Raw genomic sequence first — 71,315 nt, 5'->3', positions numbered from 1 at the left:
CTGTATTGTAATCTTCACCCAGAAAATCCAACTTCTACAATATAACACAGCATAATCCTAGACACGTCTCCTCAGAAGTAAGTTCCATTACAGACAATGACACTAACTCCCAGGTAAGTGTGGAAAGGGTTGCAGTTCCAGTTGCTCAAATCAAGTCATTTTAAATATGCTTGGTGGGTGTATTGTTTATTCTGCTATTGCAAGGAGCTATAAACTGAGCTACGTTGAAGCCTGGAGTGTGGGGACAAGTAGACTTGGCTTCATAGCAGGAAAACATTTAACTGCTCCTGGAAAGAGAAATACCTGTCTCAGACATAAGTACTGTCCTTTATTACATCCTGCTAATGTGGTGTGACTTTTATTTATGCTGGAAAGAATGGTTCAATTACCTTCAAAATCCAGCCAAAGCTTCTATTTTTCAAGGGTAAACTTGATAAAATTTACCCTTTGTCCAGGGTAAACTTAGCTCAAAAGGGCATAGAACCAACTATCATCACAGCTGCAGGAGAAAATAGTTTAATGTAGATGTTTCCTTATCACTGGAAAAAAAGAGGCTTTCTCAGATGTATGAAAAACGTGTTCCTTATAATTCTATATTTGCAGTAGTTCCAGTCCAACACCAATAGCACCATTTTCCATACTGACTTAAGACTTACTCTCACAATTGTCCACAGGGCACAAGGCGACTGGAGTGGGTCGAAGATCACTGAATGGAGACTTGGATGATGTGGTGTCATCCCCTTCTGGGGGTGTCACCCAGTGCGGTCTATACCAGCTGCACCTTTATTGTGATGCCACTGTCTTACCTCCCCCAGTACCTTCTTCATTTTATACATTTGTTTCTATACATTTGGTAGTATTGTCATATTTCAGTTCCCATTTTGATTGCATTCCTGGAAGACAGGTGTTGCAGAGCTGGTGAGGAGGTATGCCCAGACTTTGGAAAGCAGACGCAAAGCCAGTAGGGAGGTAGCCTCTGCTGCTAACAAATATGAATGCTTCCAGGTTTCACAGAACTCTTCATCAGTTAGCTATGCTTCCTGCTTTATAGGAAAGTGAATCCAAAAGAGTCAGATTCATTTCAGTGTCTAGTTTGTTTCCATCACCTGGCCTGATGGTTTTGAATAGATGAAAGATGGTATCCTTCTGGGCCGATTGGCCGAGTTGGGAGTTGGAGGCACTGTTTTGCAGTGGTTCCACTCCTACCTGGAGGGTCAGTCCCAGATGGTGGTGCTGGGGGATGCCTGTTCGACACCCTGGCCCTTGAGATGTGGGGTGCCGCAGGGTTCAATTCTGTCCCCCATGCTATTTAATATCTACATGAAACCGCTGGGAGAGGTCATCCGGGGGTTTGGAGTGAGGTGTCATCAATATGCTGATGACACCCAGCTCTATCTCTCCTTTCCTCCAGACTCCAGGGTGGCGGTTGAGGGCCTGGAGCGCTGTCTGGAAGCAGTGAGGATCTGGATGGGGGCTAACGAGCTGAAATTAAATCTGGATAAGACAGAGGCTCTCCTGGTTCGGAAATCCTCGATGCAGGTGCTGGATTATCGGCTTGCTCTGAATGGGGTTGCACTCCCTCTGAAGGAGCAGGTTCGCAGCTTGGGGGTCCTCCTGGACTCGCAGCTGCTCCTGGATTCCCAGGTGGCGGCTGTGGCTAGGGGGGCCTTTGCTCAGCTTCGGCTGGTGCGCCAGCTGCGACCGTACTTGGATCATGCAGACCTGGCCACGGTGATCCATGCCACGGTGACATCAAGGTTAGATTACTGTAACGCGCTCTATGTGGGGCTGCCCCTGAAGACGGTTCGGAAACTACAATTAGTACAGAATGCGGCGGCCCGTGTGGTCACCGGAGCCAGGCGGTTTGACTCTGTCAGTCTGCTTCTCCGGGGGCTACATTGGCTGCCCATTCGTTTCCGGGCCCAATTCAAGGTGCTGGTTTTGACCTTTAAAGCCCTATACTGCTCTGGGCCAGGATATCTTAGAGATCGCCTACTCCCGTACAATCCGGCTCGCCATCTCAGGTCATCAGAGAAAGCCTTTTTGCAAGTGCTGCCACCCACGGAGGTCCGGGGGGCGGCTGCAAGAAATAGGGCCTTCTCGGTAGTGGCACCAACATTATGGAACTCCCTTCCCCTTGATTTGAGAATGGCTCCCTCTTGAGAGTTTTCGGCGAGGCCTGAAAACACTGTTGTTTAAACAAGCCTTCTGATTTCTGGCCTTCTTAACATTTTTATACATCTTTTAGTTTTTTACAGGCTTGATTCCTCGGTGACTTGCTCTTTTATTCTGTCTTTTAATCTGACTACTGTTTTTATGGCCTCTGTAATGTGTTTTTAAATGTTTTTATCTGCTATGTATTAATGTTTTTAAAATCTGTTTTTTTTTAATATGTTGTTAGCCGCCCTGGGTCCCATTAGGGAGAAGGGCGGGATAAAAATAAAGTTTTATTATTATTATTATTATTATTATTATTATTATTATTATTATTATTATTATTATTTTGTTTAAAATACGCAGTTGTTCTATGAGGTCACAGGAGAGAGTGCATCATTTTGCTGGCATCATGAACCATGATGAAGAGTCTTTCCTCATGAAGAGCAGCAAGTCAGTGGTGATAGTCCAAGCTGGCATTTTACCCAGATCACTGGGGGAAAGGTGAAGGGATCATGGGAAAACTCGGCCTCCGACTGGCTGCTGTCAGAGTGGCAGCACTTTCCAACATTGCAATGAAATAACAACAGCCCGGCCAACTGTATCCTGCCTTGTCTTTGAGATTGCTGTGGTAACAGTCAGCCCTGAAGGGCATTGGAATGATAGATGAGCCAACCACCTCCTGCTTGCCTGCTGGACGTGGGGACTGATTACAAAATGCATGATTAGAATTGCAGCGGAGCAAGCCTGAACTCCACGGGAGATGGGCAGAGAGCATTCCTGGCAGAAAGATGGGGGAAAAAACCCAACACAGCCACTAGGGCACTGTCCCCTGCTCAGGCCTGACACAGCTTTCTGTTCTACACAGGTCATCTCATTTAAATAAGAATCTCATTTAAAAACACAACAGCTTCAAGCTGGTTACTTGCAGCTTTCAAAACAGGGCACCCCTGATGCAGGCCATGATACAGCTCTGTGGATTAGGATTCCTGCTGTTTTCTTTTTTCTGGCAGACCTAATGTACCTTTAACAGGAGTGTGACAGGCAGAAATTCAACAGACAAAGCATTGTACTGAAATAATTGGAGAGCATAAATAGGCTTGAAGTTGCAGTGGGCTTTGAGGCAGAACCAGCCCATCTGTGAGGCTGACTGAAGTAGATAGGCAGGGGGGCACTCACCTCTGCCTACTCCTCTCCCTCCAACTCTTCCGACTCCCACATGGAGAGGAAGAAAGGAACAAGGCAAAGGAGGAAGTGTGGAGAAGAGTGTGATGATCACTTGCCTGCCCTCCACACCTGCTCTACCGCTCCATTCCTCTTCCTTTTTAAATCTAAAATGCAGAAAGAGAAGGAGTAGCAGCCAGAGCTCCACCAGGTAAGGGGAGGGGAGCATTTTGCACAACTTTTCAGGTACTGCAAAGTTTTGGACCAACCCTGGGAATAGGAACCCCAGATCTTAACATTGCACCAGGATAAATGAACATTTGAGTGTTTGTGAGATACAGAGAAGGTTCAGAGATCTAGAGAGCGGCTGTGAGCAGGTCTGAAGGAAACTGCATTAGTAGGGGGTGAAAGAATAGAGGGCTGTACCTAATCACAACATACCAGCTCTTAAGGGCACAGCAAGAGATGTCACTGTGCCTGAAATTATAAAAAATCTTTCAACCCAACCACTTACACCATGTCTTCAGTCTTGGTGCAATATTGCCATCAGTCTTTCAGGGGTAGCAATGTAGTATGCCCCCTTGTAAATCATGACGTGCATGTGGGTGGGTGTGCAGGCATAATTTTCTTGCTGTGGAAGGATTGTTGCACAGGTGTTCAGCTGTCATCTTTTTGAAAGTAGGCTGGCTGTGTACTTGTGTACGACAAGACATCCGAGGACTATAGAACTTGCAAATAATGTTTAAGAAAACAAGAACTTAAAAGCCTTTCTTTTGGTGGAAGGCTATCCTGGTGCTTTTCAGCACTTTACAAACTATGTCTGAATATGTGTTTTTGTGTCAGATGAAGGCATTTATAACTTTTAAACAATTTAGAAAAAGTGAAACAAAGCACATCAAACCTCAGAGGAACAAATGTATAAGATATAGAAGGTATTGGAAGGGGGGGGGTAAGACAGTGGCATCATGACACCACACCATCCACGCCTCCATTTGGTGATCTTCGGCCTACTTCAGTCACCTAGTGCCCTGTGGACAATCATGTGAGCAAGAACAAGAAGCAACTGCGCCAGGAGCAAACCAAAGATAGCCAAACAGAGGCAATCCAGAGGTAGCTTTTTGCATTTCAAGCAATGTGATAGCCCAGAAGATATGGGAAGATGGGATTATGTCACTGAACTTCTTAAACACTGAGCTGCTGAGTGTCACACACCATGAAATCCACCCTTGGGATGCTTCTGGAGGAAGGCAGAGACAATGGCGCTGCTAGACACTTATTATATTTCAGGAAATACATGCTTTGTGCCCCACTGCCCATGACGCTTTCACAACCCTATTTCATATAGTCATTGCCATCTTGGTTTGAGGGTTCTCAATTTCTCAATCTTGAAAACTTATCTGTTTTCCTCTACACAATGAGGGCAGTTTTGAGTACTCAGAAGCAGCAATAACTATGCAACCAAAGATTCTTTTAGGTTTTAAACTAGTATTTCAGTGGTGAGTGGGCCGCTTGTTAAACTTTGAAGGCTGTGCATTGCCCAAGTCCACCACTGCAGGGAGCGGTTGTTTCCTTTATGATGTAATTTTCTTTGTACTTTGCATTTTTCAAAAACGATCTGATTGAGTAATATTGTAAATCACCTTGTGTAGAATTGTGTCAAAGACTCTTCGTGGGTCAGGTTTCATCCAGGCAGTTCAGATTTATGCTCAGGTTTATCTCTCCTACTCCAGGAGGACTTGAACCAGTGACATTTATAAATTAGTGATTTTTGAACATCTTTTCTCTTTTCATTTCAGAGAAAGACTTCAGGTCCTGGCGCAATGTCGTTTTGGAGATTTCCTCTTTAGACAGGACAATCTCATTTTTCAAAAAATGAGAACATGGTCATCAATTCAAAGTTTCAAATGACCTGGCAAATGTCTCTGATGTTTTTATTTAGTTGGACACCATTTATATGCTAGGTAGGGACTAGAGGAGCATTGCACAACTCTGTTGATATAGATCAAGATTGATTGATTACATTGTTTTCTCCTGTTATCCTTTCAATAAATATGCATTTATGAATTTGAGGAAATGGATATTCTGCAAGGAGGAATAACTGTGGGAAAGGGTAAGGTGAATAGTGGGGATTGGAGATTTGCTTGTGATTAATGTTATGTTCCTATCATAATTCTTTATTTAATAATACCAAATGGTTACATCATATTTTATTGGGTTTCATACTGTGAATGAAAATGGTGTACTATATTGATTGGAACTGACTGTTAGAAAGTTTCACTTGTGCAGCTATTTGTACCAATGTGCGTGGAAGTCGAAAACGCAGCATTTTAAACGAGAAAAAATCTCACTTCTTTTCAATAGTCCCATATGGATTCATAGCTCTAAGAAAATGGAAGCCCTTTGTGATTGCATGTGCAGGAGCTGGCAATCAAGTGCCATCCCCCGGGGTACGTATTCAAAAGAAAGAGTTGTGAGGGACAAGGAAAGTTGTTAGTTGATTTCCCCATTTGAATGAGAAAGGCTCTCTCCTAACCACAACCAAAGATAGAGCAGAGAACATTTGGCAGGCAGACCGAGACACTAAGTGTACTTGTTGGAAATGTTTAGCCTTTTGTTCCTGAAAAACCTCTGAATGTAATTTGTGAGAATGTAGCCCACTGCTATTCTGTGGCCTTTTCTGAAAATAATGGCAAACATGAAGCTCTTCTTTGTGGACGGGGCAAAGAAACATTTCTGGGGAACATTGTGGAAAAACATCAGAGGGAAAGCTGGGCAAAGTGAAATGCCACAATAAATCCATGGACACCTTTTATTTATTTCTGTATATTATTCTTTATTTCAAAGCTGGTGGGTTGCATAGCAGCAGCAACAGCGGAGGAGCAGGATATGAATCTGCCAAAAGGGCCTGAAATAACTTCAGTCTTTCCCCTGATTTTCAGACAGAAGTTGAAGAGCCCTCAGACTCTGGCCTGTCACAGACCCAGAGACATTTGGTCTGGAAGTTCCAGTGACAGAAATGGTGCAAGGGGACATCAAGTTATTGGAAAATGTGTCTTCCTTCAGTTTAACAGGGAATATAGGTCTTGGGGTGGTGACAGCAACTATCGTTCTAGTTCAACCTCAGTTCAACGAATGTGAGATTAGGGTTGTGGTGTAGGGCCAGTAGCTAACAACTGATTCCTTCACTCCATCTTTTTTTTATTAGAGAATGTTTCACATTTACAAACAAAGAAGAACAATCGAGTAGAAAATATGAGATCCGGAAACAGGGTTACATACATTGGAAAAATGTTGGTAATCGTAAGCACATTGGGGCAAAAAATCAAAACTTTAGATATAGGCTGATGGGTTCTGAGCTGTCTGTGACAGATCAGGAGAGAGATCTTGGGGGGGGGGGTGGACAGGTCGATGAAAGTGTCGACCCAATGTGCGGCGGCAGTGAAGAAGGCCAATTCTATGCTTGGGATCATTAGGAAGGGTATTGAGAACAAAACGGCTAGTATTATAATGCCGTTGTACAAATCTATGGTAAGGCCACACCTGGAGTATTGTGTCCAGTTCTGGTCGCCGCATCTCAAAAAAGACATAGTGGAAATGGAAAAGGTGCAAAAGAGAGCGACTAAGATGATTACGGGGCTGGGGCACCTTCCTTATGAGGAAAGGCTGCAGCGTTTGGGCCTCTTCAGCCTAGAAAAGAGACGCCTGAGGGGGGACATGATTGAGACATACAAAATTATGCAGGGAATGGACAGAGTGGATAGGGAGATGCTTTTTACACTCTCACATAATACCAGAACCAGGGGACATCCACTAAAATTGAGTGTTGGGTGGGTTAGGACATACAAAAGAAAATATTTCTTTACTCAGCGTGTGGTCGGTCTGTGGAACTCCTTGCCGCAGGATGTGGTGCTGGCATCTAGCCTAGACGCCTTTAAAAGGGGATTGGACAAGTTTCTGGAGGAAAAATCCATTACGGGGTACAAGCCATGATGTGTATGCGCAACCTCCTGATTTTAGCAATGGGTTATGTCAGAATGCCAGATGCAAGGGAGGGCACCAAGATGAGGTCTCTTGTTATCTGGTGTGCTCCCTGGGGCATTTGGTGGGCCGCTGTGAGATACAGGAAGCTGGACTAGATGGGCCTCTGGCCTGATCCAGTGGGGCTGTTCTTATGTTCTTATGTTCACAGAGCATTCAGGCATAGAATGCAAGTCAGTTTCAGAGGGTTACAAGTGGTGGGTTTAGAGTCCATAAGTCACTAAGTCCAAAGCTGGAGAGCAAGACATGCCCAGTCTTGCCTTGCATGTGGCCAGCTGTGCCAGACCAGGCTTCTTCCATTGATGGCAGTCTCCGGTTGTGGATCCTGGATCCAGAGGGTCCTCCGTGGGTGGTCTCCACGGTAGTCGCTGGCCTGTCTGGCTTCTGAATGGGTTTGTCCTAGGCATGCATTACAGCAATGGGGCACAAATCAGAGCACAATGTGACATACAAGGCAATAAGTCATGTTAGAGGTGAAGGCAAAGAGAATAAAGCACAAACATGGCATATGCCAGTCCTTCTCCGACAGCATGTGCAGGGTAGGACCCCTTCTGGGTCAGGAGGACAGTGTTGCTCAGGTGGTATATAGTTCGATGTTGGAGGTGGGCAAGGCCCACCTCCTCGTTGCATGGGGCAGGTGGTGTGAACCCCCTGGGCGCCCCCAAACTCAACAGCCTCTTGGCTGGCTTGGGGCTTTTGGGGTTTTCCACCTGCAATGCAGGTTGCCTCCAGCACTCCTAAAGTTGGTGGGAGTCTGGCAGGCTGTTGCTCATCTCTCATGGGAGAGAACAGCTTGTGGCTCACCCCTTGCATGGAGTGGGGCAAGCCGTGGGTGGCTCCCCTCCACTCGGTCAAGAGAGTGAGCCATGATGGCCTCCCTCCACTGGGTCAGGAAGGCAGTCCGGCAGTCCAAGTGCCCGGTGGCCTCTCCCCTCTGGGATTAGGGGAGCAGGCCAGTTGTGCTCCCCCCATCCTTGAGTTTGGGGGGCGAATTGGTTCCTCGTACTGGCAGTGTCCTGAGATATGTTCAATGTAAATGTCTCAGGACCACCGGATGGTGTCAGATACCATTGGTTTGCACATGAGCTTTGCATAGTGTTTGCCCACATCTTTTACTATATAAGTCAAGCGCACATGTTCAACTATGAGGGGGGAACCTATCCATGAGCTCACTAAGACCTTCTGGAGCAGCAGATTGGTGGTGGGGGAACACCACCTAAGTTCACTCTCCTTTACTTATCTCCACCACTCTTCCTCCTTAGATATGAAAAGAAGACTACAGGGAGGAAGCATGGTGAAGAGTGTGGTGGGTTAGAGGTGCTACATGAAGGGGGAAAGCACCTTTTTGTTTTGTTTCCTGCCTCAGGGGCTTGGAGTCTTCGGTTTAGGGTCCGCCCTGCTGGCTGTTGAAATTTTGCTAGGGTGGATGTACAAAATGGCTGATGCCACATTTTCACCATGTGTGAATAGCCAGATACAGTTCTGTCACAAATTGCGGAATTGTTTCAGGAGGTTCATTTTGACCTGATGAAAATATGTCTTTGGCCATTCCCTTCAACATATCCTGCTTTGAGTCAAAGAGGGGGAAGTTCCAAGGCCCTGTCTGAAAGGGGCAAGGTGGTGTCTGTTTGAATTCTTGTTCTACTGTAATCCATTAGACAGCATGAGAGAGTATGTTGCAAATGTACATTTCCCTCTTCAGTAAGGTGGTTCAGAATGCAAGCTATTTACAACTAAATCTGTTGCTTCAGGGAAAGGAGGCTAAAACACCTTCACCTCACAAACCCTTTCCCCTCACCCCATCTATAAACTTCCTTCCTACTTCAAAACAGCCTTTGCTTATTAAACTGCAGGGCAGCCGGCTTTTGAGTCCATTTCCATACTTCTCCTTTGACTTTCAGCCCTTGTGATTTTTATCCGTGACTTGTTCTCATCAAAGAATTCACTTGACTGCCCTGCAACCCACAGCACCATCAGCTGACAAAGCCGTGGTGAAAAACACAGTCCTCTGAGTTCAGAGCCCTGGAGGGCAGCCATGTTGAAACAATCATAGTTTCGGCCCATGTCTTTCATGAAGGGCTGCCAGATAAATATTTACAGCTGGTCATGGGAGGAGGCAGGCAGGAGGAACCTCTCCACATTCCTTTTCATTTCAGTGCTCCTCTCTTTTTTTTAACGTTCATTTTCTGTCATCCTTATGCAATCAAGCAAAGATCTTCCGACGAGGGGCTAAGACCAGGTTCATACTGTAGTCAAAAGGTTGTAAATCTCCTAAAAGGACTTCATTGTCAAGGGTAATACTTATACCTGAGTAAAAGAGTCAAGTATCTAGCCCTTATTATTGAATGCATTTAGAACAGTGTTTCTCAAACTGGGTAGGGACCCACTAGGTGGGTCGTGAACCAATTTCAGGTGGGTCCCCATTCATTTCAATATTTTATTTTTAATATATTATACTTGATGCTATCATGGTATGTGACTGCATTTGGTCACATACCTCCGCTGTGGGCAGTGGAGCTGCCAGCTTCAGGATTGGGCTGCCCGTGAACAGACTCCACCAAATATACAAATCAAATGTGCGCAGTCTGTATACATGTGATCTGGGGATCTAACCTATTCTAGATTAGATTAGCTATCTTTCTGATAGCATAGATAAGCCTATAGGATTAAAGTTTGCATGTCTTGCAGGTCAAGGGTGAGACCATGGGCACAATCTCAATCTCTTCTTCTGTGTGTTTGCTGAACATGCCGCATCACATGAACAAAGCCGTTCACTAATAATGCACAACTTATAATGATAACTGTGGGAACGGGAATATTCTTTTTACCAAACTAAATTCTCATCAAAGTCTGAGAAGCTAAACTTTGGACTAGTTATGCAATGCAAAATTCAGCTGTTCCTTTGGTCTTCCTGCCTCATTGTCTTCCAGCAAGCAAAATGTCTCTACCTAGTTGCATCACATCAGGCTTATGCACACAACTCTTCCTCTCTCCTATTGGCCCCTAAATCTCTATGCCGGTTTCCCCCAGCCTTTGGACTTTGGTCTTTTTCAGCGATAGGCCTCTGTGTTCCTTGCTGGCATGCAGACAGTTTTTCCTTTTTAAATGTTTATATTTTTGGCAATTTCAGGTTGTATGTTCAAGTCCACCTGATTTATACCCTCATATAATTTGTGATATGGTAGGGAATAATTTCCTTTTAGGGTTCTGAAAGGGATGGAATTACATGACTGGATTCTGATTGTATTACATGGACCTCTGTGTGGCTCCCAATGGAAATCACTCCTTAGATATCTGACACTAATTTTTGAGGCTTTGTTTAGTGTCCATATGGCGGCTTCTTGATGATCCATATGTGACCAGAGGAAAAAAGTTTCCTTTGAAAAGTTATCCTTCTGTGCTATCTGTGTTGCACTGAAGATGAGACGAAAACAAATTACTTGATCTTAATTGGTTGCAACTTTTATCTTTCTTCAGAGTTCTCCAACTGAGGATTCAAGGTATTTTGTTATCATTAACAAGGAAAGGCTAAAATGCTTGCCTTTTAGCTAATCAGGTGTCCAGCAGAGAGTGGAAAGAGGTGAGTGTGCACTAACCACTAGGTCAGTGGTTTTCAACCTTTTTCATCTCATGGCACACTGATAAGGTGCTAAAATTGTCAAGGCACGCCATCAGTTTTTTGATTACTGACAAGGCACACCACACTGCCAGTGGGGGACTCACAACCCCAATGGCCCTACTAATAAATTACCCTCCCCCATCTCCCACAGCCCACCTGTGACCTATTCACAACACACCAATGTGCCCTGGCACACTGGTTGAAAATCACTGCTCTAGGTGCTAGTCACCTCGGTCAGCCTGCCTTCTCCTGTGTCCTTTTCCCTCAAGAACAGGCAGCTTGGCAGGATATGTGATATAATTAGTAACTGAGTATATTTTGCTTCCATCATAAAATAAAGAGATTGGTGCAGTAGTGTGTTCCTGAGGGAGAATTAGACACATGGCACAAAATCCTCAGGGCCCTCAGAAAACTGACAGGTTCAAGGATTTTTTGAGGGAATCCATGACAATTAAAATGGCCTGGAATGGTTTTGGTTTGTAGTAGTATGTGCCCTCCTAAGGGATACCAGTGCTAGTTTGTGTGTTCAGAGTGGCAAGAATACTATCTGTCGTCGTCCTCTCTCAGGTACAGAGCTGTGCTTAGGCCACACCTTAAGAGGTAGTAAGGAAAACAGGAAATGACATCCATGGTGCTTGTAGCACAATATATGCAGGTCTCTGTGCCTTGGGATGGCTTTCTCTCTAGTCCAGCCATTTTCAACCACTGTGCCGAGGCACTTTGGTGTGCCTCTAGTCGTTCACAGGTGTGCCACAGGAATTTGGGTGAAGGTCATTTGTTAGGAGTACCAATGTGGGATGTGAGCCCCCCACTGGCAGCATGGTCTGCCTTGTCAGTTGTCAAAAAAACTTATGGTGTGCCTCGACAATTTTAGTGCCTTGTCAGTGGGCCATGAGATGAAAAAGGTTGAAAATTGCTGTTCTAGTCTCCCGAGCCAGAAAGCTGGCAGAATTGCCACATTGGAGGCACAGCTAGAAGATTATTTTGTGCCATTATGGTTTGCAGGCCTTCCTCTTTCTGTCTCTTACCACTAGGTTAGAGCAAACCATACAGGCATAACCTTGTATTTCATACCCAACTCAGTTCCAATCAATGTCACAACTTTAATACCTGCTAAAAGAACACATCATGCCAACATTTGCTGTTTAAACACTAGCATCTAATCTACAGGACCCCTCCAGGTGCTATCCTGAGAGACATATCTTTGAACTGTAATGCCTACTGTAAAGTGAAAGAGCCTTAGAATACCATGCAGCCATTTTGGCTGACCCGGCATTGGCATATCTGCAAGCTTCAATCAATGCAGCTTTCAGGTGGACTGAGCATTCAGCTGAGCAGCAACTGGAATGAAAGCCCTTTTGAGGCAGTTACAAGGAGCTTGAAAAGCAGTCATGGGGAAGGGGGGGAGGAGAAAGAATCTCTAATAGACAGCTGGGGTCTCAGCACACTAGTTAGTTCTTCTGCCTGTGATATACAACCTACATCTGTCCAAACATGAACTCCCTTTGCTTTGCTTGCCTGTGATGAATCAACAGCAGCCCAGCAGTGATAGTTTCCAGCTCACACCAAGACCCACAGATTCCCCTGGATCCCACTTGTCAAACTGTCTCCCTGGGACTTGGCCTTTGCTAAATTTTTTGCTGTGTGTCTAAACTCCCTCAGTGATATTTACGTGAAATAAATTGGTGTTTGGATTTTGGAGTGAGAGAAGCAAAGGGGGAAAACCTAGGTGGAGGAAATTGCTTTGGCATATCCGTCTCACAGGCTTGAAGTGAGTTAATAAGGATTCTTCCTCCTGAGCAAATCCCAGGAACTCTGAAGGAGAACAGAGATATTTATGAATTCTGAGCACCCTCACTACACTATAATTCCCACAATTCTTTGGGAGCCATGAAAGATAAAAATGGGGTAAATAGAGCCACTGAATTAACAGCCTATTGGTATTTGTAACTTATCTTCTTCCCAATACATGGCAATGTTTCTTAAATGTGTCATTTCCTGCTAAAAACCAGAAGACACTCAAGGGCATTCAGTTTTTGTACCTCAGGAAAATACAGTTTTTCCCAGGTCAGGGCTGTCCATCCATGAGGCCAACTGAAGCAGTTGCCTCAGGCAGCAGACTAGCAAGGAGCACCCATCTCAGTCCACCCAATCATCCCCACTGCTTTACTTATATATATACATCATACAGGTCACCCAACAAATCAGTAACCAACAAAAGACCAGTGGTCAACTTGATGGCATTCACACAACTAGAACACATAAGTTCTAGTATTAGCTCTCTGAGATATGAAAAGGAGAGTTGACTTATACTAACACTTTATTGTTGGTTTCTTGCTGTGTCATAACATCTCATGCACTCTCAGAACAATCAGGGCCCAATCCTAAACAGTGCAGGCTGACTTACCGCTGGCACACACTGTTGCAAACGTGCCGTAAAGCAACTTTGTGAGCCCTTAGTGCCAGTGGAACTCTGGCGCTCCTCTGTTCTGTGGTCACCCGAAACCGCTGGGTGGCAGAGAGGTAGGTAGCAGCATGGGGGGAGGTGGAGAGGAGGCAGTCTGGGGCAGGGGTTTGGCAGGGAGAGAGCAGGGAAGGCCCTGTTGTGTACAGGATGCCGCAGCAGCTGTTTCAGCACTGCAGTGGTCCCAGAGGAATGGGCTGTCAGTTTCATCAGTCAATTTTGAGTTAAGGAAATCCACTTTTTATTACGTAAGGCAGCTGTGAGTTTTTTCTGGTTATTTGGCTATAACCTTTGATAGAATACAGATTTTTCAGTGTGGTTTGTTTTGTTGCATTCTGCAGTAAATTTACACACCGAATGAAACATAACATGAAAGTATTATTTGAAAATACTAAGATTTCCACAATTTTGGACAGTAATGGTATCAACTCCCCAGGTGCATCATCCGGTGTGGTCTGCATCCCCCTAGTGACAACAATGGGTCTATCACAGGTTGCTTGTCATGATGATTCTGTGGAACCTCCATGTTCAGAGGCAGGATATCTCTGATTACCAGTAACAGGGAAACAACAGGAAGGGAGAGCTTTCATGCTTTACTTCTAACCTACGCACCCATCCACCCATCCCATCCCGTCTCATCCCTACATTAGAGGCTGAAATTGGGATGACACACACTGAAGGCTACATTTTTTGTTGAACACTAGCCACAGAAGAACCACAAAATTTGCCTGCCTTTAAAAAAATGTAAAATATTTGTATCCTAAATAAACAAAATATAAGGCAAAAATGCAAGTGATTCTAGTAAATAGAGACAGCTGAAGCATAAGCAGCCTTCTGGAACATAGTTCTGTAGTTGCAAAAGAGCAGAATGTCAGTGGACGGAACTAGAAACAAATGTTGAAAGTTGTGAAAGATGTAAGGCTCTTCCTTTACCTAATATATCAGGAAATTAATTCCTCCCCACCCTGAATTTATGTTCCTGCTTCCCCTCCTAGGTCACTGGCAGAGCATGTATCTGTGTATCACCTTACAGCTCCAACAGCAGCCTTGGAGCCTATTGCCTCCCTGACAGTTCACAAAACTTAAGCAAGGCCACTTCAGGCCAACATGCGGATGTGAAACCTTGGAGGAAAACTTCAACTATTGCACAAAAGCATGAGGAGATCAGCAGGAAGCCAAGCAACAGGAATTGCCTGCCCCAGCAGGTAGACTTGGGCAGTTGCCTACAGCAGGAGTTCAGGATGAGAAACAAAACTGTCCTTTCATTGACCAAAGGGCGGAGACCTGATTTCAGAGCCAAAGACAGTGCACAGTGGGTATGAGTGGGAGGAATGAAAATGAGATTGGTTGGTCTAGCATTGATGGGCTGTGGCCAGGAGCTAACCTCCATTCCTGTGCATGAGTCTTTTGAATCTCATCCTTCTTATGTCCTGTGGGGCACATGGATGCACTTAAGAAGGGCTTCTCAACTTTTTTAGGGGGAAGGGGGCAAGCGCTTCATCTGTGAGTGCCGTCAGAGATGGCAGCTGTGCTTAGGAGTGAGCAGCTTCTCCCCACTTCTCCTGCCTCTTTTTCACTTGTGCCTGCCTCCGCAGGTTCTGGTCTCTTCCTGAAACTATCCTAACCATGTCTACTCAGAAGTAAGTCTTATTTTGTTTAATGGGGCTTACTCTCAGGAACGTGTGGTTAGGATTGAAGCCTATGTCACTTTTGAAAGACCAGCCATAATTGTCCACTGCACTGCCACCCTGGCTGTCTCCACTTCTGGCGGGTTCAGGCTAGGTGTGGCAGTGCTGTGTGTGGTGACCATGGCAGTGGGGCCATCATGGGAAATACAATTAATGCTACTAATACCACAGGTTGCACTACCAAGCAGTGCTCCTGAGTTCTGGTGCTGTGTCCCACAGTGCACAGACTACTCAGGCTCTCCAACTTTTCATCCAGCCCCTATTGAGCATAAGTGCCCATCTTCCATTTCTGAGTGGGAATCTGCCTACCTATTTTAAGTCTGACTGAGCTTTCCTGATTCTATGCAAGCAAAGAGATGCTAATGTAAATAGTCTGATTCATTCTGGCTGACTAAGGGCCTAATCCTGCAGTTTTCAAACTCTCTGGGAGTTTGAAAGCCTCAGTAAGTGCTTGCAGGGGAGGGGAGGGAGGCAGCAGGGGCGGGGAAGGCAGCTCACTTTCACTTTCTGCATGCTGGGGAGCTCTGCAGATGCTTGTGCAGGGCTCCCCGCACCCCAGGAAGGCTGCTGCAGGGACTGGTGAGTACGTTCCAGTCTCTGCAGTCCCGTTAGTGACGCGATCCTGTGGATTGTGCCTCTGCCTTCCCCTCTGCCCCCGCCCCTTAAGGGGGCAGAGGCCAGGGCCCTCAGGCTGGGGCGTCATGATGCCCCAGTCTGAATACCACTGGCCTAATCCTATCCATCTTCCCAGCATTGATGCAGCCATGCCAGTGAGGAAGTGTGCTGCATGCTGTGGTGGTGGGGGACAGTCATGGAGGCCTCCTCAGGGTAAGGGAATGTTTGTTTTCTTACCTCAGGGCTGCATCGGTGTTGGAAAGTTGGATAGGATTGACCTTTAGGTTAGGTTGACACAGACGTTTGTGTGTATGCATGGATGCATGAACTGGAATACATTATGACCTTTGCATGGAATCAAACCATTGCTTGGAAACAACCTAAGGTTCTCTCATTTTCCAAGATATTCAGCCCATGTTTTCTATTTAATTTAATTATCTGGAAAGTGACATCATCACAATAGGGGTTTTGTGTATCCTTCTGTGCATTCCCCATGCTTTAAGTCACCATTATGAGATTTCTTAAAGGAAACTAACAGTTCATTCTAGGCTTGTCATGCCTGCACACAATCCAGCAAAGTAGAGATTGAAGGTGGGTCCGACTCCACCGTAGAATCTCTGTGGGTTAAATTACCAGGCTTGTGCAGCGATGTAATACTGGGGGCGTGCTATCGTCCTCCAGACCAGAAATCGGATGGGGACCTTGAAATGAGGAAACAGATCAGGGAGGTGACAAGGAGGGACAGGGTTGTAATCATGGGGGACTTCAATTATCCTCATATTGACTGGGTCAATTTGTGTTCTGGTCATGATAAGGAAACCGGATTTCTTGACGTGCTAAATGACTGTGGCTTAGATCAACTAGTCACGGAGCCCACCAGAGGACAGGTGACTCTGGATTTAATATTGTGCGGTACGCAGGACCTGGTTAGAGATGTAAACGTTACTGAGCCATTGGGGAACAGTGATCATGCTGCGATCCGTTTTGATGTGCACGTTGGGGGAAGAATACCAGGCAAATCTCTAACAAAAACCCTTGACTTCCGACAGGCGGACTTCCCTCAAATGAGGAGGCTGGTTAGAAGGAGGTTGAAAGGGAGGGTAAAAAGAGTCCAATCTCTCCAGAGTGCATGGAGGCTGCTTAAAACAACAGTAATAGAGGCCCAGCAGAGGTGTATACCGCAAAGAAAGAAGGGTTCCACTAAATCCAGGAGGGTGCCCGCATGGCTAACCAGCCAAGTTAGAGAGGCTGTGAAGGGCAAGGAAGCTTCCTTCCGTAAATGGAAGTCTTGCCCTAATGAGGAGAATAAAAAGGAACATAAACTGTGGCAAAAGAAATGTAAGAAGGTGATACGGGAGGCCAAGCGAGACTATGAGGAACGCATGGCCAGCAACATTAAGGGGAATAATAAAAGCTTCTTCAAATATGTTAGAAGCAGGAAACCCGCCAGAGAAGCGGTTGGCCCTCTGGATGGTGAGGGAGGGAAAGGGGAGATAAAAGGAGACTTAGAGATGGCAGAGAAATTAGATGAGTTCTTTGCATCTGTCTTCACAGCAGAAGACCTCGGGCAGATACCGCTGCCCGAACGGCCCCTCCTGACTGAGGAGTTAAGTCAGATAGAGGTTAAAAGAGAAGATGTTTCAGACCTCATTGATAAATTAAAGATCAATAAGTCACTGGGCCCTGATGGCATCCACCCAAGAGTTATTAAGGAATTGAAGAATGAAGTTGCAGACCTCTTGACTAAGGTATGCAACTTGTCCCTCAAAACGGCCACGGTGCCAGAAGATTGGAGGATAGCAAATGTCACGCCTATTTTTAAAAAGGGAAAGAGGGGGGACCCGGGAAACTATAGGCCGGTCAGCCTAACATCCATACCGGGTAAGATGGTGGAATGCCTCATCAAAGATAGGATCTCAAAACACGTAGACGAACAAGCCTTGCTGAGGGAGAGTCAGCATGGCTTCTGTAAGGGTAAGTCTTGCCTCACGAACCTTATAGAATTCTTTGAAAAGGTCAACAGGCATGTGGATGTGGGAGAACCCGTGGACATTATATATCTGGACTTTCAGAAGGTGTTTGACACGGTCCCTCACCAAAGGCTACTGAAAAAACTCCACATTCAGGGAATTAGAGGACAGGTCCTCTCGTGGATTGAGAACTGGTTGGAGGCCAGGAAGCAGAGAGTGGGTGTCAATGGGCAATTTTCACAATGGAGAGAGGTGAAAAGCGGTGTGCCCCAAGGATCTGTCCTGGGACTGGTGCTTTTCAACCTCTTCATAAATGACCTGGAGACAGGGTTGAGCAGTGAAGTGGCTAAGTTTGCAGACGACACCAAACTTTTCCGAGTGGTGAAGACCAGAAGTGATTGTGAGGAGCTCCAGAAGGATCTCTCCAGACTGGCAGAATGGGCAGCAAAATGGCAGATGCGCTTCAATGTCAGTAAGTGTAAAGTCATGCACATTGGGGCAAAAAATCAAAACTTCACATATAGGCTGATGGGTTCTGAGCTGTCTGTGACAGATCAGGAGAGAGATCTTGGGGTGGTGGTGGACAGGTCGATGAAAGTGTCGACCCAATGTGCGGCAGCAGTGAAGAAGGCCAATTCTATGCTTGGGATCATTAGGAAGGGTATTGAGAACAAAACGGCTAGTATTATAATGCCGTTGTACAAATCTATGGTAAGGCCACACCTGGAGTATTGTGTCCAGTTCTGGTCGCCGCATCTCAAAAAAGACATAATGGAAAAGGTGCAAAAGAGAGCGACTAAGTTGATTACGGGGCAGGGGCACCTTCCTTATGAGGAAAGGCTACGGTGTTTGGGCCTCTTCAGCCTAGAAAAGAGACGCCTGAGGGGGGACATGATTGAGACATACAAAATTATGCAGGGGATGGACAGAGTGGATAGGGAGATGCTCTTTACACTCTCACATAATACCAGAACCAGGGGACATCCACTAAAATTGAGTGTTGGGCGGGTTAGGACAGACAAAAGAAAATATTTCTTTCCTCAGCGTGTGGTCGGTCTGTGGAACTCCTTGCCACAGGATGTGGTGATGGCGTCTAGCCTAGACGCCTTTAAAAGGGGATTGGACAAGTTTCTGGAGGAAAAATCCATTATGGGGTACAAGCCATGATGTGTATGCGCAACCTCCTGATTTTAGAAATGGGTTATGTCAGAATGCCAGATGCAAGGGAGGACACCAGGATGAGGTCTCTGGTGTGCTCCCTGGGGCATTTGGTGGGCCGCTGTGAGATACAGGAAGCTGGACTAGATGGGCCTATGGCCTGATCCAGTGGGGCTGTTCTTATGTTCTTATGCTATAGCACTAACTCATGCATTAGAACATCATAAACCAAATTCCCTTCCCTTTGACTTAAGAACTGCTCCCTCTCTTGTAACTTTCTGGCGAGGCCTGAAGACCCTTCTGTTCAGACAAGCCTTCTGAGTTCCTGGACTTTTTAACATCTTTTTACATCTCTTAACATTTTTTAACATCTGTTCACAGGCCTGATCCTTTCTAATTTGCTGTGCTATGCTCTTACCTGACTAGTTTTTATCTGACTACTGTTTTTATGATATGTTATGTTTTTTATCTGCTTTTAAATTATGTTTTTAACTTGTTTTAACCTTGTTTTGTAAGCCGCCTTGAGTCCCTTTGGGGAGAAAAGCGGGGGGGTAGTAGTAGTAGTAGTAGTAGTAGTAGTAGTAGTAATAATAATAATAATAATAATAATAATAATAATAATAATAATAATAATAATAATAATAATAATAATAATAAACCGGAGAGCCAGTGCTGTCACAGAATTACGCAGGAATAGCAGACAGGGAGGCAAGTGCAAATGTTTAAGACTGGTGTGTAACATTTTCACTGTTTAGATCCAGCTTTCTGTTTTAACTGGCATTATTTAGACTGGTTGCTCTCTAACAGTGGACAGACAAACCAGTACACAGTATATGAGCTTTCGCAGGCAAATTACAAGGTGAGAAAGATTAATTGCTGTTATGCAAACACACACACACGTTCTCTCTCTCTCTCACACTTGTATAGTTGCAGTGTAAATATGAATTTAGTACACAAACACACACATTTCCTGGCAAACATGAATATTGCTGAACTATTGCCTACTACACACTAAACATGAATACTGTAATAATCATGGAACAGTCTTTTTTGTGAATGTCGGAGTCTCTGACAATGATTATTCAACTCTTCATGTATTATTTTTTTCATTTGCTTTTCTCAGTGTTCATTGCATTATCCTCCAGTGCGCCTCAGTCTAAATTGATAAGGGGAAAGTATTTTATATATGTGCTGAAGCACTTTCATGGATAAACATGTGTTGATGGGCCAATCCCTGGCACGGAGAAGCAGGAATCCCTGGCAGGATTAAATTTTCAGCTTAAGCCTGGCCTTTCCTTTAATCACTGCTGCACGTTACAAACTCTGGGATCTGAAAGTCTACCTCTGAACTTACAGTGTGGAGGGGGAGAGGGGAAGGTGGATCTCTGTAGGATCTTCAAGATGTGACCCGAAACTTCTGTGATTAGAATTTTCCACAGTTTTTCCAATCCAAGGCAGCATATATGGGAACATCTGACTGGAACTGCCATGCTGGAAGCGTGTCTTTTAACTTGTTCCCTAGTGCTGTCTTTTGATTAAAATCTCCCCCCCCCCACTTGCTGCTATTTTCCCTGCAGAAGGAAATTTACAATAGCCATATGTCACTTCTACGCCTCCAATAAAAGTTGAATCTTAGGTGGAGAGAGTAATTTTAACTAAAAAAAAAAAAGCACAAAGGGGGAAAGGGTCACCCTCCCTGCCTCACTCCTGCCATCCCTCTCTCCACAGCTGTTATTTTTATTATTTTTCAGATGCAAGAGATCCTAATCATGGATTTCCCATGTCACCTTTAGTTTGGCCTTAGTGCCACAAGCTGTTGAATCCTTTGAGGGGCCTGTGCACTCTCTGTGTAATGCATCTGCCTACCACACAGCAAGATGTGTGTGCAAAGAAAGAGGGGTGTCTCCTTTTCATACCACTGTGTATGGTCAGGGACAGATCCGTGACAGTGAAATGCAGCCCTGCTAAGAGTCCTGCTTCTGGAATATAATTCCAAAATCATTTTATTTGCCCAGGAGTAAAGTTGTAAAATCTGAGTATTTCCCAATTCCTAAGTTCTTGGCTCTCCAAGAGTAGTATTGTTTACAGGTCCACTTGAGGCCCCAATTCTATCCTTTTCCTCCCCTGCCAATGCCAGTTTCTTCAAAAGACCTCAGATTCATTGTCTCAGCAGAAATTTGGAGCTGTTCGTAGTAGATTAACAATGGGTTCAGAACCCTACAATTAAAATGGCAGGTTCCACATCCATGGTTATGGAGTCAGTTCACCAAGAGGGCACCGATCTACCCCTGGTTACTCTACCCCTGCTAATTGGGTAAGAGGCACTTTTTCAAGTGGGTGCTCCTTTTTTTAGCAGGGGGAGAGTAACTGGCCCACCTCACCCCAGCACTGTCTGTTCTAGTGGCTGTCTGCTGGTATTCATTTGCATTTTTTTAGATTGTGAGCCCTTGGGACAGGGAGCCATTTAGTTATTTGATTTTTCTCTGTAAACCGCTTTGTGAACTTTTAGTTGAAAAGCGGTATAGAAATACTGTTAATAATAATAATAATAATAACTTCTGGTGGTAACCCTATCAGGTAAGCATAAATGTTTATCGGGATAGCAGTGCATGTGTTCTGGAATAAAGGCAAACTTCCTGTCTGGTCAAAGATATGAGAGATGGAAAAGATAAACTTAGGCATCCCAGTGAAGACATATTTCTTCAGCCAACTCCCATGTGAACTATTTCATCAGTGTTGCACTCGCATTCTTTCTTGGGACTCAGGGTGATTGGGGAGGGAGAGCCCTCCCTCTTCTTCCTGATCAGCCTCTCTGCCATGGCCAACATTATTGGACTCTGCTGCCATAATGAGGGGGGGGGGGAGTGAGAGAGAGAGATCATGCTCTGAATTTTCCCTCCCAGTTCCATAGAGAATTAGACTGTAGCTGTTAGCTGATGGTCCAGGAGGACTGGGACAACACTCTGGCAGAGTTCAGTCAACAGCAGGCAAGTGAAGAATAAAAAGAGTTTAAGAAAGTGGGAGTGGATGGGGACAAGCAGACTTGGAAAATGGCTTGGATGTGGGAAGTGCCTAGGTACAGTTCTTAGCACAAAGACAAGCAGGCAATTACAGGCAAATGACTCATAAAAGTAAAATATTTCCCTAAACACGTGTGATAGCTCACTGGTCCCTATCTGTACTTACTCAAGGTCTTAACTTTCTAGATGCCATTATGCACCTCTGATCCCCAGTGAAATGGGTGGATCTATGATTACTGGGCTGGCGCACCTTCCTTATGAGGAAAGGCTACTGCGTTTGGGCCTCTTCAGCCTAGAAAAGAGACGCCTGAGGGGGGACATGATTGAGACATACAAAATTATGCAGGGGATGGACAGAGTGGATAGAGAGATGCTCTTTACACTCTCACATAACACCAGAACCAGGGGACATCCACTAAAATTGAGTGTTGGGAGGGTTAGGACAGACAAAAGAAAATATTTCTTTACTCAGCGTGTGGTTGGTCTGTGGAACTCCTTGCCACAGGATGTGGTGACGGTGTCTGGCCTGGACGCCTTTAAAAGGGGATTGGACAAGTTTCTGGAGGAAAAATCCATTATGGGTTACAAGCCATGATGTGTATGTGCAACCTCCTGATTTTAGAAATGGGCTATGTCAGAATGCCAGATGCAAGCGAGGGCACCAGAATGAGGTCTCTGGTGTGCTCCCTGGGGCATTTGGTGGGGCCGCTGTGAGATACAGGAAGCTGGACTAGATGGGCCTATGGCCTGATCCAGTGGGGCTGTTCTTATGTTCTTATCTAGCCATGCACAGATTCTTTGGGAGAGAGCCAGTTTAGAATTCCTGCAACAAGGCCTTCCCCAGGATTGGAGGGGTCCAATGCAGAACACTCACGAAGCGGAGTGGTAGCACAAGCAGGAAAAGGAAAAGAAGGGGGTGTGCGTATATGTATGTACCCAACAGTGGAGGAGTAGGGCTGTGATGGCAACTTACCACTTCAGGCGTGGACTAGCAGTGTAAGGTGCTCCCAGATGGCATACAGGGGGTTATGCCATTTTGCGCTCACAGGTCATAATGATGAGGATGCCATGTCAAAGATCACGCTCATGTCAAGCTAATGTTTTGCAAATAAAAACAGGGGCATGTGTGTAACATGCTGATTCACTCCCTAACAAATCTGTCTGCTGCATCATGAATTCATCTGCTCTGCAATTGTCTGTGATCCACCAGTTTAAAAGCTGGGAGGGTTTTAGTTCCCTTAGTTATGCTAGGAAAAAAATACTAATTAAGTGGCAGTAGTTTTTCCAACAGTTGAAAATATGATTCAGGATATTTTTCTTTTGGTGTAGAGGACCATCCAGTCATGTGAGCCTGAAGTGACACAACCCAGGATTCACATTCATGTGAGAATGCACCATCTGATGCGCCTACTGGAAAAGAAACGCTTGCTCCTAGAGGGTCAGCCTGTGCTGTCTGATGGGGCCAGCCGTTGTTCCATGGAATGTAGTTCACTCAGGCCAGATGTTAAAATAATCCTCCTCGCCTGTACCCCCCTTCCCAGTTTTTAATTGATCTCACCATTTGTCTGAGCTCCCCATGAAAGGAATGGAGGCCTTTCCCCATATTAATGAATCCCAGAGCAGTCCTTTCATTCCTACAGCTGGAGATTGTTACAAACTGTTATGGTTTCTTAATCAGCAAAACTCCCTTGTCCCATCTCTTCCACATTTAAGGGGGGATTCAGTGTTGCTGCTTTGCCTTTATCTATTTTCCTTTTTATGTCATTCCCCCCATACCCTTAACTAGTTTCTTCAACTGGGGCTGTCACTCTTGAATAACGCTAACTTTCCCCTTCTCTGTTCACCAGATGATACACCTTGTGCCACTTTTGTTTTCAGGGAAGAAAACAAGCCACTAAATCAAATTCTTGGAGCCATGGATTGATAAGGTGAGCTTGAGAGCCTCTGCTTTTGCTTCTCGGTGGTTCCTTGGTTTGTAACAACCTGACCTCACTCCAATCTCTTTGTTTACATACTCCAGGAACAGTTAGATGTTTAAAAATGTTGAGCATCTAGATCATCTGACTTTTTAAGAATTTTGGCAAGGAGTTGAGACATAAAAAATATGAAAGAGGTAAGAAAGAACACAAGTCTTCCAAAATACAATGGTGGTGCCAAAGTGATGAACCGGTGTCCTGATTGGGGTCTATCTGGCCCAAATCTGCCTCTTAGTGGATGATTAAAATTGTTTTATTTCAATTGGCTTTTTTTTTGTCTTTTAATGGAACATTTTAAGTGATTGCCTCTCCACTGAGGTTTGTTTTTTTTAAAGACTTTTTGTTATTTTAACCCATTTTTGCCTGGCCTACAGGTATACATATTTGGTCCCCATTGCATATATGCAAGATTGGGCAAGAATGGCTTAAACAGCTTTATTATAGGAAATGTATGTGAATAATAAGCATCTCTTTGTACAACTCTCAGGGACAATAACAAATGAAATCAGGTAGAAGGGGGGTAGCAGAGTTTTGATTCTCTTGACTGAAGGCCATCGGCATGCCTCATACTAAAGGAGAACTATAACTTAAAAGTCAGTAAATAGCCCTTGCAGAGAACCTAAAATTGGTCTTTGGTATTTCCAGTCTGCCAAGACCATTTTTGTTAGGAACAGGTAATATTTATTCAAGGAGATTGCCTCTGTATTTATTTCTTCTAAAACACTATTACCCCCACCTCTCCACTTTTTTTAAGGGAGCTCAAGGCAGTTTACAATAGATAAGTAAAATAATACCAAAAAGAACAATGTTGTAAATCAAAACATAAAGAAAAATTATGCAGCAAATAAGAAAATAAACAGGAAAAGAGCCAGAAAAGCATTAATCCAAAGCAAGATGAAAGAAACAAGTCCTAAGACCAAACACACATATTACTGGTGATGTATTGTCTGGTCTGATGCACCCTCACTTTTATTTAAAAATCTCTATCCCATGCTTTCTCCTCTAAATGGGGTTAGCATCAAAATTTAAGACTACAAAGCACAAAAAAATTATATACAGCAAGTTAGAGTTTGATCGGTTCTTGTATAATGAAACCAATTTGACTATAGGCTACTTGTTATATTTACAAATTCCTCTTTTGCCAGAGGCTGTGGGACATTGTGAGGTATTGTTATCACTAAAACTCTTTTTGCAAGTTGAGTGTCATTGAGGATGCCACCCCCCTATTCTGTTCAAGCCAATGACTATAGAATATATGATTATAAAGCCCACACTGAACACACAGTTGAAATCCATGGCACTTAGATCAAGAAAATGTGAAGGATGGTATAAACATGTATCATTGGCTCTAAAATTCAGATCTTTTTTTAAACCTTGGGAAAAGTCCTTGCCATGTTACTTTGACATAGCTACCTATTTATAGCAGCATCCAAACTCACAGCAGATGATCTGAAAGTAGCGGAAGCTCATTCTTCTAACACATACAAGTACTCCAGCTGTCTATCGGTTTTCTGCCCAGACTTGGCTGCTCCTAGAGGTTTGGCCACCAAACTGCTCAATCTGCACTTGGGCAGCTTTATTCCATTGTTTGGTTTAGCTACTGTGGGTGCAAATAGTTTAATCTATGTTCTAACAACAAAAGCAGACTATTCTGTTTACAGAGAGAAAGCCAACACAATTTAATACTTAGGTTCAGACTCCATAACCATGGATGTGGAACCTGCCATTTTAATTGTGGGGTTCTGAACCCATGGTGGAAGCTGGACCTGAGCTCCCAGATGCCATGCTCTCTGGTGGCGTCTAGAAGACTTTCCAAGGCCTAGAGAGGCCACACATGGTCTCTATGGGCTCCAGAAACCCCCTGGAGCAGTTTAAAGCTTTCTTCTGTTTTTTGCCAAGAACTGGAAGTACCCTTTAAACTGCCATACATGGCCTCTTCAGGCCTCAGAAAGACTCCAAACATGCCCAGAACAAGGTTTTGAGTCCCCATGGGTTGCAACCCATGGATTTCATTATTTGCAGGTTTTGATATTCACAGGGGGTTTGGTGGGTCTGGAAATAGATCACCAAGACTCCACCTGTATTCCCATGTCTACAGGGGAAAAGTAGTACACATTTGCATATGTACTCCTGGTAGTATGCTGAGAGTAGCTCTTTCCTGCAGACTGTGCAGGTCAGTAGAACTACACAGGAGTTGTAAAGCTGGTAGCATCAATGACTGCTTTGGACAGGGCCCAGGGTCCAGAACCCACTCAAAAAAGCAAGTGAGGGTCTCACATCTGATTCTATAAGCTGCTACTTCAAGGACAGAAGCTTTTATAGTCAGGCTTTATAATCTTACTTTTGTAGAACTTTTGTAGCCATTTAGTTATTTGATTTTTCTCTGTAAACCGCTTTGTGAACTTTTAGTTGAAAAGCGGTATATAAATACTGTTAATAATAAATACTGTTAATAATAGAACTCCACTGTTATCTTCCTTCAATTTATGGGAAAGCGATTACCAGTAATTGTGATTATCAGAAGAAAATCCCTGCAATAGTGTAGGAAATTGTTCAACTGGTCTCCATTACCATGAGCTGGAGCAATTCATAGATATGAGCATAACCATTCTATAGAGCAGGTAGGCCCCTATGTTGTCCTTCACAGTCCTATTCAAACATGCACAAAAACATAGGCTTGATCTGCAAGAACCTCATGCTTCCACTAGCAATTGCTCACACTGTGACAGAGAATCTGTTTCATACTGGAAGAATCAGCTAAGATTTAATAGGAAGGGCAGAATTACACTCAACTGTATAAAAAGCAAATGACACTAAGCATGAAGATTAAATTCCAGTTGTTAACACGCAATTGTTCAGAATACAATGAAATTCCACCTCTTCCAGCATTAATTACACACACATTGCTCTCTGGCTGTTGAACTGCTTTCTATGATTCATGCTGTTTGGTTGCCCACTTGACATTTCCAAACCCAGCCTTACAAAAACAGCATTTTAGAAATTAGCTTCCTTCTGGGCTGGGGAGATGCATTTGGAGTCAACGATAAATCTTTCATGGTTTGTGGAAAGGTCAATGTAGTAAAGCCAAATTGTTTTTAAGAAAAATATATGCTTATTTTATTAACAGAGGGAGATGAAAATTTATGAGGGTGAAATTCACACCAGTTATTTAAAGGATTCTGAAACAACAGCTTCCCACCCACTCACATGGGAGAAAAAGAAAACAAGAGCCATGAAGAAAAAGACACACTTTCAGGCTTCAGAGGCTTTCAAAACTTTGTGAGCAAAAGGACAAACAAGGAGCATGTGATCAGCGTTCAGTGGATAATGGTTCAAGAATCAGACTAGCATTTACAGCATGGCACCACCAGGTCAAAAAGGCAGCTAGATTGTGATTACTACTAACCCATTAGATAATTACACATTACAGACTTGAAGTAGCTCCTCCTCAAAAGAAAAACAGTTTAAAAACTATGTTTACTCATCTGTTCCTGCCCCTCAAGGTATTTGTCCACTGCTTTTTTGTCTGGTTTTAATGTTTCTAAGCTTCTAGTTTTTTTATGCAAGTAACCTCTTTCCTGCAAATGTCTTCCGATTCATTTAAACAAGATCACTTCCTCAAAGTGCACTCCAGGCTACCATCTTTCTCACTACAGTATAGAATAGTTTATAAACATTTGGCTGAAGAATGCTAGAGTAGATGTTTGGGGGTATGCTCTAGTCTTGTGATTTCCATGATTTTGTGGGCTAACTTGTAGGTCTGGCCTCAGTACCAATGATGTTAAATCATTGTGTTCAACTACTTTCTTTTACTTAGTTCTTTAGCACAGGGCTGCAGCTGGCTTCTATTTCCTGTCCAATGAGTATATGAGACTGCTGAATAATGTTATTCAAAGCTGAGAACTGGGTGAGTAGGAGACCCTTTCTGTTTTATTTAACTGCAGTCTCTTCTTTTATAGGAAGCCCTCACTTAGTGTCATTGATAGGTTCTTGGAAACTGCAACTTTAAGCAAAATGACAATGAAACCATTTTTACCATAGGCTAATTGATATACAGTACCTGTTTGTATTCAACTTCATCACAAAACCATAATTTATGCAGCTAAAGAGTTAAAATGGATCGCCATCCAGAGGAATCATGGGGGTTATTGGTTTGTAGGGCTCATGGGCATTAAAGGCTCTTACATTTGAGACACTGTAGTTTCTTTTTATGATGGGGTACTTATGGTTTTAGTGCTGTTTTCCTTGCTTTTATGTCAAAACAGGTTCTGGCAACCCTAGCAAAACCAGTGACTTGTCAGGAAAGTGGCTACTGAAGGCAGCTCAATAGGCTGTGCTGTGGTGTGATACCTTTGAGGGGAATAAAAGCTTAGAACTTGCTGCTGCTGCCACCAGCAAAACAGCCTTGACAGAGTCTGACATAATAGGTTACAATGTCCTATTATAAGAGGGAAGTTAAAGTGACAAAATAATATGGCCTGGGTTTGATGAGCTCCATCTGCAGGTTATTATCTGCAATCGTGTTGAAGAAATTTGGAAGTGGGGTAGTGGTATGTGTGATTGAATAACAGAGTGAAACCCATCTGTAATCAGCTGGTGGACATGTCCCACAAATACAACTAAGGTTGTCATACAATACAAGTATCCAATGATTTCCTACATAGAAGTGCCTTTTACATAGGAAATCACAAATGGGTGAAGTTTGAATCTAGGTCTTTTCAATGTATTTATTTTTCCCAAAATAATATTTATGAGAATGAAAGCTCTAGGTTTCTTAGTTTTTATTACATAAAAGCCAACCTTGCTGTACATCTGTTTGGTTGTGAACACATAACTTCATTACTATATACAAAAGACAGACATCTCTTACATCCCAATGCACAATATAAACAAATCTACACCTACTGGGAAAACAGGTGTTTCAAAACAGTTAAAATAGTAGCAAGAGCTTCTGTTGCTTGTCATATCAGTCTTCTATCCTGGAATGATTCCTGTGCTGCACATCTTTAGTTCCCAAAGCCTTCACCTGAAGTTTAATAGCCATATTTGGCATTCAGATGAGTTCTGCCATCACCACTTTGGCCTGCACAACAAAGGGAGAAAGTTATGTTTGTAGTTCTTCGGCAAGGAGTTGGAGGCATTGCTTTTTTAACTGCATTCCATTCATCTCAGTCAGGTACCACCAAAAGATGGTATTTGGATGGGTAGGTGAGAGAGTGGTAATTTATCTCATAGAACATCACCTATTGAATATTGCAAGGATCAATCTCACATCTCATCCTTTTTGACATTCAAAGGGAAAAGTAAATAAAACCATGCTTATTCCACTCTATAGATGGCAGTCTGTTCCATATGTGAGCCCTGAAGGGTGCCTCTGCCACTGCTGCTGTCTTTTGCCTGTGGTCATTTTGCAGCAGGCCAGAGATAAAGTGCGCTCTGAGCAACTTGGTAATATGGGGGCAAGAAAAAGAATTTGAATGAGTTGGTCATAGTAAGGGACAAAGCCAGACTTCAATCAGCCAGAGAAAGCTTATATCCCACCTTTGTTAAAAGCATTTTTACCCTTTATAAGCACAGGTGAAGTTCAAGGATATTGGTGAAATTTAGTAGTAACATACTACAGATCAACTTTGTGTTTACTTGCTTTGATAAATCAGTTTTGTTGAGAATTGGCTGCCAGTATTAGCAGTATTGTACAAGCACACATGCCCCATTATGAAGAGTTGCTGGGAATCATCATAATACAGGACCAGACCTGACAAATCTTGCTTGTTCTATACCAGGGAGGCCAGGTAGGTGGAGATTTTATGGTGTACCAGCAAGTCGGCCATCATTAATAGGAAGCATTCCTTCTTTTAGCAAACCAGGCCCACTGATTCCATGGTCTGAAAATAGATCAGGCCAGTTTTAATGCTGCAGCCTAAAAAACCCTTATCCATTACCTTCAGGTGGCATCCACACACAATAGTCTGGGTCATCTTCTGGATATTTTGAGGACAGAGTCTGTTGGATCTGCAATGTAAATTGTTTAAACAGCGACTATGAGATACCTGAATATGCATAGAGTTGTAGAAAAAGGTGTCTTTGTAATTGAAGAGTACAGAGAGCAAGCCCAAGACAGAAGCAGTGTTTGAAAAAAATCTAAAATTGTTCATCAAATCCACACAGTTCGTAGAAATGACAATGGGTCAGATAACCAACAACTGTATCACACCACAATTTGGAGTTACACAAGTTAGCTTTTGTGCGTATTCCTTTCTTTCTTTAGTGGAACCACAGATTTCTGACAAACCAGAACTGGAAGCCATAGTTTATTCATGGATTTCAATTATTTGCTTCAGCATGGGAAAGGCAAGATATAAATTACTTAAAAAAATAATCATTTGCAAGCAAACAATTGCTTCAGCAAACCAATTCAGAGATCCATTTGCTCTGAACCAGGAAGAGAGTAGGAAATCGAGAAAGAAGAAGAAAGAGCAAATGAGGCCCAGGTTCACTCATACAATGCTAACCATTGTTTGTTGTTACACGTGAACAGAGTCAATGACTATACAGATGTTGAAATTATGTTTTTTTTAAAATAAACAGAAACCACCTAAAATGCCAATCTGAAAGGTAAAAAAACTATTTTAATTTTTCTATTCATGACAATTTGAATTGGTGGGTTTCTCTGTTCAAAGGAAAAAAGTTTAGGATGAGTCTTTGTAGCACACTCAGATTCAAGCTGGTTTAAAACTATTTTATGATAAGATCATGTCCTGAAGGTCTGTTTGGATGAAATGGTGGGATATACAGTAAATAAAAAAAAAATTTCTACACAAAAGCTACCTATCCAAATGAAGATCTATTCAATATTGCACAAGCAGTGCATGCAAGAAAATATTAGTCTTTAAACTGAATACTTTGTGGCTGGATAAAACAAGTTGGAGTATACCATTATATCTGATGCTGTAGCATCACTATAGTTGCTCCCCTTTAAGTTTTACAGTATTTACCAAAAAGAAAAAAATCCAGTGTAAACTGGAAGCAGATGGGGGTAGAAGTCATTAGATACAATATTTACTCCAGCCTTGCACAGCAAGGGTCAATAATCCCATTTATCTGCTACTGCATCTGTTGTCCCTTATAGATGGAATGCACGGCTGCACGTCATTTTTCTTGCCATTGGTTACAGTGTGCTATCAGCTATGAAACTTAGATAACTTTATCAAAGCCAAGATACCTGGAATTATTATTAAGCCAACTGTCCTGTTAACTAAAGCAGAGGCACCCTTTAAAGTGGTGTCCCCTTACATTTAGCAGTCAGAGAGCAACTGTCTTTTTTCAACCCAGCATGGTATCTTTTCCATTGGCTGTTGCTGGTGTCTCTTCTGTGTCTCTTCTGTGACTTTATATAAATTGTGAGCACTTGGAGAACAGGAAACAATTTATTGATTCATCTGCTACATAAACCTCTTTGTCTTTTATAGGCACTGAGCTATTGCAAGACCTTCATTCATTCATATAAGTTCATCTTTAATATATTCATTTATGTAAACTTACGTAAATTTATTCAAATTTTAAATGTAAATTAATTTTTTTTCCCCTGGCCCCCAACACAGTGTCAGAGAGCTGATGTGGCCCTCCTGCCAAAAACTTTGGACACCCCTGCAGTAGACCAGAGGTTCTCACACATTTAGCACCTGGACAGAATGAGCCCACCGGGACAGAATGAGAATTTGTCAGGACCCACCCACAGTGATGTCATAACTGGATGTGACATCAAACAGGAAAATTCTTTAACTATCCTAGGCTGTAATCCTACCCACACTTACCCAGGTGTAAGTTTCCTTTACTAGCATTGTTAAAAGAATATACATAGTATTTTGTTAAAAGTACAGGTCTATAACATTTTCCCAAATGCAGTCACATACCATGGTAGCATCAAAGCTAACATATTAAAAATAAAATATTGCAATGGGGACCCACCTGAAATTGTCTTGCGACCCACCTAGTGGGTCCCGACCCGCCGTTTGAGAAACACTGCAGTAGACTATTAATAGCTTCTTCTCATTTAGTTGCTTTAGTTCTCACAACTCACCTTACTTGCAACCTTCTTTTTCTTGTTGTTGGACTCTTCTGCAGGCTTTTGATATCCTATACCAGATCCTAGATAGAAATAAGGGAGGGAAAGGGGCTAATATTGCCAACTCTTAATTCTTTAGAAAAAACAAAACAAAAAGGTGTCAAGTAAGAAAACACAGAGACCAGAGAACTGTTAAATGAAGAGTGGCTCTGCTGTCCCCATGGAGACCCAAAGTGAACATATGCTAGAAATTTAGTTTGAATGAAGGATAAGCCTGCCACACATTTTCAGGTAAAAATAGTTTCATTAAAATAAAAGCACACACACACACCCTGCTAAGTGGCCTTGCAACACTTAACCAAGCATCATATGCTATTCTAAACTTACTTCTCTGCCTTAAGGCTTCAATTTCAAGGCAAGTGTCTGCCAATTATAAGGGAACAATTAAAAATACATTCCAACTACATCTATTTGCCCAAGTTTTGTAATAATTTGTTTTTGAATGAAAAAAGATAAAGATTTTGAACAGAATCTCCATTAAAACACCTCATTCCAATTTTTTTTAAACACAAAGAGGGAACAGACATTGCGTTGCCTTCTAAAGAGTTTATTTATGACATCCTGCCAAAGGCATACAACACATTAGAAGTAAAATTTATTCAAGTACCAGAATTTAAGGCTTTCCAAAACTGTAGTTTAAATTCAACATAACTATTACTTTCCCAATTATCTTAAGAGTATTAAGAGTTGTATTAACTCAAATGTATTAAGAGTTGAAACTTTTTCTCCTCCTGTCCCCAAGCTGTGCAAGATAAAATTCACTTCTATCAATGGGGTCATCCATTTTTCTCTAGTGCTCTAAAAACACACTAGACATCTGCACTGTCCTAACAAACATCTCAGATCAGGTTGTTCAAGAGATAAGCAGGTTCACAACACTGCTCACCTTGTGGTGCCTTCTGCAACGTATTCATGAGGGAGTTGCCCTCTGGTGTTATTGCGTCTTCCTGCAAAGGCTCAGATGGAGACCCAATTCCTGTAAAAGTGAAGTAGGACCCCAGAGTTTTAGCTTAACCTATCTTTTAATGAACACAGGACAAGTTCATTAACACATTTTTGCCCAGACTACAGGTGTACATATTTGGTCCCTGTTGTGTATGTGCAACATTGGGCAGAAATTTAAATTTAAAGAAATTTTGTTAAATCATTTGTCAACAAGTTGGTTTTAATAGCTAGTTTTTACATTGCCCAGCAACAATACTGCAAAATGCTGAAGCATCAGAAACACTTGGGGAACCTTGAAACTTCTCTCATGAGGCCTTGGAAAGCAGGGAGCATTCTACAGAATGCTATTCACAGACTGGGTTCAATTCAGTCTACTGCACAACATCCACACAATGAGGGATTAGTATAGGGCCAATAATGGTGAACCTATGACATGAGTCAGAGGTGACACATCACAATGTTTTGGGTGACACGCCAGCATTCACCAACACCTGACAACAACCAAGTTTGTTTTACTCATATTTCATTTTTGTAATTAATGTTTCTTTACATTTCTTTACGTGTTCTTTACGAACACATGATCGGACTGTATTTTTTTTAATTAAATGAATATATAAAGAGTTGTTTTCTCTTTTGTTCAATGACACAAGAATCAAGTGATGAATTTCCGAATTTCTGACATGCTGAGCCTAAAAGGTTCACAATCACAGGTATAGGTCATAGCAGAGTCCACTTTCCCTTCTTTATGTGGATTTCAGGCACCACACCAGTTACAGGGTAAGGAAGGTCTCTGCATACCTCTCACTTCCCACAACAGCTGAATGCAATCCCTGTGCAGAAGAAACAGGGCTTCATTAGAGTCTATGGCAATCATTTCACTTGCTATTTTGCAGATAGTACAGCATAAAGTACAAACCAACAGCATGTCAGGGAGAGAGCACTTAAGATGTTAATACTCCCAATTCTGGCTTTTTAAAGTCTCATACAATTAAAATAAGGGAAAAAATTTACCCTCACCAATGGAGTCCGTCTCTTTGCTGCAGTGAGCATAGGAACTGGCTGGGAGATTCTCTTGTTTAATTCTTCTTTGTGCTGCAGTTTCCATCGTTTGGTTTTGGGCTTCTTGACTTGCAGCTTTTGTTTCTGCTGCTGCTGCTGCTGCTGCTGCCTCCTCATCGTCCTCCTCTTCCTCCTCCTCTGGTCCCTCATCTTTCATATTTAACAGGCTTGCAGGGATATCTGGACGCCTCACAGGCAACTTCTAAGTGGCAACCAGAAACAGTGATGAAAAATCACTGTTAATATGAACAATGCCAAATATCAAATAGTCTATGCTATGAGGCAATGCACTTTGGGAACAGTAGTAACAAATACTTGTTGACCCTCTACAAACTTACAGAACAGGCTCTCCAAGACCAATAAATCACTCGGTATGCTTGTCTATGCAAAGGATCGACAGCTCCTCCTGGAAGAACACATTGCCTATGGCAGGCAGAAGTGCCATGATCCAGCGACCTCTGAATTCCCCAATCAATTGATTCAACTTCAAGTGTGAGTCAAGTGTGCCTGAACTGCTTCTGCAATGCTAGATTCAATCTCATAGTCTTTTCATCTCCCAACTTACCCCCACAGTCCCAGTTTTCAGTTTGAATTTGCTTCCGCCTTTCATGGCACCAAACAGGGGCAAGGTAAGTTTTTTAGGTTTTTTTTCCATTTCCAGATCTTGACTCCCAAGTCTGTGGAAAATGAAAGAAAAAAAAATTGAGGGGAGGGAAGCACACACAAAAGTCAGATCTTGAAAGAGAGAATGCTACAGTAGTTCAAGTTCTGTTCATTCATGTGTGAAACCCACATTAAAATCCACAGTTATAGTGACTCAGGCAAGCCACTCTCATGGCTGGCTCAGGCAACAGCCTACAAACAACACAGCAAAGAACTGTGCTAGAAGTGTTAACTTCTACCTCCTACCATTAGTAATGGTTAAAGCTAACCAGGGTTCTCTTTAAGAAAGAGCCAAACTTCTAGTTATTTGGAAGCAGCAGTGTTTCAGGACTACGTATCTGGCATCCTCTTCATGCTACATTTCATGAACGTTTGTTGAAGTGTCAGAAGAATATAGCACATACTACTGATTACTGCTCTATATGATTAAAACTCACTGGGATTTCAACTCTGGCATTGATGCAGGTGTAACCATCTTAATTAACCCTTTCAATCGCTGTTGTTCTTTCCTCAGTTCAAAGGTTCGCAAGTGAAGTTTTTTACGTGCCACGCTGTCTAAGGCACTTCCCGATTTTATTTTGGTCATGAACTCATCCAAGGAATCATGAGCTGCTGACTGGGAATGGGCTGTAGGAAGAAAAGCATAAAAGTAATCACGTCAAACAAAATATTTACAGACAAAATGGTCCAAGTTTTTGTAGCCAGCAGGGGGTCAACAAATATCAAAGGACACCCGAAGCAATATTCTAGGCTGGACACAGTCAAGTCTATCAACTAGGAATGCGTTTTTTTAAAAAGGTCACTGTCTATACCTGAGTTAGGGCGCAATCCTAACCCCTTATGTCAGTGCTTTCCAGCACTGACATAAGGCCAATGCAGCTCTGAGGTAAGGGAAAAAACATTCCCTTACTTTAAGGAGGCCTCCGTGAGTGACATCCAATTGCAGGATGCAGCACATGTTCCATTGGCACTGCTATGCCAGTGCTGGAAAGCACTGACATAAGGGGTTAGGATTGCGCCCTTAGTTTTATAAGGGTTTTTAAGTTAGTAAAACATTTTTTCTACCCAAGTATTCTTACATTGTATATCCCTCCCTCCCCAACAAGAAACGTGCTTGGATTTGGCTGGGAAACTATTCTGATCAGGATACTATACTATTTTAGTGACCAAGTCATACAAGATAAAACATGAGTCAAAACACCAAAAAGTTTTTTTTTTAAAAAAGGAACACAAAGGGCCTGAACAATTTGGTTCCTCATGTACACCACCAGGCATCCAGTTGTTCTGCAAGCACCAGGCATCCAGTTGTTCTGCAAGCACCAGGCATCCAGTTGTTCTGCACTCCCCTAACTAGAGTGCTGCTGACTGAGACAGGGCTGGCAGCAGATAACTTCAGTGTGCAGAGCATCACATGCAAGAAGGAGAGGGGAATGAGATTTCAGCTGAGAGTGTTTTATTACTTGGACAGCTAGGAATTTTTTCTGCATCCCTGCAAGAAATGCAATTCCCCTGCTTCAGGGTAATCTGAACAGCCATCCTTTTTGTAGAATTGAACATGCACACTTAAACAGCTTCTTAAAATATAAGTGGTTTACATTTTAAATATAGTTTCAGTCATGGTTATGTCTGGCTGAGTCTTTCATGCATGAGAAAAACAGATATCCATTTCTGCAATAAAATGTATCCAAGACAATCAAAATGACAGCAATTTTGCTAGTCAGTTTTCAACAAAGACATCCCAACTGAATAGTTGTCTCCAGTTTGGTTGGCAACCTTCAGTCTCAAAAGACTACGGTATAAGCCTACAGCATCTGGTATTCCCAAGCGGTCTCCCATCCAAGTACTAACCAGGCCTGACCCTGCTTAGTCTCCAGTTTATGCCATCTGCAAAAAGTGTTGGATAATGGCCCTGATGGGCAGTACCTCACAGATCCTGGAACAATAACCAGGGATTCCATGGCAAATAAAGGATCTTGTGGTTTCATTTCTTGGTGGTACTGCAGCTATAGCAAATCTATAGGAATTTGCATCTTAAAAAAACTGTTAATTCCTCTGTAGCATTATTAAAGGCCTTGTAATGTTTAACTTGAGAATTTAGAATAAAATACATAGCTGTAAATTAAAAGACACAATATGCTCTGTTCCACCTAACTTGAAAATATTAGGTTTAATAACTGTACTTTCTGAGAAAAATTTATATGCCCTCTGTTCGCCTGCTTCCCCAAATCAGAAAATGCACTGCAAAAATGCCAAATGGAAGTTCTTATTCTAACAGCAGACTTCTTTCTCCAAAGAGGAAGTGGGTATGCATTTCCTACATTGGGCAAATGTAACTGCAACAGGGAACAGGATACAGCCATGCCAACTAGGCAAAGATCTGCCACCACAATGCACAGTAATTACAGGGGAACTTTTTATGCGCATGGCAGTGACCCAGGCAACATGTGTCAGTGTCTGTCCCTTTAAGTGGCATGGGTAAGGGGATTGCAACAACAAGATTGGAATGCCTGCCACTGCCAGGGACATAGGGGCTTTTTTTTTTTTTTACTCACCCCTATCCATAATGTCTGGGAGTGTATCTGCAGGCTCCCCATGCCTCAAAATGGTGAAAGAATGTGATTGCAACCCACTTCTGGGTTGCAACTGCAAAACTGGAAGTGGGTCATGATGACCTTTTAAAAAATGTTTTGAGAAGTAGGGACCCCTGCAGGGGGCTCCATGGGGCATACCCCCGGAGGCTGCTGTGGACACGGGTAGGTAAAAAAATTCATGTCCTCACTGGCGGCGCAATCATTCCAATTACATTTTCACCATCCCCCTGTCCCCTCCAAGATTTGCCTTAGTTCTCAAATTCCCTGTGAGTGAGAACCACCGCTGTAGTACATTCATTGCATTATGTTCTGAAGACTTGTTTCAGATGGGAGCAACAAATGACAGCCTTATCCCAAACAGATGCACTTTGGACACCAAGCATTTTCAGTGGAAGGTAAATGTGCTCTTCCTACCTCATCAAGTGCTTTCTATTTGTGCGCTGGTAGAAAGCCTAAGGCACAATACAATAGATGATCTCAGCAGGTGGATGATGTGTGTTTCTGGCACACAGACTTCATATTAAATTATCTCATACTGAAGGATCTGGCTGATGTTTTAGAATTACTGATTGGGCATGAGGAAAAATGGTTTGATAATTGTCAGTTCAGGGCTCTGGATCAGATTAGGTCTTGCTGATAACCATAACAAAAGATCATTGTGCCCCAAGACAGATGGACAGGAAACTACAGTAAACAAAGACAGAAATCAGGCAACCAGGCACAAGTGGGTTCTTCCCCCCCCCCCAACTCAACCTTATTCCAGAATGAAATGGTAGCAATTGCTGTCACTACCAGGACTAAAACAAGACAGAAGGGAATTTCTCTTTCCCAGATGTGTGATGGAAGCCTTTGAGTCCCAGAAATGGAGGCAGTAATGTACAGCTAGCAGTCATAGGGATGAATCAACACTCTCTCCAGTGAGTCAACCAGACCAGGCAGGTTAAAAACCAGCAAGAAGTTGATTCAAATGGGGCAAAAGACAAAAATAGGGATAAAAAGGTAGTTACAACTGGGCAAACACACACACAAAAAAGGTAGTTGGTGGACAGCCTAGGGACAGTTCTTCCAATGCAACATACAATGGAATTACATTTGCATCAGTACTGTAACTTTTGACCAGCATTGAACTTAATTAATTCTGTGTGTGGTTAGAACATGTTAAAAGTGTGGAAGCTTTACACCCAAATTTGCCAGGCTCAGAATCATTGCGCACTATGCTTCCTAGGTCAGAAAGCTGGGCTTCCTTTTTTCTGGTTTTTATAAGACCACAAACCATCTAGATTCCTAAAATACCAGCTTAACTGCCCAATGAAAACATTAAAAGAGGATGGGAAGCCAATTTCCTATTTTTATATAGCCTCAGCAAAGTAGGAAGCTTTGTCACATTGATCCACCATAGTTCATTTGTAACGATTTTAGAAAACTGTCTGCAAACTGTCTCAATGTCTCTTCAGCATCCACTTAAACTCTACAAGTACATGATGAGACACGAAATCATTCAGCCTGTCACTCATTCAGCCATTCCTTCCCAATGCTGTTCCATAGGGTTGAGAAGTTAAAGCACTACGAAAAAGTTTGAGCTCCAAAAATGTTATAGGAGACTTATGCGCAACAACAGCACAGACTGCCAAATTCAACAACAATTTGTGATTTCAATAATCTCCTACCTGCCAGCATGACATACAGTAACGATTTAAATGAAGATGAAAATTCAATGCCTAGGGTTGGCTTAAGCTAAAGAGATTATATTCTTGTGCCTTTGCTACCTGAAATTTATAGTTCTGCATTATTCCATCTCTGAGCTATTAATTACTTCAGATTTTGTTCTTGATGAAGGGGGAAAATAACTTAGTTTGGGATACAAAATACAGTAGGCTATGGGGAGAAGGAAGATACTGACCTCAGCAAACATCAATCCTAACAGCAAAATTAATCTCTATAGTAAATGGCACCAATATCATGTCCTGGCAGAGAGGCAATCAATGACAATCTTTCAATCCCAAAGGAAAGTTTAGGGTCTCTTATTTGAATATCTTATACACCCCCCACCATTTTAGCCAAAGTGTAATTCTTCAAGAGAATCTTAGATCCACTAATTCCATTTCTACTAAAAATGATGGAATGCTTTGCAGTACACACTCTTTGTGGGACAAATCCAAATATTTATCATGACTTGTCTCATCTGGATTTAATTTCATTTCAATTGACCAACGATCTGGAAGACATACATATACACACATCCTGCTTCTCCCCTCCCCCCACCTTTAAACAAAAATATGGTCTTACCTGTCCTTGGAGATTTCAGCTTCTCTGCTATGTCAGAGAGTTCTTTCTCAGTTGCATTTAATTTTGAAACCTATAAAAGACAGTTGGAAAAATATATACACCTATGACAATTTTACAAAAACCTTAAAAATAAAAATGTAGCACTTTTTGCCCTCAAGTCCAAACACAATATTAGAAGGGCAAAACACTTATTGCTATTTCTCAAATGGTCTTTTGGGGCCACAGAGTAAAGCTATTTTCTTCTGTACCCTACTAATTTAAAAGACCACTTTATGCGTTTGAAAAAAAAATAGGTTCAAGCTCACAAAACTTTTAGTTTTATATCTCTTGTTATCCTTTTCTCTTAAGGGTGTCACAAGACGATCTGTTTTGGTTACAATAGATGAACAAGGCTACCCTTCTGGAAACTAACATTACATTTCCCCCTCTGCAGTAGTACATTTATGATGGATGATTTATCATTTTGTGATAGCTGAAGTCAGGAGACTGCATTTATTCTGGCAAGATCTCTTGCCCTTCTGAACACGAAGAAGGGAAGCCTGACTACTAGACCACATTTTAATTTCAGAAAGGAGAGAGATATGTTGTTGCTCTCACTACTCTCCAAGTTCCTCACTCTAATTGAGAATGGAAATGGATGGTGAGGTTCGCCCCATGGTCATGCGGAACTCTGGAAGCACTTCCAAAGCTCTGTGTCAGGTCATAATCAAGACTCTACCTTCCACCTTAAAGGAAGGCAACAGAAAGCACATGTTTTGGCTTGATACCAACTCCAGTCAGAATTTGTGGATCTCTGGTTGAAGTTATTCTTACCAGTGAATCATATGTTTCTGGCTTCTCATCTATCTTCCCAGCTTTCTTCATTCTGTTCAGTCGTTTCTGCTCAATAACACCTGTCCGATCAAGGAATGTATCATCATCACTATCATAGAAGTCTTCCTCTTCCCAATTCTTTGCTTTTCTCTTTCGGGATACTAAAAAGAACAAAAACAAGATAGATGAAAGATGATAGATGAACAGAACAGCTTGAAGTCAATAATCCATCTGTTTCAATGATTTAGGAATAACCACTCCAATCAGCACTATTTTCAAATAGTTAGGCATGTGTTCTGCCAGATTCCCAATCCAAATTCTCACTTAGAGAACTTATGCCCACTCTAAGCTAATTAGCTCCCCTTTTGTTCCCCAACAATGGCCTCAGTTCTCTACGGCAGTACCGCTAGACTCCACCACCAGGGTAGCTTGCCTGTTTAAACTGCAGGGACCCTTCCTCCCAGTTCCTAAGGCAGCAGACCTTCCAGATATAGCAGCACACCTCAGCTCTCCAGCACTCCACAGTAGTCCGTTAGTCAGTGAGCCAGATAATCAGTCCAAAAGTCCGGTAAGTTCGTAGCCAGTCCATTGGTTGGTCAGCAGAGTCGTGGGTCAGTTCATGAGTTAATAGCCCGTCAGTCAATTAGTCAGAAGGTCAGTCCACAAGGCAGAGCCGTAAGTCAACAGTCTAGTAGGTCCATTAGCCACAAAGTCAGTCTGTTTAGTTAGCAAGCAAGTCTCCTCTCCCTCCACCACTCTCTCTCCACTACAACCCACAAACCGTTCCTGCCATAGGTGCTCCTTATATCCCTAGGGACCTCATTGCCTCTAGTGGCTGCAGCTGTGCAGCACACCCTTTGCTGAAAGCTTAAAGGGGCCACTGCATACACCACATCCTATCTCCTTGCCAGATCTTCCACGATTCCAATACAGCACGGAATGAACTTAATACCATATTACAGTGGTTCCCAAACTGGTGAGTTGCGACTCACCAGGGGAACTGGAAGCAGGGCATTCCCCTTGAGGGGAGTGACCCTGCTACAATGGAAGCAACAGTACTGCAGAGATCACTGTGCTGCTGTAGGACTTTTTCATTTACCTGGGGGGCAGCATTGGCCTTCTACAGGGTCCTGGAGGCTCACAGTCCTCTCTGATCTCCTCTGCAGCTTGATTACAAAACCCTTATTTCTGATATAAAGTTACGTCTGGTTTTTGGGAAAAACCGAAAGTAGCTTTAGATTGAAGATGAGTAAACAAGCTGCAAAGGAGATAAGAGAGGACTGTGAGCCTCCAGGACCCTACAAGAGGCCAGCACTGCCCCCCAGGTAAGTAAAAAAGCCCTGCAGCAGTGGCAGCACTGAGATCTCTGCAGCACTGTTGCTGCCCCTCTCCCCTCCCGTGGAAATACATATCTGGTTCCTAACATCCCCGTAGGAGTTTGGGAACCACTGCCATAGTAACTTATTATTGCAAGAATAAATGCATATCAACCAGAGCTCCCTGGAGAAAGGGTAGGGTACAAATGAGACTAAACAGTGTCTAAATGTATGACTACTTCTAAAAATACCTTTTCATGAACAAAACATTTGCCAGGTAACCTACCTGCCTCTTGCCGCAGCACACCCCTGGCATCCAGTATCCTGCAAGCTTCTAAAGAACACTGGATCATTGCTTCTTTTTTCTTCCCCGAGTGAATAGCTTCAGCCACAAGCTGCTTTCCTGATGCATCATCTATGGGAAGCCTGTTCAGTTCAGAAAGTTACAGTGCAGAGCAAGGTGAGCAAAGACTGAAATATTGACTTGCATCTCTACTGCTGATAACCATTTTCCCAAATAACCTCAGCCTCACTAAACACTGAACTGAAAACAGGTAGCTTGAGAGAGCACAGGATTATTCAGAAGTGTTTCCAGCAGCATCAGGAAACATCTCTTACTTTACTTTTTTTTGGAAAACAAAAAAGACAAAAAAGTCTTTAAAAGGAAATGTTTGCATAGGCAATACATTCTGAATTTGCTTTGTTTGGCCTCCGTGACATTGCCATGCTACTAGATTTGATACATGCGTTTTCTCAGAGCGTGATTCTCAGTTGGCTGGGACTGCACATGTGACTGACTGAGAAATAAAATGCAGTACGAGAAGGCAAACAGGATGTCAGATCAGCATGCAACACCAAGTGAACTTCTGAAAACAGCCACCATTATTATCATATGCATATATCTAATCTAAGTGCTACTACAAACATTATAATGACAAGTGCATGCTAAACACAAAGGTGAAATGGCATCAGCCAAGCGTACACTCTGCTAATTTGAAAGATTTAGAATGCTCAATTATTTTTAGTAATGTTTCCATTCTTGACTCACTCAGTGCAGACAAAAGAGCCACTGCAGTCAATATCAGTGTTTGATATTGAAGAGTGTAAGCTGCATGTGAGGTGGTGAGTAATACTCTTGCATTTCAATTTCAAAACTTAAATTCAATTCTAGATGTACTGACATTCCATCTCTATCAAGCACCATAAACAGACAGAAGTACAACTACACAAAATTATTGTATCCATATATACATACTTCACTCTGCAAAGCCAGGTGCCAGTTCCCTGGGCATCAAATTCATACTCTAGTTCTTCACCTAGAAGAAAAAAAATGGGTGAGTAGGTAGGCAATTCCAATTTACTTGCATCAGAAATATGCAATGATCAGAAATAATTTTTCTACAGTGAAATCAGATAGCCTAACCTACGTTTAGTAAATCATCTATAGCTGAACTTTATTAAGAAGTCCCCCCAAGGTCTGAGGCATGGTTCAAAATATGATTAACTACCCATAAAACGCTACCCTGAACAAAGGGCTAAAATTATTTTATATTGGAGAATCTATCAATTAGTTACAAGATCTTGAATATCAAACATTCACACACTTTTTGGATCTTGTTCTGAATTATTCAGACAGATCTCTCTTCATGCCCATTTAGAGGAATCCAGGTTAGTGAATACATGACGCTTTACAATCATTCCAGATATTTTCAAGGCTCTGGTTTAGATTCAAGGATAAGAAATCATGGCAGCTAATCTAGAATGAAGTTAGTCATAATGGGCTAAATACTTATATGTATATTATCCTCCTAGTGCCGGACAGAATTTTGCAGTCTAGCCATTAGGAAAAAAGTATTCTGTTTGTATAAGAATTTCAACACCCATGTCATCACAGTGCAATGCCAAAGATCAATACCAAAATATCCTATAAAATCACTATAATAGATCTCTGTGTATAGTAGGAGGAACAAAGCAGAAACACTCTTGACTATAAACCACAGTGATGTGTGTAAAAGACAAAGATCAGAAAATACATATACCTTCTCTATCAAAAAAACCTTGCAATGCCTTCTTGGGATCTTTCAAATAAAAGGCTTCCTGATCCTCATGAAACTCCATGGCGATTGGATTTTCTTCACTCTCTTCTTCCTCTGCATCTTCCACTAGAAGATGGATAAATAAACTCACCCATATGCAAGTCATACATAGATGTAAAAAGGTCACAAGTACATAGTTTTTGAAAAGCCTTTCTGAGTTGCAATAAACTTATTACTGACTAAACAGAATTCATATTTAAATCCTCTGAGTTTAAACTGAAGGACAAAAATGTAAGAAAAGTTCCACTAACAACACACCATACAAGTTTCAATAAAGGAAGTTTAACAGTATTTCCCCAAACAGTCTCTCTTACCCATTCCCCAGGAACAACTTAAGTCACCAGTTCGACTGTTTTCACTCTTCTCTTCACTCTTTTTCTTTTGATCTTCTTCATCAGAATCATCACCCAACATTGTTTTCTCCAACCTGGCCTGCTGCTTCTTTCGCAGTTCTTTTAGCTGGGTTACAGTCATTTCGGATTCAGGCTCTTGATCTTCCTCTGGGCCCTGCAGAGTAAGTTACCAATAACCTTCAAAACTGATATTTAAAAGATATGATTCTGCTAGCACATATTAGACATGCATACAAAGAAGCAAATTCCACTAGTTTGGTGAAATTTACTCCTTAGCAAGAGTACTTAAAATTATACCTAAAGTTTCTTAAATGCTGCATATATTTGTATAACACAATGTATTATATATACTCTCTTACTACGTATTAGATTATCAGATTTGTTATGTCACCTAATGATGCTGAATTGTGCATAGAGGTGGAAAGGATTGGCTAACAAAAGTAACAAATAGTGGTGGACTGAAAATCTCTTATCATGGAGCTCAGGAAATCCATAGTGCAATATACACATATGGTTTAAATGTTATTTCTGATTATTTGTACATCTTTAGAGCCACTGACCGAAGCATGAGCCTTGCACTCCTCAAAACTTCCAGAATAATTACTTGCAGGCCCTCCCTGCCTCTTCCTCTGCCCGGCGCCTGGGAATATTCTCAAGTATTCTTACATCTCATGCGTCCATTTGGAGAGGAGTCAGACATTATAAAACATGTGCCTTCAGGTGATATCTGGCTGTTTTTCAACAAATGTTTCAAAAATGTAAATTAAAAAAATATAGTATTAAAATCAACCTTAACTTTTTGTTTTAGCAGAGAATATATATTGTTGTACAGCACCAATGTGAGGAAAATGTAGATAGCAGCAGATATTTATGGTGATGTGGGTATTATGTTGAAATCTTATTTTGACTCTACAAGTGCTTAAACTTGTTCAATGCTCAAAACAAGGCTGAGATCCTAAGCGTCCTAAGGGTGCTTGGAATTGCACACCTTTGTATAGGCAATTACAGAGTTTATCATCATAGTTCTTGCAGCTTGAATCATGGACCTTCTTCAATATAGCTAACCCTGAAATAATCCTTCAGTCAATGCTGATTCTTCCCTAATGACAAGACTACAGCATTGCAAGCTTATACTTGCAATATAAGCCAAGCTTATACCTGGCTGGTTTTCAACTCTGAACTGGAACATCCCAGACAAAGCAGGTTCTCAGGTCTCTCATACACGCCTGACTACATAAAATAGGGAAATATACTCATCTATTTTGTCTATCCTTCTCTGCTATGCAGGTATAGTGCAGTTGTTTTTCTTGGCCACTGCATATGGTAGCAAACAACTGGTGGTGAGAGCAGTGGACACCTGCACCTATGCTTACTCCTATTACTAAACTAACTCTTTTCATTACCATTTTATTTATATTGCATTATGTCCATATGCAGCACTTAAAACAGTTTAAGTAGCACTTTCAAAAGCAATCCTAAGAACACTACTAGCCTGAAAGGCAAGTCTTGTATTAATCAAAGCTAAAATGGAAAAAGATGTTATTTTAAATTAAATGCAGGTCATGTCTCGTTATCCGCTGGGGTTCTGCTCCAGAACCCTCAGGGGATTAAAAAAATCGGTGGCTATAAAATCAGTGGCAAAATAGCTTTAAAGACCCACTTGCAGGTTTCTTGCCCCTCCACTGGTGCCCCAGAATGCACTGGTTTAGACCAGCCATTTTTAACCCCTGTGCCATGGCACATTGGTGTACCATGAGTGGTTCACAGGTGTACCACAGGAATTTGGGAGAAGATAATTTATTAGTAGGGCCAATGGGGGAATGTGGGCACCCCACTGGCAGCATGGTGTGCTTTGTCAAAAACCTGATGGTGTACCTTGACAATTTTCGTGCCTTGTCAGGGTGCTGTGAGATGGAAAAAGTTGAAAATTGCTGGTATAGATGCTATACCATATTCAGCCAGTATAGTATCTAAACCTGGGATGTCAAACTAGCATTCAAGATGCCTGCTGAGGGCCAGAAGTTATGCCATTAAACAGGTCATGGCCAGAAATAAGCACCTTTTTCTCATTTAGGAACTCAGTGCAAATGACAGAAGAGAAAATACAAGTTGAGACTCATTATTTGCATGGTTTCTGTTCCAAGCACTCACATGGGTGGCAAAAAATGCATTATAGCAAATCAATTTAAAAAACAAAGTTTCTTTGCTCCAGTGATTTAAAAACAGCCTTGCTGACCTTTGTGATGTAAGATAAGTCATTAGGAAGACAATCCATCAATCAGTCATCCTGCAAGCTAGCCCCTAACTTCACCAATGCAAAGTGATCACCTTTCATGCTCAGGGGGAAGGGAGGGGTTGCCTGGAGAAGGATTGATGGCTTGTCAGCCAGCTGCCCTCTCTCCCTCTCTCTCATTAAAGAGGCTATTGTTAAAGGACTGTTCAGTTTTTTAAACTGATTTCAAAGGGATGCACTTTTCCCCTTCCCCAAGGATCAGCACATTCCTTTTTATTTGTAGGGACCATTGAGTGGTCCATTGAGTGTTGAGTCAAATCCGTGTATAACAAGGCTGGACCTGTATGCAAATCTTGGTCATATTTCAAGATAGGAGAGCCCAAGTCTCAGGTGGGCCATCCTTTCAGCAGAGGCAGCTCAGCACAGCAGCCAAGAGCCCAAGGGCTTTATGCATCCAGCTTTATGCTTAACAACCCTGGGCTAAAATGATACCTTCTGGGGTGACAATGGAGAAGTGGATGCCCCGGACACCGTCCCAGTCAACGTAACTGCTCCATTCACAGGCCACGCAAGGGGGGGGGCGGTGGCAGGCAAGCAGCCCCCTCCCTTCAGAGCCATTCCTGGTGGGGGAGCAAAACAGAGCCGAAGAGAGGGGCCGCTTGCCCACCTGAGTGCTCCGCCCCCTCCAGCTACGCCACCGGGGGAAGAAGCCTGCGTGGACTTGCTGAGGCGTGCAACAGGAAGAGCACGGACGCCAAACCCGTGACAGGCCCTGAAGGCTCGAGAGGAGCAACAGCCGCCCGGGCTCACCTGCAGCACGAAGAGGCGGCTGCTGCCCCCGAAGCGCAGGACGTGGCCGACGCGGACGCGGCAGTAGGTGCGCGGCGGGACCCGCGCCTTGTTGAGGAAGGAGCCGTGGGCGCTGCCCAGGTCGTAAAGGTAGAGGCCGGGCTCGGGGCCGTCCCCTGCGCCGGGTGGCGGGCGGCGCTGGAGGACGGCGTGGTGTCGCGACACCGACGGGTGCGCCAGGGAGAGGTCGCAGCTCGGCGCGCGCCCCACCAGCCACCAGCTGCGCCCCACCAGGCCGAGCCCGCCCAGCACCGCGCCGCCCTTCACCGCCTCCAGGCTGTAGCCGCAGGGGCCTTCCTCCGCCGGGCAGCCGCCCCACGGGGGCTCCTGGTAGCACAGCTGGGACGGCGGCGGCGGCCCGCAGGGGCCTCGCGGGGGCTTGGGGGCCGCGGGCTCCGCCGCCCCCTCGACCTCCTTCCCCCTCGGGGCGGGCGGCGGCAGCGCCGGCCTCTTGAAGCTCTCCGTCGTCTCGCGCTCCTCGGCAGGCGCCGCCATCTTGCTGCGCGAGCTGCTCGAACGGGTCCCCTCGGAAGCCGCTTCCCTGCACTTTGGTTCCGGGGGAAAGCGCGTTACTGGCCGCTAAGGCCCAAGCGGGAACGGGAAACGCGTCCCGAGTACGGTAGCTGTGCGAAGTCAAACCCCATCAGCACCGGGGATGCGCGCCGGATCCGAACGTTCCAGAGAGAGCCTCCAATCAGGTGAGGGGGCGGGGCCAGAGGGGCTCCTGGTGCAGCGGCAGGGCCAGGGAGCTCCACAACTGCATCCTTCAGTGGGCCGGGGAGGGGCCAGAGCGCCATCGCCTCCCCGCATCGCTCACTCCAGAGTGGCTCCAGCCGGGCGCGTCCCCCTCTCGTGCAGCTCCTCTGAGGAGCCCCGCTGAGATCAGTGCGGGGCTTACTCCCAAGTAAGTCTGCAGGAGAGACCCTGTGGCGCAAGCCTGTGCACGTGGACAGCTGTGGCCAGTGGGGCTTCCTCCCCAGGCACCCATGCGTAGAACTGGAGCAGAGTCCCTTTCAGAGTGTGCTTCAGCTGGAGTTTGGATCAAGGGCTTCAGTCCTAGCCACACTTACCTGGGAGTAAGCCCCATTGACTAGAATGGGACTTACCTCTGAGTAGACATGCATAGGATTGGCCTCTGAGGCTGCAATCCTAGCCACACGTACCTGAGCGTACACCCCATTGACTATTATGAGACTTCTGAGTAGACATGCATAGGATCGCAACCCCTACTAATTGGGTAAGAGGCACCTAAGTGGGTGCTCCTTTTTTTTTTTTTAGCAGGGGAAGAGTAACTGGCCCACCTCACCCCAGCAGTGTCTTTTCTAGTGGCTGTCTGCTGGTGTTTTTGTATCTTTTAGATTGTGAGCCCTTTTGGGACAGGGAACTATTAGTTATTTGATTTTTCTCTGTAAACCGAAAGTGGTATATAAATACTGTTAATAATAATAATAATAATATAGGATTGGGCCCTGAGGCTGCAGTTCTATCCACACTTACCTGGGAGTATGCCCCATTGACATACTGTGACTTACTTCTGAGCAGGCATGCACAGGATTTGGCTCTTATGCAGCAGGGGAGAACCACTTAGGGGCGACACCTACTGAGCGGGGACATGATCCGGGTGACTGCCTTAATACAGAGATTTCCAAACTATGGCCAGGGGGTCACATCTGGCCCACCACAAGATTTTATCTGGCCTATGGCAACATGGTTTTCTTGTCAGAGTATTTGCTAACGTTTGATATTTTTACTCATTTAGATAGCATTTTTAAGGTTGGCTTTATTTCTTTTTAGTTGTCACTTTTCTCTTTTGTTCTGAATCATATCATGCTGATTACAAAAAAAAGATCCAAGTAAAACTCACTCATTCATTTCAAATTCATTCATAAAACTCATTTTTTTTGACCTGCGAAAAGGTGTAAAATAAACGATGTAGCCCTTGTACTGAAAAGGTTGGAGACCCCTGCCTTAATAGCAGTGCTGTGAGGCAAGTCATTGTACCATCTTAATTACAGGGAGCCTGCTAATAACTGTATGCTGACCCCCAAAAGTTACATGAATGTGATCCTTAGTTTTGAGAGGGAAGAGCTGTGTCCTTGGCTAAGCAGTAAGGCATATACAGTACTTTGCAAGCTGTTGCTTCTGGGTTCTTTCTGCAGCAACTGGTAAAGTCCCTGTCTGAAATCCTGGAGAGCAACTGCTGGTCTGTGTAGACAAATATTGGCCCAAATGGACCAATGATCTGTCTCTGTGTAAGGCAGCTTTCTGTATTCCTAAGTATGTTTACTTAGAAGCACTTACTTCTCACATACAAGCCCTACAGTCAGGCTCTCCTCAGAACATAAGAACAGCCCCACTGGATCAGGCCATAGGCCCATCTAGTCCAACTTCCTGTATCTCACAGTGGTCCACCATATGCCCCAGGGAGCACAAGAGACCTGCATCCTGGTGCCCTCCCCTGCATCTGACATAGCCCATTTCTAAAATCAGGAGGTTGCACATACACATCATGGCTTGTAACCCTTAATGGATTTTTCCTCCAGAAACTTGTCCAATCCCCTTTTAAAGGCGTCCAGGCCAGACGCCGTCACCACATCCTGTGGCAAGGAGTTCCATAGACCAACCACACGCTGAGTAAAGAAATATTTTCTTTTGTCTGTCCTAACTCTCCCAACACTCAATTTTAGTGAATGTCCCCTGGTTCTGGTGTTATGTGAGAGTGTAAAGAGCATCTCTCTATCCACTCTGTCTATTCCCTGCATAATTTTGTATGTCTCAATCGTGTCCCCCCTCAGGCATCTCTTTTCTAGGCTGAAGAGGCCCAAACGCAGTAGCCTTTCCTCATAAGGAAGGTGCCCCAGCCCAGTAATCATCTTAGTCGCTCTCTTTTGCACCTTTTCCATTTCCACTATGTCTTCTTTGAGATGTGGCGACCAGAACTGGACACAATACTCCAGATGTGGCCTTACCATCGATTTGTACAACGGCATTATAATATTAGCCATTTTGTTCTCATTACCTTTTCTTATGATCCCAAGCATTGAATTAGCCTTCTTCACTGCTGTCTCACATTGGTTCGACACTTTCATCGACCTGACCACCCCCCCCCAAGATCTCTCTCCTGATCTGTCACAGACAGCTCAGAACCCATCAGCCTATATGTAAAGTTTTGATTTTTTGCCCCAATGTGCATGACTTTCCACTTACTGACATTGAAACACATCTGCCATTTTGCTGCCCATTCTGCCTGTCTGGAGAGATCCTTCTGGAGCTCCTCACAATCACTTCTGGTCTTCACCACTTGGAAAAGTTTGGTGTCATCTGCAAACTTAGCCACCTCACTGCTCAACCCTGTCTCCAGGTCATTTATGAAGAAGTTGAAGAGCACCGGTCCCAGCACCGATCCTTGGGGCAAATCCTCAGCTCTCCTCTAAGCCCCACTCTTGAGCCAATGAGGCACTGGTGACTGGAGAGATAGCATTTTCCCTTGTGCAGACCTGAATTTGAAAAGTCCTCCCCAGAGCAGCTCACCTGGTGCCAGGGTGGCCCATCCATATGGCCAACTGATGTAGGTTGCATCAGCAGCAGATTGCGAGTGGCCTAGGGGGCTGGCAGATTTGGGTTGCTTTTCACCCCAAGTCTGCCTCTGCCACCACCAATGCCGCTGCCAAGGCCATCCACAATGATCTGCTTCTGCTTGCTTGAGCAAGAAGCAGATCCTTCCTTACTGTGTTGCTTGTGTGCTGCTGTCAAACCTGGAAGTGCCAGGCTTCCAGTTTTATTTCCGGGGTAGTGTGAACAGAGGAGCTCCTTCATTCATGTTATTCCTGGAAAAGGTTTTTTTTTTTTTTGGTAGCACAGAAGTAGTGGACCCAAGTCAGCATCAAGCAGCATTGTGGATCATGCTGCCCTAGCGTGGTGCCAACATGGCTGTCATTTTGCTACCAGCAGCAAAGATGTTCTTATCTTGCCAGGCTTTCCAGTATTGATAGTAACTGGTTTGTAATTGGCATTTTATAGTTCTGCAGGATTTTATCACCTGGGAGTGACAATGGCTGCTGTTTCTGTGATTTTATGTTGCTTATTGATTGTGTGATTTTACTATATTGTTTTATTTTTGTGTTTCATCTTGGGAGCTTTATGTTGAAGGGTGGCTAACAACTATTCAAAATAAATAGTAAGTGTGCATCTGATTGCACCCCTAATGAGTTAAGAGGAGGCAGCATTGGGACACAAATCTTTCGCTTCTGAGTCCAAAGACTCCTTCCTATGATTTGATTTTTCCCCCCAGAGTACACAAAACATTATGAGTAGATTCAGACATTTTTTTCTAAGGCACTGAAATACTTCTGAAATGTCCTTACTGCCTCAGTTTCCTATTGGGAGCATTTGGGAAACAGTTCTGTTGTGTGAGGAGAAAAATGAAGATTTGCCCCACCAGAGAGGCCACTTCAGAACTTGTGTCCCTGGTGGCAAAATAAAACTGCTTTTTCTTTCATTGAATTATTTCGCACAGGCTGAAATCGTAAAGCCACTGTTTCAAGATTTTACTAAGAAATAAATGGCTGACAGCCCAATCCTGAGCTGCCTGTGGCATGGGGCTGCAGCGGTGCCAAAAAAGGTTGCTGCCGCATCCTGCATACTCTGGTCAGCTGACGGCGGCTTCTTGGGAAAAGGGGAATTTTGTCTCCTTTCCCTGGGTAAAGTGAGTAGCCCCGCAATGGGCCTCAGAATGCCTCCTCCCCGCCCAATTACCACTCTCCATCAGCCTCCACCCTCCCCAGAACACCTCCTCCCCACCTCCTCCCATCCCCCCACTTACCTCACCGCTGCTTGGTGGTCCGCACGATCTCAGAGCAGCGGAGCTTTGGTGGCTGCCCAGTGGTAACCCAGCGCTGGTCAGCATTGGGCTACCACCAGTGCTTGCCCTGTGCTAGGGCCCGCAAACGTGCCTTATGGCATGTTTGCGACAGTGTGTGCCAGCAGTAAGCAGGCGTTCAGGATTGGGCCCTCAGTTGATACTTGTATATCGCAGCTGAAGTTGTACTTCTGATGTTTTCTTTGTTAATTTGTTTCATCACAGAGGTGAGGACCTGGTAGAGTGTTAGGACTACACCCAGAGAGAAGTAGGAAGGACATTGTTGCCTACATGGACAAAAATAGAAATCTTGACAGAATAGAGTGAATGGGAAGGTTAGGCTCATAGTTGCATCTACAGTTTTGCTTACAGATACATTTCTGGATATTTTTGAAGAATAATCCTCAAGTTATATAACTGAGGGCTTAATCCTATCTATCCAGCACCAGTGCAGCTGCAATGCAGCCTCGAGGTAAGGGAACAAATGTTCCCATATCTTGAGGAGGCCTCTGTGACTGCCTTCCCACCACAGGATGCAGTGCACGCCCCATTGGCACGGCTGCACTGGCCCTGGAAAACTGGATAGGCTTGGGCCCTCAATTGCCTTCCATACCACCTAGGCTGGTAAATTATTTTGATTTCCAGTGTAATTTTTCTAGGTTTTTCATTCACATGTTATTAATCATTTGTATCCTCTCAAAGTTATTAATCTTTTGTATCCTGATTTGTCTAGAAGTGCAATCCTTTGCTTGCTAACTTGTAAGAATATCCTACTGAACAAAGTGGGACTTACCTCTGAGTGGGCTGAGTACATATGATTGGGCTGCCAGGCAGGGAGAGATGAACAAGAAAAACCAACTGTGTTAACCATTCAGCATTTGTTCATTGACATCAAGGAAAGGCTACATTTGGAGTTCTTCAGTCTAGAGAGAAGATGCCTGAGATGAGACATGACTGAGACATAAAATTATGCATGGGATGGATAGAGGGAAGTTCTTTTCCCTCTTGCACAATACCAGAACCAGTGGACATCAAGTAAAATTGAGTGGTGGGAGAGTTAGAACAAAGAAAATATTTCTTTACGCAGCAAATACTTAATCTCTGAAACTCCTGGCCATGGGAGGTTGTGATGACACCTGAAGCTCTAGATGTCTTTAAAAGGGGATCGGACAGATTTTCGCACAACGAATTTTTATGACCCGTGCTTCGCAAGACGAATTTTTTTGTTTTTGTTTGACTTAAGGGGGGGATCTTCATGCCAGTTTATGATCCCGTTCACCCTAGTAAGGGGCGGATCTTCATGTCAGTTTATGCTCACATTCACCCTAGGGAGCGGGGGATCTTCATGTCAGTTTATGATCCCATTCACCCTAGGGAGCGGGGGATCTTCATGTCAGTTTATGATCCCATTCACCCTAGGGAGCGGGGGATCTTCATGTCAGTTTATGATCCCATTCACCCTAGGGAGCGGGGGATCTTCATGTCAGTTTATGATCCCATTCACCCTAGTAAGGGGCGGATATTCATGTCAGTTTATGCTCACATTCACCCTAGGGAGCGGGGGATCTTCATGTCAGTTTATGATCCCATTCACCCTAGTAAGGGGCGGATCTTCATGTCAGTTTATGATCCCCTCCACCCTAGTAAGGGGAGGATCTTCATGTCAGTTTATGATCCCTCCACCCTAGTAAGGGGAGGATCTTCATGTCAGTTTATGATCCCTCCACCCTAGTAAGGGGAGGATCTTCATGTCAATTTATGATCCCCTCCACCCTAGTAAGGGGAGGATCTTTATGTAAGTAAGTCCCATTGTGCTTGCTCCCAGGAAAGTTTGCACAGGATTACAGCCTTCAAACTCCCCACTCAGCACCCCCCCATCGCTCATTCACCCTCTCACTGCCCCATTTCCTTCACGTTTCCCCCCATGACCACGGCAAAAGCAAGCAATTGAGTGCAGCTGCTCTGTCCTCCCCAGCTTAGAGCACAATCCTGTGCGTGTCTCCTCAGAAGTAAGTCTGAGGTAAGTAAGTCCCATCAGTAAGTCCCATGGGACTTACTGAGAAGTAAGTCCCATTGTGCTTACTCCCAGGAAAGTGTGCACAGGATTACAGCCTTCAAGCTCCCCACTCAGCATCCCCCCTTTTTGAAATCCTCAGTACAGTATGTATGCCTTTAAAGAGCACTTAATAAACACTTTGTAAACCAAATTTGACTTTGTTCTGACTTTTCTTGCCCATAGGAACGCATTAATTAAATTTCAATGCATTCCTATGGGAAAACGTGCTTCGCAAAACGAAAAACTCGCATAACGAAAGGACTCACTTAAGGAAAGGAGGCACCACTGTATCTTGTTTTCTTGTGTGCTCCCTGAGGCATCTAGTGGGTCACTGAGATACAGAATGCTTGACTAGGTGGGCCCTTGGCCTTATCCAGCAGAACTCTTCTTATGTTCTTATGACAGGCTGATTTTCATTTTATTTAGAATCTATATGTGTTTCTTAGAACTCCTTCACATTCAGTAGAAGCTAGCATGTATGCAGCTTCTGTGAACTATGCATACCTGTTCCCCCATCCCACAAAGTCTATGCAAAAGTAGGTCCCTTTGTATTCATTGGAACTTACTCCCAGCAAAGAGTGTATAGGATTGCAGCCATGGTCTCCTTTCTTAGACTATTTGGATACTGTGTGTATATGCTTTGTGAAGCCAGAATGGTTGCTGGGCTGTATAAGTAGCATAACTATGGTCCCCCAAAGATGAGAATCATGTTTTCTGAATGCAGAGACAGCTGTGCATTCACATGGCATGCAAATATGTGACAATTGGGTTCCTTTTTCCTCGTACATTTAATGGGTAAAGCTGAACCAATAGAAATATCACAATTATGAATAAACTGCATCCAATGGTTTATTGATTTATGGCAGAGGTACCAAGGCGTTTGTGATCATGGAGCATAGAAAAGCCTTAAATAAAAGTGAAATTGACAAACACTAACACAGACTCAATATAAATCAATGCGCTATAATCAAATTACGCTATTTTGCTTAAGTCCACCTAAATGCTGCCTGTTCTGTACTTTATACCAAAAAACCTGCTAGATTAGTTTCAGGCTGCAGTCTCAAATGCATTCCTCGAAAGGGAAACCCCACTGAATACGATGAGTTTTGAGTCCTGAGCAATTCTTCATGGGACTATTGTAGAAGTCCTCTGCTGTGAGCTTGCTAGTGGCCTCAGGCAAACCACTTCCCCTCAGCATCAGCTGGCCAGCTGCAATAGGGGGATAATAACATTTACAGGTGTTGTAAGGATTACATCAGCATACTGCATGTGTCATGGTTTGCACACTCAAAAGCACTATATGTATTGTTATAACATGCTTGTTAGTTGTATTTGTATTAGCCTCTAACACTAATTAGAAGACACAAGTCCTTTGCAAGGCAAAGAGAATAACTGTTTTGTTTTTCCCCCCTTTGTTTCTCCAGAGTCAATGTTATGTCATTGATAAAGAAAAGGTTGCCAGGCTGCTCTTATGAAGATTTCGTCACTTGGGGTCTTCAGTTCCGAACGAGAACTTTTAAGGACACAGTTTTTGGATTTCTCTTCTGTGTTTGAAACTAGATCTAGAAGTTCTTCTCTTCCAGTGGCAAGGAAGCTGTAGAGTCCTTACTCTTGTGGGGAGTGTCTCTTTGTGACCTTGCAATCTGAACTGCTTTAGCACAGAACATTTTTAAAGATGCTGCGCTACTGGGGTGAGATCCCAGTCTCGTCTAGTCAGGCCAACCGCAGCTCCTTTGACCTGCTCCAGCGGGAGTTTCGTACTGTAGAGGTTCAGGATCCTCCACTGCACCAGCCTTCTGCCAACAAGCCCAGGCCTACCACCATGCTGGACATCCCCTCTGAGCCCTGCAGCCTCACTATCCACACGATCCAGCTCATCCAGCACAACAGACGGCTGCGCAGCCTGATCGCCATGGCTCAGGCTCAGAACCAACAGCAAGCAGAGGGCATCAAGATGGAGGAGGGTGAACCTTTGCCAACCTGCCCCCCTTCCCCGTCTCCTCCTGACGATTTGCTTCCCTTGGATAGCAAGACACCCAAGATGCCATTTCAGTTGCGGCATAGTGACCCAGAGAGTGACTTTTATAGGTGTGTGATGGGGCTGATTTGAGTTAATGGTCTGCTATGCTAGACTTGAGTCACACTAAGTGTGAGGTGTGTGGCCCAATCCTGAGCATGTTTGTTTAAAGGTAAGCTCTACAGCAGTGGTATTCAAACTGGGGTGTCGCAACGCCCCAGCCTGTGGGTCCTGGCCTCTGCCCCCTTAAGGGGCTGGGGCAGCCAAGATACAGGGGGAAGGCGATCCTGTGGATCGCACTGCTCAGGGGGGCTGCAGGGGCTTGGGTGCGCTTGCCCAAGCCTCCTGCAGCCTCCTGGGGGTGCGGGGAGCCTTACATACCCTTCAGCAGGGCTCCCCAGGTCAGGAAAAGTGAAAGTGGAGTGATCGCGCCCCGCTCTGCAAAACCGGAATCGGAGCACGATTGCTCCGCTCTCCCTTCTGACGGGGCTGCAGGGACTGGGGTGTACCCTCCAGTCCCTGCAGCAGCCGTCCCTGTGTGTGGGGTGCCTACAGGCGCTTGCGCAGGTCAGGGAAAGGGAAAGGGAGAGTGGGGCGATCGCGCTCTGCTTCCGCTTTTGCGGAGGCAGAGCAGATCGTTCCACTCTCCCTTTCCCTGACCTGCGGTGCCCTGCAGGCGCTTGCGCAGGGCTCCCCGCACACAGGGATGGCTGCTGCAGGGATTGAGTGCATCCCAGTCCCTGCAGCACGCTGAGCGATGTGATCCTGGGGGATCGCGTCACTGCCTTCCCCCTGCACCTGCTGCCTCCCCCTCCCAGCCCCTGCAAAGACTTACTGCGGGTTTCAAACTCCTGGAGAGTTTGAAAACAGCAGCTCTGCAGAGTTACTCGTGGGGAGAAATCTGCCACATGAGAATGAATGTACTACCTTGAACTGTTTGCAATAGTTCTCAAACTTTGAGGGAGATTTAGATCAGCAATTTTCAACCACTTTGCTGTGGCACATTGGTGTGCCTTGAATGGTCCTCAGGTATGCCATGAGAGTTTAGGGAGGGTCCTTTATTATTAGGCCCATTGAGGAATGTGAGCTCCCACAAGCAGCATGGTGTGCCTTGACAATTTTAGCACCTTGTCTGAGTGCCGTGCGATGGAGAAGATTGAAAATCGCTGATTTGGGTTGAGATCTTTTATTTGTTCAGAAATACTGTGATTGAATTTCATTTTGGTTGAACATCCCAGGTTGGAAGTCAGATTTGTCTGTTATGTTTAGGCACCAGGAGCAATCTTAGATGCCTACACAGTAGAATGAAGGGCATAGATTCACAGGGTGCTGTGATTTTTTACTTTAGGTTTTTTGCATTATGCTTGTGCAAGTGTCATCCATGAGCAGCAGAAAGGCCCTTCAGGATTCTCTGTGACACTGCATAAGACGCTGGAGTTCAACTCTGAGGTCATTAGCTGCAAGTTTAAAATTGAATTAAGGACCCAATCCTAACTTGCGCTGGAGCAGGCAGGCCAGCAGACCTGCACTGCATCCAGCACAAGTATGAGGATGGCTGTGGCTCGGCCCGGGGGCAAGGGGAAGCTTTTGCCCTTACCCTGTGTCATGCTGTAGCAGCCCCAATGGGTATACTCAGATTTGCACCACCTGATGAGGTGGCGCAGATCCGAGCAGAATTGAATAACCAGGAGCTGTTCCGTGCTGCCTGGGAATGGGGCTAGGATCTGACATAACTGTGGGGTCCTGGCCCCAACTCCTGCTCCCTGCCTGCCCACCCCCAGGAATGCCTGCCGTCTGCCCTCCCCCTCCACCCTCCCCCTAGACCCCTCCTTCTCCCTACCCTCTCCATGCCCCCCCGCCCCTATGCTGGCCTGGTAAGCTGGCGCAATTTACCTTCCTCCATCACTCCGGAGGCTGGATGCAGCCTCCACTGGCTGGTGCGTGACCCTGCGCAAACCCAGCTTGTGCCCGCAGAGGCACAAATGTACTTTACGGCACGTTTGAGACCCTCCCAGGCCAGCACAAATCCCTTGGCACAGGGCACAGTTGGGATTATGCCCTAATTAAATTAATTAAAGCTTTAAAAGCAACAAACTACTCCCTCCTGCTGTGTCATCCAACATTTCAGTTACTTTTTAAAAACAATTCTTGCAGATAAAATGCTCTCCTGCTGGTTACGGGTATCCTTACCAGTCCCTGAATTTTTTCATTTACAAAGAATTGTATATTCCTTACAGTAAAGCTACCCTCTGAATTATACCTCATTGGGATTAAAGCAGTGTGGGTATAATCCATATTTTCTGATCATCTGGATAAGCCCTCAGTGCTGTTTCTGCATTTTGTGTAACTCCTCTTAATGTGCAGTTGTCCAGAAATAGATCATCTTACTTATTTGGCCTTAAATATTCTGTACCTAACAGAGGCAGATGCAAGAGAGAGCTGGTGACAAAGGACCATACAAAGTTGACTTGTTCTCTTGAATGCCTCTGAAAGGGATACATCTTCTGCATTATTTCAAACCCTTATCAGAAAGTCCTGTCTTTCTTATAGCTCTGGTTCATGTTATATGTGAGAAAGATTATACAGGTCATGCCTTGTTATCCACTGGCGTTCCGTTTTAGAACCCTCAGTGGATACAAAAATATTAGTAGATACCAAATCAATGGGAAATAGCTTTAAAGACCCACTTCCAGGTTTCTTACTTCTCCTTTGTCACCCCAGAATGCATTGGTATAGATATTATACCACATTTAGCCACTAGGTGGGGTGAATAATTGAATCTAATGGAAAGAAATTATGGCTCAATGCGGTATAGCACCTACACTGATGCATTCTGGGGTGACAATGGAGGAGCAAGAAACCCGCAAATGGGTCTTTAAATCCATCTTTAACCCTGAGAAGCTTGCAACCAGTGTGGTTTAACAGCACAAAGGTAGGAAATGGAATTTTGGTACTTCCCCCCCCTTCCCCCTTGTTACAAGGCATTTAAAGATGGGCCCTGGTATCAGTGGTGAGTCAAATCAGTGAATGCCAAATCAGTGGACAACGAGGCACAACCTGTAGCTTGCATATTGAGGTCCCCTTTGCTCCTGTTGCAATTAGGGTTGCCGCCTTGCAACCAGGGTGCCATTCATGGACTTTTGCAGCTATCACTCAAGCAGGAGATGAGGGGGCTGCAGCTCCTTCTACTGGTCCCCTCTCAGTCCCTTAACTGCCTTGTCTTTGGCTTGGCAGGCAGTGTCAAGGTTCCCTGCCTGGACAAGCTAATTAGATGGCAAGGCTATTTGCAAGGCTTGTGCAAATTATGGTTAGCAACGTTGCTAAGATCTGTCACTTTGACATTGGCACTAACGATTAAGGCCCAACGAACAAGTGCTGCTGGTGTTTTCCACAGACAACCAAGGAAGGAAAACACAGGAATGTATTCAGGGTTATTAGGAGGGGTGTTCGTATAACAGAGCCAAACTCAGAAAAGGCAAGGGAGAGCTTTCCTGTGAATCATGTCACGGCCATTGCAGTGGTCTGTAACTAACTCACTTTTTAACTCACTATCTACGTTCTTTATTTTATTTGGAAGGAAAGTTCTGTCTAAAGATGGCATTTTGCACTTCATTTGTTGGTAAATGCGTTTCAGCAGCGTAATGTTTCATAAAATTGAAGCAATTTTGAGCAGACCGTTGTCACTTCCCAAAACCTGCTGCCAGCCTACCGCTTGCCTTTGGAAAGGTCTGTGGTTTCAGATCATTATTGGACTTGAGTGAACCTCAGCTGTTTCTGTGTATATGAAATTGGCCCAGATTCCACCACCTTATGCTGATTAAACAGGAAATGGGCCACAAGATCTCCCCACTTATAACAGGGAAGACCTTGCCTGGTGTCAAAACGCATTTCTCATCCCTTCAGCAGAGGGCATTTGACAGATAGCGGCCTGTCATTTTCAGTGATCAAAATAGAAAATGACCCAGTTTATGACTCTTGAGACCTCATTAACCCTGAAGGCCACGTTTGATTTATCTAGCTTGACAGATTTGTCACTGTGCTCTGTTCAGAGGAATAGTCTATACATTGGCAGACTCAGAAGGAATTAGGCAGATGCCAGCATTCTGCCCTTCAGTCATGGTCCCTACTAGCCAAACATCAGGTTTCTGAAACGTCTTTTTTGTATCTTCCTGAAATTTGCAGTTTTGTTAATCAAAACATAGATATTTGAATGGGAATCTAGAGCTGACAATTGACGGTGCATTATTTGATTAAATATTTCATAAAACCAAAAGTATCATGATCTGCAGGCACTTCTAAACAAAACCACAGTTATAGTATCAAGAGGGATGGCCATGCTGATCTATAGCAGCAACAATCACCTTTGGCACTTTAAAAGCTAACGCAGTCACTTCAGCATAAGCTTTCATGAGCTACAGTCCACTTCATCAAAAGCATCAATGATAATAGCTCAGAACACTAATTTAGAATTTCATTGCAAGGCACACACACACCCTTCATTTTTTTTTTTTTTGCATTTAATTTTCAACAGAATGGATGCTCCCATTACTCTTTTTGTCATTCTAATGAATATATGAATTAAAATAGCTTGCCCAAATTGCTTGACTGATGAACTATATGAGCTGAGTTTTTTTGTTTCAAACCTGGTTTTTTGAAAGTTTTGAACATCGCCCAAGTTTCAGGTAATTAGTTTTTGTAGTACAGATATTCAACTTGGATAGATAAAGGGCTGCACCCAACTTGTAGTCTGATTAACAGAATTTACTGAGATTTGGTTGCCAGCCTGTAGACATCTAGGATGCAACATGTCAAAAAAATCCATAAATCACACTGTGCTGGCAACATATGCAAATCTATAGGAGCTTTATAAAGGTTTAGGATATTTGTTTTCAAATATCTAAAACAGATTTACTTCAGAATAAGAAGCACAAAGAAGTCAAACGCTTGGTTCATATAGTTCATGACTGCCTTAAAGAACACAATATTTTTACCTCACTCTTCCCCAATGCAACCACACTCAAATCAATTAAAACCAAAGTAGCTATTTATAGTACCTCAAAGCAAACCTTTTACTTTGAACTCTGGGAAATAATACGCACCAGTATTATCTTTACTATATCTTTTTACTTGGGAAAAGCTAACCTTAAAGTAGGATTGCACATTATACACAGTGTAGATATGCTGTGAGGGGAAAAAAAGAGTTTCCTTTGTCTCCTGCCAGTTTTCACTAACTAACAGTTTTCACTAACAGTTTTCAGTGTCTTCACTGACATTAGGCATGCTTGAACTGGTTGCTGCTAATCACTCCAGCAATCAGTACTATCCTCCATTTTCACCATGGGCTTTGTATGCTATCTCTCTGCTTTCAGAGGCAAAGGAGAGCCAGTCACCGAGCTGAGTTGGACATCTTGTCGCCAGCTTCTCTACCAGTCCATTGCCACCATTTTGGCTCATGCTGGCTTTGAGTGTGCCAACGAGAGCGTCCTGGAGACTCTGACAGATATTGCTCATGAGTACTGCTTGAAGTTCACCAAGCTCCTGCGTTTTGCTGTGGACCGTGAAGCTCGGCTGGGGCAGACCCCTTTCCCAGATGTCATGGAGCAAGTGTTCCACGAAGTGGGCATTGGCAGCGTGCTCTCTCTGCAGAAGTTCTGGCAGCACCGGATTAAAGATTACCATAGCTACATGTTACAGGTGAGAAGAGAAGGACGGGCCGGTCTAAGCAAACTAATTCCCATAGTATTTGTGGGAAAATGGAATCTTGGCATGCCTTCACTACCTGTCATGTATTTAAAACTTGCTTGTTCAGGTGAACTTGGGGATGGATACTGTAATGCTCCAGGGGTGGTCTCTGGTGCCCTAGTGTCACTGAGTTCCAAGGGGTCCATGAGGGGTAATGGTGGGGCTCCACTGAGGTCGGCCCCAGCATGATAGATCCAGTCCACAGGCATCAGATAGGTAATGGTGGAAGGGTGTTATGCCACCCTGGCCCTTCTACCCAGTAGTGGCTTGTTCTGTCTCACAGGCTAGCTGGCTTCTGTACCAGCCAGCAGCTGGTAGCAACTTTCCTCCTCAGCCGGACTAAACCTTATGTGTGGGAAGTCAGCCTCTCCCAGTCCTGCCCCTTCCTCCTTGGTTGGTCGGTGAGGCCTGTCTAGGGACTCAGCCCTCTCTTATCCACCCTCACCTTGCTTGAGTTTGTTCTTAGTGCCTGCTGCACCTGTGCCGTTCCTGGGCTTGGGCTGACCATCTGAGGCCAGGGTTCTGGTGATGCTATGCCTGGATAGCAACCATCTTTGCGGGTCAGCCGCAAAGGCGGGAGAGGCAAGCCCTGGACCTTCAACGTGGCCGCTGGAAGCATCTCTGGCAGACACATTGTCTGCTCTGCCCTCCCCAACTGAGGGGGGCCTGCACTTGCAGTGGTCACCTCCCTCCCATGCAGACTGCTGGGGCAAGAGGAACAATTTGTGGACTGCTGCGGCAGCCACCAACAGCACTCCCAGCAAGCGTGCCCCTGGTCCTGCCCAATCCCTGACAGGGTGGATTTGTGGCCTATGCCTGGCTGGGGCATGTGCCAGTGTGCTGTGTGCTGCTCCACTGTGGTTTGCTTGCATCTGCCCGGGGGGGGGGGTCTCCTGTGGTGAGCCATGTACTGCCTCGCAGTGGCTCACCTGGTGGGCCTGGGAACCCCTCTGTGGCTCCTCCATGGGCTCACCACTGCAGCCCCCATGCCTTCCCCCATGGAGCCAGGTAAGCCTGATGGACCTGGACAGACACTTCGCACATTTGTGGGAAGTGATTGCCATTGGGAACACATGAGACTTTACTACAGATTGCAATTCACCTTCTAGCACAGGGGTGCACAAACCCTGGCCCGGGGGCCACTTGCGTCCCTCAGGGACTCCCAATCTGGCCCACGGGGAGCCCCCAGTCTCCAGTGAGCATCTGGCCATAGATTTGCTGGAGCGCACACTGGCCCAACGCAACTGCTCTCAGCATGAGGGCGAGTGTTCGACTTCTCTCATGAGCTGTGGGACGAGGGCTCCCTCCACTGCTTGCTGTTTCACGTCTATGATGCAGCAGCAACAGCGAAGGAAAGGCCGGCTTTGCTTTGTGCAAGGCCTTTTATAGGCCTTGAGCTATTGCAAGACCTTCATTCATTCATATAAGTTCCATCTCTAATATATTCATTTTTGTAAATTTATTCAAGTTTAAAATGTAAATTAATTCTTTTTTTTTTTTTACCCGGCCCCCGACACAGTGTTGGAGGGATGATGTGGCCCACCTGCCAAAAAGTTTGGACACCCCTGTTCTAGCAGAAATTCATGGTATTAGGGGTTCTTGTTTGGACTGAACAGGCGAACATAAAAACATAAGCAAAGCCCTTTCACCGCTGCATGCCAGCAGTGCCTCACTGAGGTTCATGACAGCTTGTCAATGACTTCCAGTCTTCCCTCCAGGCACAAATCAAGCTCCTTAGCTTCAGGGCACTGCTTAACCTTCAGACCATGCCTCCTCCCATTTCTGTAAGGGAAGGCACAAAGGAGAAGGCAGGCTAACTGAGGGGGAGTGGTGCCTAGTGTTTAGTGAGTGTGCATCCCTTTTTGCTCTCTGCTTTCCCTTTACTGCACCAACAGCTGAATGGCAATAGTAACTGGTAGTTTTTATTTGTTTCCACCACCCCAGACTACAAAGAACCATGGTGGAGGGTGTCTGGGAAAGCCCTCTTCCAAGAGAACACTAAACCACAAGGGTTCTTACTAAAATTCAAAAGCACAGTAGTATCTGCAGGGCTGTCAGATGTGACAGCCCATTGAATTACCAGTGAATATGGACTAGGGGAGCAAAGAGTCAAAATGTAAGCAGTTTGTTGAAAGTAAAAAAGAATTAAACAAAGGGGGGGGCAGAATGTGAAAGGTACAATTCCTGATAGGAATTGCCGAACCTCAGCTGAGTGGAAACAAAGGAAAAAGTTTGACCAAATTAAACAATTAGACCAAATTAGAATGCCCAGCAGATGGAACTGGGATACTACTCAACAGCAAAGCTTACAAGTACCCCTCCCCCTGCCAATATGTCGCTAAACTGATGAAGTTTGCAACCTGACTTTCCGGAAGGGTAAACAAAGCAAATAAATGAATTCCCAGGTACATGACTACAGTTCCTATCACTAGTTACTTACCTTGCTCCAAGAAATCCCGGTCCCTGCACTTGCTGGATAATAAACGTGTGGACTGAGCAGAATACACACAGAGTTTTCTTGTGCTCAGACTTAAGTAATCTAGGTTTGATTGTGTCATCTAGTCACCTGATTGGAGGAGTGAAACCTACCTGGCCAATGTATCGCACACCTTAACCTAGACCAGCAATTTGCCACATTTTCATTTTACAGCACTTTGAGAAGTGCTAAAATTGTCAAGGCACACCATAAGTTTTTTGACAATTGACAAGACTGATAGGTTGTCACTTCTCCCAGTGGTTGTACTAATAAATGACACCCATGAACTGTGCCACGGCTCACTGGTTGAAAATGGCTGACCTAGACAGACAGATCTGCTTCTCAAATGGCAGGGCCTGCCAGTCTCTAGGCAGACTAGCTACTCCAGTTCAGGAAGAATGCTTCTGAATGCACATGGCTTGCTGGTAACGGTGCTTCACAAAGGACAGGAAGCTGCTTTCAGATGGATACCCCAGCAGTTTTTTCAGCTGTTGATAGGAGCTTCTGGGGAATTAGAAGTGTCTAAAAATAAGGAAACTAGGCATAAAAGTGGGGAGGGGGGGAGGGCATACATCACAATTTTTGTAAGACCATGTTTTGTTTTTATTTTGCACACCTTTCATTGTATTTAAAAGCACATGCTGTGGTTCCTGCTTAGCTCTTTGGGAATGCCTGTTCTTGCACTGTCTGCCATTGCCATACGGTTTCCCCCATTAATCTGCATGAGATTACTGATTGCTGTCTTCCTTTTTTCCCCCTCTGCCACATGGTTACGGACAGGTCAGCAAGCAACTCTCTGAAGAGTATGAAAAGCTTGTCCATCCTGAGAAGGCGGCAGAAGACACCAAACCTGTGAAAATCAAGGAGGAGCCAGTCAGTGACATCACGTTTCCCATGAGTGAGGAGCTGGAGGGGGATCTCGCATCTGGGGACCAGTCGTTGCCTGTGGGAGTGCTTGGAGCTCAGAGCGAACGTTTCTCAGCTAACCTGGAAGCAGAAGCATCTCCGCAGGCTTCAGGTACTGAGTACTCTCACCAGGCAGGCACAGGAAGAGCAGTGTTTATTTTGCAATGGGGAATGTTGAAAGGCGTGGCTCTCTTGTTCTGCATTAAAGGCAGCAGTTGTGTGACAGCACTGATCATAGTGGATGGTAGGGTTAGAGATAAAACTCCTGTAACTGAAACAGCCGGAAGAAGTACTGCTGTCATATTGCGTGCACTGGCCTTTACACTCCTATCAATTCTGGCTTTCATTTCAAGGCATCTTATGTTTCTAGCCATAGTTAAGCTTGAAAATAATATATGGCCTTAAGTCTTATGATGTTCTTTGAGGGAGCCAGCAGGCCTTCAGCTTATGAAAACCCACCCCCTGAAGTAGTTGAAAAGTTGGGATTTCTACTTCCTATTAGAGACTTGGCTAAAGGGTCAAATGGGGGGGGGGAATGGATGGTCTATGAACTGAAAGCTGAACACCTTTCAGTTCAGCCTAGTAGTAACTATCATCTCAAAGCGAGTTAGTTACATGAAAAAGGCCATTGTGTGCTCTGAGCTCTGTGCTCAGATATTTCAGTATCTGAATATCCTCACTGGGACTTGGGTTCCTTCATAGCAACCTGTAGACATGGCTGCTTAATCAGAAAGCCCAAGGGCTGAATAAACCATTGTGATGGAATGCTTCTTGCTTCCCCAAGCTCTTCTTCCATATGGAAACATAATAGTGAGTGTGGGTGGAGATCCTTGTTGGCATGAGAATTTTCATCCATCCATGAAATATCTCCACTACCAGAGCTTTCATGTCTACCACTTTTGCTCTCTCTCATTTTTTCTTTTCTTTTTTTTTTCTGCAAGGAAGTTCTTTGAAAAATACTTGCCTCCACAAAAGGGATTGTTCTGTTTTGGGGGTGATTTGTGGGTTTTGTAAGCATCTGCTGAACTCTGTTGTTCCCTGTAGCCAGAAGTGTTTCACTTAAAAGCTCAGTTTAAAAACAAAGCAAAACAATAGCCATCGCTGCAGCACCCAAGTCTTCAAGGTCTGTTCTCCTATTATCCTTCATCTTAGCTACATGTATAGAGGAGGAAGCGTTGATCTCAATCTCTATTACTTTTTGAAGAGGAAAATGTCTGAGCTTTGGAAATGCAAACCCCTTTGATGTTCGGCCAGAGCTCATTGTTTTTATAAAGTGCCTCTGATATGTGAAATGCTGTTATTCTGTGGAACAGGACACAGCAATCTATTCTTATATCGCAGTGGTTCTCAAACTTTTTAGCACCAGGACCCACTTTTTAGAATGACAATCTGTCAGGATCCACCAGAAGTGACGTCATGACCAGAAATGACATCATCAAGCAGGAAAATTTTCAATGCCTACTATACAACAAAATCATATCTAATTAAGGGCACAATCCTAACCCACTTTCCAGCATCAACATAAGGGCAAAGCAGCTCTGAGGTGTAAGGGAACAAACATTCTCTTCCTTTGAGGAGGCCTCGTTGAGTACCACCCAATTGCAAGATTCAGCTCATGTCCCATTGGCACAGCTATGCCAGTTCTAGACAGTTGGTTAGGATTTAGGCCTAAATAATTTAAAAGTTTACAATAAGTTTTAAATGTATTTAAAATAAAGAAGGACCCTCCCAACCAGTTGCCGATCTATTTAAAAAATACATTAAAAATGCACATTGAAATGAAATGAATGGAGACCCACCTGAAAATGACTTGTAACCCACCTACTGGGTCCCGACCCACAGTTTGAGAAACACTGCTTTGGGGATGCAAGTGATTAATCTGAAAAACTCAGTATTAGTGTTTTACTGCTTGAGATTCGCAGCCCAATCCTAAGGGTTGCTAGCACTGGCGCAGTGCTTGCTGCGCCATTGCTAGCAGTTGCAAATGTGTTGAAAACATATTTGCAATGACTCGGAAGTAAGAAGCACCTGCGAGAAGGCTTGTGCCATCCTGCTGGCACTGAATCTGGGCCTGTGGCTGCTGGCACTGGTGAGTATAGTGTCAAACATCTCAGGGGTGTAACGGGTGGGGAGAAGGTGGAACGGGGGTGGAAGGGAGCGGGGTCAGTGGAGGAAGCATCCACTATATCCTAACCCCGTTCCTGGGTCTGAAAGCCCTACAAAGGGCTTCTTGGACTTGTGTCAGTGATTTCACTAGGACATATCTGAGTAATCCCATTGAGCAGGCTGGGACTTGACAGGGGTAAGGGAACAAATGTTCCCTTAGCCTGAGGAGGCCTCCAGCATGCTCAAGTACAGTACAGTGTGGGCCATGCAGTCCCACTGCACTGACGCTGGGTAGGATTGGGCTATGAGACGTTAACCTGCTGTCTGTATACTCAGTGCATTGTGCCTCTCTGATAGTGTTTATTCATTATGAATGCAGGCATTCTGTTCACTACTTTGAAAGTCTTTGTCCTCTTCACAAGGGCCTTTGTGTCCTGGCAGCCAGGTTGCCAAAGAGTGCCCCACTTGTGCATCCTGTGCGTACTTTTTGTACAGTGCATTAAAGCTGCACAGAGAGAGGGAGGCATTGTCATGACCATAGAATTGCTTTTAAAGAGTTGTCTTTCTAGTTTTCCTTTTGTTTCACTGTCTAGCATTGGTAGCCTAACCTTTGTTGAGTATGTTGGTTTAATACGTGTGGTTCATTCATCACTTTAGCTTGCTTGTAGACCCTCTTTTAAGAATTAATTCAAACATCTGTACAAAGTTGGGAGATACTTGAAATATAAACAGTTTTTCTATGCCTTTTTTTGTACCTTGTATGTAATTACTCGAACTAGTCAGTTGCACTGCCATTTTTTCATATTTATTTCTGTCTCGTGTCTTTGTAAATAAGACGTTCAGTAAGTGCACTCTCTCATTCTCTCTCTAGGTGGTGAGGTGAACACATCCCCACTCTGGACTTTGGCCCCTGTGAAAATGGAACCACAGGAGAGTGAGGAGGGTGCTGTGCATGGGCACCACGGGGTCCTGAGCAGTGATGTGTTTGAGGAGCCCATGTCAGGGATGAGTGAAGCTGGCATGCCGCAGAGCCCAAATGGCTCTGAAAGCAGCTATGGCTCTCATTCTGCTGATAGCCTGATGGGATCTTCACCTGTCTTTAACCAATGCAGCAAAAAGAAGATGAAGAAGATGTGAATTGGGACTGTGGATGGTGACACCGTGGACTCGTTACACAAAAAACCCCAAACCACCAAGGGCTCCATTTGAGAGGTCAACCTCTGAGCTGAGGAATTCGTAATTTGGATTTTGCATTTAGTATTTTGTTTTTAGTGTTTGTTGCTCTACCTGTCTGTAGTCTGCCTTAAATATAACACACACACTATTTGCTACATTATCAGATAGTTTAAAATGGAAGTGCTCTTTGTCCGCCTACGCAATTAATGCGATGGTTGATTTGGCAAAGGAAGAAGATTGGATCACGACCCTGAGTGAGTAGAGGCTCTTGCTTAAAGCTAGTTCTGGCAGGAAAATAATATATGGTTCATTCCATTGGGATTCCACTTGGAAATCTGTGACCCAGCTGAGTTTTTAGTGAGGTAGATGTTTCACTCCCCTGACAACTTGAAGCAAGATGACTTCTATTTTTGTGCTTGCTTTCCTCTGTGCTCTAAGCAGAAAAATCACAGTGATTTTATTAGTTCTGTACATCTGCAGTGAACAGTTGATAGAATCTTTAACTTGAATCAGTAAGATCTGTATTTTTTAAAAATGGAAAAATTGGAATGAACATGAAACTGGTATTACTCTGAGTTGGAAACCACGATCTACCAAAAACATTGAAGTGGGGTGTATAGACATCTGTGTTTGTACTAACCTGAATTCAGCTTTTGGAAGAAAAAGCTCATAAGACAGTGTTTATCTGTATAATGGTCACTAATTTTTATTGTCATTGTTTCCTAAGCATAGTTCATTTTCAGCATCCTGAATAAATAAAAGTTGCATATATGCAGGTCTATGCATACTCTTCCCTTGGGAAAAAAATATCTGCATTAAGACAGTGCAGCCAAGAGAAACTGAATGCTGTGACCGATATTATGCAACTTGACTAAATTTATGGTTTTTGTATTATGGCTAGAGCTGTCTTACCGAAGAAAGGCAAGATATAAATTTTTTAAAAGAAATTTACCAACTTTGCATTTTAATTTTGCTTTGTTCTAGTCATTGGGAGGGACATTGCCGGGAACTGAAGTCCCAGCCTCAGCACTGGAAATCATATTCAGCCCCTGCCTCCCACTGCTTCTGAAATTTTGAATAGGAAAACTTAGATTTTGTTCACACACAAACGTGTGCAACTCTAAGGACTTTTTAAAAAAAGAGAACTGAATTCCTCAGGATGCTGAATTCTGAATTTGCATTATGCATTCACAGAATAAAAGGCAGATGCCAAAATTCGTGGATAATCGAATCCACTATTGGCTCCTTAAGTGCTCTGAAGGGGACCCGCTGGTCCCCTCCAAAGGGCATCCCTGAGCCTCAGTATGCCTTAAAAGGCATAAAAACAGCACTTCTGGTTTCCCTCAGGAAACTAAAAGTTGCTTTCCTTCGGCTCTACAAGCCATTCTGAAGCCTGCAGAGGCAGTGGGCAGGTGTGTGCTGCCTCTGTGGGCTTCAGAAAGCCCTCTGGAGGGGACCAGAACACAGCTGCAGTCTCTTTTGGAGTGTTCTTGCAGTGCTGGAGAGTCTTTTGAAGTGGGGCCCAAGTCTGGCCAAACATGGGTCCGGGGAAGCCATGTTGAGCTAGATCCACAGATGTAAAATCCATGGATAAACAGGCTCCACCTGTAATAATAAAAATAACTTTGGTTTAACATAACATTAAGGCTGCAATCCTATACACATTTTCCTGAGAGTAAGTCCTACTGAAATAGTGGGGCTTACTTCTGAGTAGACAGACATAATTTTGTGCTGTAAGGTTGATATAAATTTTCCAGTGCTTTAAAATGTTTGGAAATTGAAATGTAGGGCATGGCAGCAAGTCCAGCTGCTTTTGTTAAAATGTCTCTGGTATTAAAGAGTCACTGTAATTTTTGTTTCTGTGAAAACCACTTAAGTTAGTCATTTTCAACCTTTTTCAGCTCACGGCACACTGACAAGGCACTAAAGTTGTCAAGGCACACTACTAGTTTTTAATTACATTAGTATGTTACAATTAATTAATATAACTAAGAGCGCAATCCTAACCAAGTCTACTCAGAAGTAAGTTCTGATTTGTTCAATGGGACTTACTCTCAGGAAAGTGTGATTAGGATTGCAGCCTTAAATCATTACACGGCAATGAAAGAAATTCACAAGAAGGTTGGAAAGGGAAGTATACAGTATGTGGTTTCTGGAAAGGAGGAACAGTGTCTTGAAACAGGTGATCAAGTTGTTGTCAATTGATATGCCAGGAAGTGTTGGTAAAGAGGTGAGACAGCACATACTGGAGAAATGTGGGGTGAGGGGCAGTGAGGAGATGTGGCTGAAACAAGTGCAGTATTCACTGGGGTGGGGGGAAGAGGAGAGGGAATGTGAGGCAACTGATTCTGAACTTTGAAAAGTGGGGAAGAGGGAGGGGCAGTAAGAGAGGGGTTAACTGCAAATATGATGGGGGAATGTGTGTACAGAAGGGGAGGAGGTGGGGGGGGAAGAAAAGCATCAATTGCCTGCTCATGTATTCAAGAAAGAGTGCAACCAAGAGCCCAAGCCTCTGTATGTCTACTCAGAAGTAAGCCCCATTATAGTCAATGGGGCTTACTCCTAGGTAAGTGTGGATTACTGCCCAGGGCCCTTACTGCCAAAGCCTTGCCAGTGGAGGCAACGCAGGGAGGGTCACTTTGGGGCATTGCAGGTAAGGAAAAGAGTCTCTTAAGGATCCTTTTCTAGCCAGCTGCTTCTGGCTCTGTACCTGCTCTCTCTCACTCCCTTCACGCTCCCGCTGCCGGTAGCTCTTCCAGGCTTTTCTGGCTGCCTGCCTGGCT

The 71,315-nt window shown here is 44.0% G+C and overlaps 2 protein-coding genes across 6 annotated transcripts; one reads left to right on the top strand and one right to left on the bottom strand.

Annotated features, from left to right (window-relative positions):
• Positions 1-24,287: 24,287 nt before the first annotated feature.
• On the bottom strand, positions 24,288-47,829 carry SLC4A1AP (solute carrier family 4 member 1 adaptor protein). 2 transcript variants are annotated; one of them, XM_066618651.1, is made up of 14 exons: positions 47,157-47,829; positions 44,075-44,267; positions 43,704-43,826; positions 42,920-42,980; positions 41,951-42,090; positions 40,349-40,509; positions 39,536-39,605; positions 35,096-35,285; positions 34,561-34,672; positions 33,948-34,197; positions 32,878-32,967; positions 31,947-32,014; positions 29,809-29,878; positions 24,288-28,949 (listed from the first exon to the last, which is right to left on the bottom strand). In XM_066618651.1, the coding sequence occupies exons 1-14, from the start codon at positions 47,688-47,690 to the stop codon at positions 28,900-28,902; spliced, it is 2,112 nt and encodes a 703-aa protein (XP_066474748.1). In that variant the 5' UTR covers positions 47,691-47,829; the 3' UTR covers positions 24,288-28,899. The 2 variants fall into 2 exon arrangements, with proteins under 2 accessions (XP_066474748.1, XP_066474749.1); XM_066618652.1 differs by having other exon boundaries at positions 33,954-34,197.
• Positions 47,149-70,822, top strand: SUPT7L (SPT7 like, STAGA complex subunit gamma). 4 transcript variants are annotated; one of them, XM_066618656.1, is made up of 5 exons: positions 47,149-47,219; positions 55,534-56,197; positions 61,496-61,820; positions 65,125-65,362; positions 68,228-70,822. In XM_066618656.1, exons 2-5 carry the CDS (start codon positions 55,785-55,787, stop codon positions 68,491-68,493), a joined length of 1,242 nt encoding a protein of 413 aa, XP_066474753.1. In that variant the 5' UTR covers positions 47,149-47,219; positions 55,534-55,784; the 3' UTR covers positions 68,494-70,822. The 4 variants fall into 4 exon arrangements, with proteins under 4 accessions (XP_066474753.1, XP_066474752.1, XP_066474750.1 ...); XM_066618655.1 differs by lacking the exon at positions 47,149-47,219 and adding an exon at positions 47,769-47,893; XM_066618653.1 differs by lacking the exon at positions 47,149-47,219 and adding an exon at positions 47,914-48,099.
• The last annotated feature ends 493 nt before the right edge of the window (positions 70,823-71,315 follow it).

This window comes from Tiliqua scincoides, chromosome 1, assembly GCF_035046505.1.
Source record: "Tiliqua scincoides isolate rTilSci1 chromosome 1, rTilSci1.hap2, whole genome shotgun sequence".
NCBI classification, from domain to species: Eukaryota; Metazoa; Chordata; class Lepidosauria; order Squamata; family Scincidae; genus Tiliqua; species Tiliqua scincoides.
This window is presented reverse-complemented; position numbering and strand designations above follow the sequence as displayed.

Excerpts from the sequence above, each read along its gene's own strand:
- SUPT7L (XM_066618656.1), top strand. The coding sequence starts at position 55,785 with ATGCTGCGCTACTGGGGTGAGATCCCAGTCTCGTCTAGTCAGGCCAAC. Across the intron at positions 61,821-65,124 it reads ACCATAGCTACATGTTACAG|GTCAGCAAGCAACTCTCTGA; the intron begins GTGAGAAGAGAA and ends GGTTACGGACAG. Across the intron at positions 65,363-68,227 it reads AGCATCTCCGCAGGCTTCAG|GTGGTGAGGTGAACACATCC; the intron begins GTACTGAGTACT and ends TTCTCTCTCTAG.
- SLC4A1AP (XM_066618651.1), bottom strand. The coding sequence starts at position 47,690 with ATGGCGGCGCCTGCCGAGGAGCGCGAGACGACGGAGAGCTTCAAGAGG. Across the intron at positions 42,091-42,919 it reads ACCTGGCTTTGCAGAGTGAA|GCTTCCCATAGATGATGCAT; the intron begins GTATGTATATAT and ends TGAACTGAACAG. Across the intron at positions 32,968-33,947 it reads GACGGACTCCATTGGTGAGG|GAATTGGGTCTCCATCTGAG; the intron begins GTAAATTTTTTC and ends TCACTTTTACAG.